Below are 72,089 nucleotides of genomic sequence, written 5' to 3' on the forward strand. Positions count from 1 at the left end.
GGGACTCAAGAATTAGGATTTCTAAGAACTTCCCAGGTGATGTTAATATTGCTGGTCCAAGGCAATTAGTGAGAACTACTGACCCATACTCAGAATTGTAAAATGATGGAAGTATTCACCTTGAACTTAGGATCAAAATGAGAATTCCCACCTCTATTTTATCACTCTTAGACCCTATGTAAATGAAGATAAACATAAGAATGTTAGATGCAATACAGATAGCAATAGCAAATATAATGAAATGATTTTATTTCCCATCAATAGGTGAATGGATGTATTGTGGAAAAATCACATAATTAACAATATACAACTATCCATTAAATACTGCTGCTAGCATAAACATATGGTTTTGAGTGGAAAATGTCAACTTACATAATAAGAACATTTGTGAATATTTTGAAAACCTATAAATTAATGCAACACACATTAGTACAACACATTTAATATAACAAAAACATTACAGTCAGAGCTAGAGGGTCACCCATCAACTTCACAACAGTAGTACTAGTTGGGAGATGGGAAGGTGAACTCAGAGTACCCATTTGAAATCCCAGTACAGGTCCTTATAATGTTCACATTCACCAACAGCTCACCATAAATGCATGTTAGCAAAGACTCCAGTGACTCAAATAAATAGATACATACATACATAAATCTTTTCTTCTTTATTGACGATGGTGATTTTACAAACTTTTTAAAAGATCTCAGCTCTTCTCTCTGAAAAAATTCTTTGGGAAAATTCAACGAAGCAGAAGCTTTTCATAACCACTAAAGTTGGCAAGTTGCCTTGATTAAAACTGTTACCATATTGTGATAAACTTCTGGTAGTTGTGTTAATCAAATTGCAAGAAAATGTTATTCCCTTAGAGGAAATATTTGGTTTCACCAGCCTGTAAATCTGTATTAGTTATTCCAAGTCACTGGTTCAAACTGAAACCCAGTACCTGGTTCATAATAATCAACTGCAGATAAATCAGTTTGAGTCACAGTCATTTGGCTGTCCTCTGTAAGAGACACTGTTAATATTAAAATACTCAATAGCACCTGCTTCACATGTTTTCCTTCATAGGAGATTTCCAGTTTCTTTGTAAGTTTGCCAAGTGTTTTCAAATGAGTCCCCTGGGAAAATGACCTATCAGTAATTTTTTCGGCATTTTCTCAGGCTGATAGGAGAGCAGGTCTTTGATCATGCTAACTGAGGGTTGCACTTCTTGGTTTTCTAAGTACAGAGAAACCTTATGTTTGAGCAGCTAGGCAGAGCTTAGTGCCAGCCCCGGATATTTTTATGTCTTACATAAAGCTAAAAGCTGAAACCATGATCTGCAGGTCAGAAGAATGGAGAGTGTCTCAATATTTTAACTAAAATTATGCTAGACTCTTTTCAATTTTATCCTTTGAAATCCAGTTATTTGCTCTTTTTTATTATTTTTCTCAACTAAATCCTTTTCCCTTCCCACCCAATTTCTCCTCCCACAGCCTATCCCAAACTTACACAGAAAATAATTATAGTCCTTTCACAGAAAGAGAAATATTTTGTTTCCATGATCTGTGGTAAAATCTGATCTTATATGAGTAATCATCTTCAATAACTAAGATGAAAGTCATCTTTTTTCTTTATGTTTTGTAGTGGTGAGAGAACAAATGTTATTTGGAAATGTCATGCCCTAAAATGGTGGAAAGCATTAGAGGAATGGGATTCACATCAGGAAATCTAGGGAGGAAAAATCCCTTCCTCTGGGATGGTGTTAGGTTTCTTTTTCCAGAGAGGGCAAAAGTTCCACTAATTAAGATGAAAGTAAAACCCGGATGCCTTTGACAGCAATAGAGTTCATGTATTTTTCTCCTATGCTGTAAAAGAAATCTGCCAAATTAACTCTAACCTTTATTTGCTCAGCTTTAATTTTCTGATTGAGTTTTCCCTCTGTTTTCAGTATCTTTGCATTTAAAAACAAACCAATTTCAATTTTAAAAAATGTTTAGAGGTTTCACTCTGGTCCATCATAACATCATTGCAAATTGGTTGCGTGATGTGAAATGGGGCTGTTTTTACTTTAGGGAGTAATTATAAAGATCAGCTGTTGGGAGGAAAAGAGCTGGTGTAGGAGAGGAAAATCTAAACATTTGCAGGAGTTTACAAGGTAACTGAAACGTAACAAAATGAGAGGAGAGTGGGCTCCCTAGGATTTGGAATGAGCAAACAATCACAAAAGCATTTCACTTCTTAAAAAATTATTAACAATGTGCCAAACAACACAAGTCTTTGACTGCTCTGAACTAATAATTTGCAGCCCCTGTAATAATAAAAGAATGGGGCTGTGGTTTGACACAGCCTAAGAACTGGATATTATTTCAAAGTACAGGCTTGACCCTGTTCTTAAATAATGTAGGGAAGTTACTTAATTTCTTTAAGTCTCAATTTCCCCAGTTGATAATGTACCATAAGGTTTACATATTGAAACATAATGATAGTCCTAGTATATCCCTCCTATGGAGCTTGTGGGACATAAACAATATCATGTATACAAATATGCTTTACACAGTTTGGCATTGCATACAGAGGTATCCTACCACCTTAATAATGTTATTTGGTGGTATTTAAATAATGTTATTTAAATGTCTTACGCAGATGAAAAGAGTGTTTAGTTTGTTTTACTATCTTTAGCTATGTAATATCTAAATAACAAATTGTAAAGATCAAGTCAAATAAAAAGTTCAGATAAGTTAATCCCTTCCAGAGTAGATAGAGGTGGGGAAGCATTATTTTAACTGATAATAATTTTATATGCAGATAATTATTAATTTCATTATGGGACCCTTGTGGGATATATTCCTTTGAATTCTATCAACAAAAAAAAATTCTATTCCAGCACAAATAATCTCAAAATTATAATAGGACTATTTATATGGATTCATATGGATTACTTTGTATAAAAATAAATAACACACAACTCATATATTTTTCATTTTCACATTTTGACATTGTATGCTTTATGGTTTTTAATTCAATGGAAATAAAAGAAGATCTAAATAACAGAACCCTTTTTCTAAATTTTAAACAGTAAAGAAGAAAATATTGGGCATCATTCATGCAAAATACACTTAGAACTTCTAAGCCACTTTTTTTCTTATGAAATGTATCATACAAACAGAAGTGTATATAAGAATATATAATGTGTACAGCTGACCCTTGAACAAATCAGTTAGGTGCACTGATCCCTTCATAGTCAAAAATTTGCTTATAACCTTTGACTACCCCCAAATTTGACTACTAATAGCCTTACCAATAACATGCATAGTCAATTAATGCATATGTTTATATACCATATGCCTACAATAAAGCTAGAGAAAAGAAAATGTTATTAAGAAAATCATAACGAAAATTTTTAAAAAGAAAATAAGATAAACTATATTTACTATTCATTAAGTGGAAGTGGATCATCATAAAGTTCTTCATCTTTATCATCATCATGTTGAGTAGGCCAAGGAGGAGGAGGTAGAGGAGCGGTTGGTCCTGCTGTCTCAGGGGTGGCAGAGGCGGAAGAAGTAAAGGAAGTACAAGGTGAGAAAGGAGAGGCAGGTACACTCATTGTAACTTTTATTGGGAAAAAAACACTTCTAAGTGGACCCTTGCAGTTGTTCAAGAGTTAATGTTAAAGCAAATGCCCCTGTAGTCATCATCCAGGTTAAGTAATAGAACACTCTTTGTATCTTAGAAAGCTCCTATGTGCTCCTCCCCATTGTATTTCCTTCCCTAACCACAGAAGTAATCATAATCCAATCTCTATGACAATCATTTTCTTGCTTTTCCTTTAAGAGTTTCACTTTCTATACTTCTACTCATGCATTTTTAAACAATCCATTGTTTAGCTTTGCCTATTTGAAACTTCATTAAAATGGAATCATATTGTATATATTCTGTAACTGTTTCTTTCACTCAATGTGACGTTGATAGCATTCTTCAATAGTGTTGTGTACCTATACTTTGTTTATTTTCATTGCAGTACAATATTATAATGTATATTGAAATTATGATTATTTGTTTATATTAGATGAACACTTATGTTGTTTCCATTTAGGGTGATTACATAAGTCCTGCTTTGAAAATTCTAAGTATAGACCAAGAGTGGAATTCTAGGGTCATAAGGACTGCATGTCTTCAAATATGCTGGGAAATGTCGAATTATTTACAAATCAGTTCTCTCAATTGACTCTCTACTCTGCAAAGAATGAGAATTCTCCTTGCTCCACATCCTTACCTATATTTGATATAGGCAACCACTTTTATCCAATCTCCATACAACAGTGAAAAAATCTTTTCAAAACTTAAATACAATCACATCCTTGCTTTCAACTCTCTAATGGGTTTCCCCTTACTGTCAGAAAAAAGCCTTGAATTCTTGGCCTAAAAACTACAAGTCCATGTGTGATCTGATCTCAATTGCTAGACATATAAATTTTGTCAACTCAATGGGTGTAAAATGGTATGCTTTAGTGGTTTTATTAATAATTTGCATTTTTCTGATTACTAACAGGATTGAGCACTTTTCTTTAGTTTCTTGGCCATTAGTGCTTCCACCTTTATAAAGCATCTGTCTATAATATTATATTTTGCCTGGTTTTCTACAGGGCTATTTGCTTCTTATTCTTTTATATGAGTTTTTATGTTTTAATAATTTAATCTGTCAGTTATTTATGGGTGCAATAATTTTCTCCCATTTTATGGCTTTTATTTTCAGTTTCTTTATGGTATCATTTGGTCAAGAGAAGTTCTTAATTTTAATGTAAATTTATTAGTCTTTTCTTTATAGTTTATATCTTTGTATTTTGTTCAAGAAATCTTGAGGTTATAAAAATATTCTTCTATATTAACTTCTAAATTATTTATAATTTTGCTTTTCACATTTAGAATTGAGAATGATCTGGAATGGATTTTTTGTAAGGTAGTAATACAATTTCATTTTTTACCAAATGTATAGCCAATTGTTCCAGTTCTATGTATTAAAAAGTCCAGATTTTCTCCACTAATAAATACTTCCTTGGTTATACTCCAAATGACTTTTATGGCACTTTTACTGGGTTCAATTTTCTGTTCATGTGACAATTCGTATATCTTTGTGCCAGTACCACACTGTCCTAATTTTCAGAAAAATTTAAGTCTTCATATGTGGTAGGGCAGATTTAGCCATTTCTTCTTCAGGAACAACTTGATGGTTTGGGCCCTTTGCAGTTCCATATAAATTTTTCATTTATTTTGCCAAATTCTATTAAAATGAAAAATTTAAATTATAAATGCTATGACTAGAAAACAATTAGAGAAAATTGATATAGTCACAATATTGAGTTTCCAATCAAGAATATAATATAGTCTGTCTATATGGGTTTTTAAAAATTTATTTCAGTAGAGTTGTGTAAGTCTTTACATACAAAGTTTGGACAACATTTGTCTGACTTATTCCTAGTTACTTTATGGTTTTATGCTATTATAAATGCTATCTTTTAAAAATATATTCATTTTTTATTCTTTATTGGTACTATAATACAACCAATTACTATACATAAATTTTGTATATACACACTTGCTGAATTTTTATTTCCAGTGATTTATTCTTTTGGATTCTTATTCTTTTCGATATTCTATGTGCCATATGAAATCAACGACAGTTTTTTTTTCTTCTTTTCCAATTTTCTTTTTTTTTTTTTTCATCTTTTCCAATTTTTATACCTTTCATTTCTTTTCCTTGCCTTATAGACTGGCTCAGATCTCCAGCACAATGTTAAATAGCAATAATGATAAAAGGCATTTTTGTCTTTTTCAGATCCTAAAGGGAGGGACTTTGGTTACTTACTATTAAATATCATGTTTTTGTATGAATGATGTTGAATTGTATATAAAAATCTTTTTGAGGTCTTATAGCAAGATGATATTTTATATATATATTTTTTACATTCAATCTGTTCATATTCATTTTCTAATTTAAAACGTTTTTCATTCTTAGCATGAACAATTTGGTCATGATGACTTGTCCACATTGCTGGATTCCGTTTATTAAGATTTCCTTTAGTTTCTCTGCATTTAGTTTCTCTCACTATGCATTAGTGAGATTGAAAAGTTTTTCTTATTCATCTTCTTCTTGCTTGGTTTTGGTATTACTGTTTGGCATGCTAGCTTTACAAAATGAATGGGAAGGAGAGAATTCCATCTTTTTCTATATTTTCAAATACCAAAATTACTTATTTCTTTGATGTATCCTAAAACACTGTGGCAGAAGTAATGCCATGTGAGCCACAAAACTTGTTTTCTTCACCTCATGTCACACAGCTGGGCCACATTTCCCTGCCTCCTTGAAGTTATGGGGGGCCCTGTGACTAAGTTTTGGTGAATGGAATTTTGTCTACATAATTCAGAAAATTTTATCAGAATAAATAGGATATTATATGTGAAAGTGCTTTCTCATAATGACCTATCCACATCTAAGACATTTCTCAAAAAATGTTTTCTCATTTTTTATTGGCAGATAATACTGTAAACGTTTTGTGTGGATTAAAGTCTATATGTAAAGGACCTAAAACAAAAGAAGCCATATTGGTAAGTGCTTAATAAGTGTAAGATATTACTAACACTGAATACAATAAGAGTATTTTGATAATAATACTATTATACTTTTCAAAGAGACTTAACTCTGAATCTATATTCCATGTAAAAAACTAGCAGAAATACATAATTGCAGTATCCAAGGGAAGTAAGGTAGAAATAAAAGAAATGTAATTATAGAAAATAAGATCATTAGGATTAAAAGTTACTCTAGGCAACTATCATACACATACTCCTAATATTTTATTTTGAATTAGAAAAAGTGACCCAAAATGTAGTTGAAGGAGGGTTTGTAGAGCCTTGGAGCATTTTATTGCATTCTTCTTCAGGTATCAAAATGGACAAAAAGCAACATCAGAAAAACCAAAGTGGTTAGCCCTTATACTCTTTAGCACAGGGCTTACTTCTGTCTTGCTGCATGACAGAAATCTGGGTGATTTCTAGATTTTACAAAGACTGGAGGGGCTCCCAGTTCAGGAAATATTACATCCTCTCTTCCAACCAAAGCAATAAAAGGGTGTGTTTGGGCAGGAACAATAATGTTCTGTCTATAGGATTTGTTCTCCTGACAGGTAAAACCAGGCTAATTTGAGCCCCAAAGACGGGTTTGAAAAGGATTTCAAAAAAGATAAATACGGCAATGTTTTTATATGAATTCTAGACATCATTAGCACAAGCTTTCTTTACTACTTTGAAGTAAACAAGTAAAGAAACCACAGTTTTTTTGTGTAAGGGATAAAATAGAATCTGTAATAGACCACACAGTATAAGGACTAGGTATATGAACAGGGGAGTGGGAGGTAGAAGTTGGGTCTCTAAGATTTGGTTGCCCAGATTGGCCTAGAGAGAATGGTAGTTACTGACATGGTAGTTATGGACGTGTCAAGGAGGCAATATAGACAGTAGTAAAGAACACTAAGTTTGGAATCTTACAGAAATAAAAGGACTAAATTATAATCCTCCTACTTTTCATGTGAGTCATTGTGATATAATAATATTTCCTCACTTCTAAAATGGGATCATTAATAGGCCTAAGTTCCCTACTGGTTCACAGCAAAGAGCAATAGGATAAAAGAAAGCTTTGTAAACTAGAAAGGGCCAGACACATTAGGAGACAAAGAAGGATTATGTGATAGCTAAAGCCACCTGGAAAAAGAGGCTGCCTGGCAGCAGAATGGCTTTGTGGAACAACTAGCTTAGGAGAGTTTTAAATGTAAAAATATGTGTAACATATAGAAGATAGTTTCAGGGAGAAACAGACAAATAGAATTGGTTATTCTACTCTAAGTTCTGGGGCAAAAATCAATGTTCTTTTCAATGTGACCTATTCCGAATGGCTTCTGATCTGATCACTCAGTGAAATGCCAGTATTGATGTGCCTTGGTAATTTACTTAGTGCTAAAAATAAAAATGCCTATTGTCCTATAAATGATTAAAATAAAGCCTTTAGTACAAAAGAGAGAGCCACAAGCCCTTTGCTCTTAAGATGAGTTTACCTCTTGATTATGAACAGATTCTCTTTCATTGATATTAGAATGGAATTGAACAAACTTTCATTTATTTTATAAATGTATGTCAAGTAATTGTGTGGGATCAGCACATGGGTTGAATTAGGCCAGAAAGTTTCTAATTGAAAAGAAAACAAAATTATATGAATGTATAGAGAGGATATTCTATTACTGTAATTGTGGTATGTAAATCACTTCAAATTCTGTTATACAAGTTAAAAGATAAAAGTTTTTCAAATAACTGTTAAACATATATTATGGCATACAATACAAAATGTTAAACATATATTAATGGCATACAATACAAAAATATGTAATTTTTTACATTTTTTTACATATTTTTAATGTGTATGTGGGGGATAGGAATAAAAGTGTAGGGTTTTTATATGTGATTAAAGTTAAATAGTTATCAGCTTAAAATACACTGTTATATCTATGTTTTATGTGAGCCTCATGGGTATAGAAAATAAAATACCTATGGAAGATACAAAGAATAAAAAGACAAAGGAATCAAAGCATGCCACTATAAAAGAAAAAAACCCAATGAAACACAAAGAGATCAAGAGGAAAAAGAGGGGCAAAAGAAATGTAAGATGGACAGAAACAAGTTAATGAAATGGCAATAGTAAGTCCTTCCCTATGAATATTTACTTTAAATGTAAATGATTTAAACTCGGCAAGCAAAGGACATAGAGTGGCTGAATGAGTTTTAAAAAACAAGATATGACCATATGCTGGCTACAAAGACTCAAATTAGATTTAAAGACACATATAGGCTGAAAATGAAAGGATAGAAAAAGATATTCCATTCAAATGATAACCAAAAAAGAGCAGGGATGGCCATACTTATGTTGCACTAAATAGTCCTCTAGTCAAAAATTTTCCCAAGAGACAAAGAAGGATATTACACAATCATAAAAAGGGTCAACTCACCAGGAAATATAACAATTAGAAATATATATGAACCCAACATCAGAGCACCTAAATATAAGAAGTGAACATTGACAGAACTGAAGTCAGAAATAGACAGAAACACAATAGTAGATTTCAATACTCAACTTTCAATAATGAACAGAGCATCCAGACAGAAGTTGGATAAGAAAACAGAGTACCTACTCAGCAAGGAAAAATCAAACAACCCTCTCAAAAAGTGGGCAAAGGACATGAACAGAAACTTTCCAAAAGAAGACAGAATAATGGCCAACAAACATATGAAAAAATGTGCAACATCTCTAATCATCAGGGAAATGCAAATCAAAATCACAATGAGATATCACTTATCTCCAGTGAGAATGGGCCTTAGTAACAAGTCCCCAAACAATAAATGTTGGCTTGGATGTGGAGCGATAGGAGCACTCCTACATTGCTGGTGGGACTGCAAACTAGTTTAGCCTCTGTGGAAAGCAATATGGAGATACCTTAAAGTGATACAAGTGGATCTACCATTTGATCCAGCAATCCCATAACTGGGCATCTACCCAAAAGAACAAAAGTCACTCTATAAAAAAGAGACCTGCACTCAAATGTTTATAGCAGCACAATTCACAATTGCAAAGATGTGGAAACAACCGAAGTGCCCATCAATACATGAGTGGATTCATAAAATGTGGTATATGTATACCATAAAGTACTATGCAGCTACAAGAAACAACGGCGATATAGCACCTCTTGTATTATCCTGGATAGAGCTGGAACTCATTCTACTAATTGAAGTATCGCGAGAATGGAAAAATAAGCACCACATGTACTCACCAGCAAATTGGTATTAACTGATCAACACCTAAGGAGACATATAGGAATAACATTTATTGGGTGTCAGGCAGGTGGAGGGGGAGGGGATGGGTATATACATACATAATGAGTGCTATGCGCACCAGCTGGGGGATGGACATGCTTGAAGCTCTGACTCAAGAGGACAGGGGAGCAAGGGCAATATACCTAACCTTAACATTTGTACCCTCATAATATGCTGAAAAAATAAATGAGAAAACAGAGTACCTGAACAACACCATAGACCAAATGGACCTAAGAAGCATAGGTCCACACAACATTCCAGAAACAGAACATTCCACACAACAATAGAAAACATCTTTTTCTCAAGTGAACATAGAACAATCTCCAGGGTAAATCACATGCTAGGTCATAAAACAAGTCTTAACAAATTGAAGAATAATGAAATGGTACCAAATATATTTTTCCAACTATAATGGAATGAAACTAGAAATCAATAGCAGAAGAAAAACTGGAAAATTGACAAATATATGGAAATTAAACAACTTACACTTGAACAACCAATGGATCAAAGAAAATATCAAAGGGAAATAAAAAAAAATTGTGACACAAATGAAAAGAAAACACAACAACCAAAACTTATGATGAAGTCATAGCTGTACTAAGAGGGAAGTTTGTAGCAGTAAATACCTACATTAAAAAGGAAGAAAAATATCAAATAAACAACGTAATTGTACCCACAAGAGACTAGAAAAAGAAGAATAAATTAAACCTAAAGTTAGCAGAAAGAAGGAAATAATAAAGATTAGAGCAGAAATAAATAAAATAGAGAACAGAAAAATAACAGATAAAGAAACAACAAAACTTAGTTGGTTTTTTGAAAAGATAAACGAAAGTGACAAACCTTTAGCCAGACTAAGAAAAAAAGATAGAAGACTCAAATAAAATCTGGAATGAAGGAGAAAAACATCACTAGTGCCACCAAAATAAAAATGGTTATAAGAGACTACTATGAAAAGTGTGTGCCAAATTGGATTAACTAGAAGAAATGGATAAATTCTTAGAAATATATAAACTGCCAAGATTAAATCACAAAGAAATAGAAAATCTGAACAGACCTAAGCAGATTGAATTAGCAATCAAAAGCATTCCAACAAAGAAAAGCCCAGGCAGATGGCTTCCTGGGTAAATTCTAGCAAACATTTAAAGAGGAATTAATGCCAGTCCTTCTCAAACGCTTTTAAGAAATTGAAGAGGAAGGACCACTTCTGAACTAATTTTATGAGGCTATCATTACTCTGATACCTAAGCAGGAAAACACACTATAAGAGAAAAAAATCTACAGTCCAATATACCTGATGAATATAGATGCAAAAATCCTCAACAAAATTCTAGCAACATAATTCAAAAGCACATTAAAAGGACACCACGACCAAGTAAGATTCGTCCCTAGGATGCGATGACTATTCAACATATGAAAATTAATCAATGTGACATAACACATTTACAGAATGAAGGATAAAAGTCACATTATCATCTCAACAGATGCAGAAAAATCATATGGCAAAATTCAATGCCCTTCTATCATAAAAATACTCAATAAACTAGGAATAGAAGGAAATTGCCTCAATGTAATAAAGGCCATATATGAGAAGCCCACATAACATCATACTCAATGGTGAAGAAACTTTCTGTTCAAGATCAAAACAAGGCAAGAATGCTCACTCTCACCATTTCTATTCAATACAGTACTAAAAGTCCTAGCCAAAACAATCAGACAAGAAAAACAAATTAAAGGTATACAAATCAGAAAAGAAGAAGTAAAACTATCTCTGTTCTGTCCACATATGACATAATCTTATATGTAAAAAACCCTAAAAATTCCACATACAAAAACTGTTAGGACTAATAATAAGTTGTAGGCTATAAAATCAACATCCAAATTTCTATTCCATTTCTATACACTAATAACAAACAATCCAAAAAAGAAATTAAGAAAACAATGCCCTTTACAATAGCATAAAAAATACAATAGGAATAAATTTAACCAAGGAAGTAAAAATCTTGTACACTGAATACTACAAAACATTCGTGGATGAAATTAAAGAGGACACAAAGAAATTAAAAGACATTCTAAGTTTATGCACTGCAAGAGTTAATATTGTTAAAATTTTCATACTACCTAAAGCAATTCAAAGATAGATTCAAGGCAATCCCTATCAAAATCCCAATGGCATTTTTTGTTACCAAAATAGAAAAAACAGTCCTGAATAGCCAAAACAATCTTGAGAAAGGATAACAACGCTGGAGGACTTATACTTTTTTATTTCAAAACATTTTACAAAGCTACAGGAATCAAACCAGTATGGTACTGGCATGTAGAGAGACATGTACACCAATAGAATAGAATAAAGAACCCAGAAATAAACCCACACATATAAAATCTGCTGAACTTACACAAGGGTGCCAAGAATACACAATTGGTAAAGGATAATCTCCTCAACAAATGGTGTTCAGAAAACTGGATTGGATATCCAAAGGCAAAAGTCAGAGTAATATAAATTTCCCCTTGGAAAACATACAAAAAGAAAGAAACTTCTGACATATGACCACGAGGAATGTGTATTACAGTTTACATGCAAAAGAATGAAAGTGGACCCTTATTTTATACCATACTCAAAAATCATCTCAAAATGAATTAAGCATTTAAAGATAAGACCTGAAATTATAAAATCCCTAAAAGAAAACAGGGAAAAACATTCAAGACAGTGTTCTTGGCAATTATTTCTTGGATATGACACCAAAAGCACCAGCAACAAAAGCAAAAATAGGAAATTGGGATTAACATCAAAGTAAAAACAAAAGCTTTGCACAGGAAAGGAAACAATAAACAGTTGAAAAGGCAACCCATAGAATGGGAAAATATTTGCAAACTATATATCTGATGAAGGGTTAATATCCAAAATACATAAGGAACTCTTATAATTCAATAGCAATAAATGCAAATAACCAAATTTTAAAATGAGCAAAGGAACTGAATAGATATTTATGCAAAGAAGGCCTAGGTTAATATGTGTGTTTGTGTGTAAATTTTTAACAAAAAAGTTTTAAAAGGCAAAATAAAAAATTAATAGGAAAAAACTTATAGAATAAGGACATAAAGAAATATTTTTGTATAACTGCACAATGTGTTTGTGTTTTAAGCTATGTGTTATTATAAAAGAGTCAAAAAGTTAAAAAAATAAAAAGTTTATAAAATAAAAAAGTTACAGTAAAACTATTAGAGAAAGAAAACTATTTTTATAAATTTAGTGTAGCTTAAGTATGCAGTGTTTATAAAGGATACAGTAGTGTACAGTAATATCCTAGGCCTCCTATTCACCCATAACTGACCTGCTCAGAGCAACTTCCAATCCTGCAAGCTCCATTCATGGTAAGTATCCTATACAGGTGTATCATTTTCTTTTATCTTTTATCTTTTATACTATCTTTTTACTGTACCTCTTCTATGTTGAGATACATATGTATTTACCATTGTGTTATAATTGCCTTCAATATCAGTATAGTCACATGCTGTACAGGTCTGGAGCTTAGGAACAATAGACCATACCATAAAGCCTAGGTGTGTAGTAGGTTATACCATCTAGGTGTGTGTAAGTGCACTATCTTGTTGCACACTGACAAAATCACCTAATAATATATTTCTCAGAACATATCACTGTTGTTAAGTAATGCATGACTATACACTGTCTAGGTCAATACATGTGAAAATTAGACCCATTTGTTAAATTCCCCCAGGAAATGTATGTGACCTCCCCAAGCAGAAATAATCTCTCGTCTGTGTATTTTCTAGCCATATTTTACAGTCTTACAACATTTGTCACATTTGACTTTGTACTTTACGTATGGATGAATTGTGCTATATCCCTCACTAGTTATTTTAGCCGAAAGAATGTTGGGTTAATTAAAAGGTATGGATTTGAACTGAACTAAAGCACTATTTCTCATAAATTCGATAATATTTGGTTCTTATTGTATAAATGTAGTCATAGAAAACATATCTTTCACAATACGGTTAGTTTAGATTTTTAAAAGGATCAGAAAAAAACTCCATGTTTGGTCACTGACACCTAATCCTTTGTTTTTCTTAAGATTTGAGTCAGTAGAAATATGAAGCCTGGTCAGACTGCCTGCATTTCCAGCTTTTGTGATCCTTGTTTATTCATCAAACTATTGTGAACTTTGGTCCAATTATGTTCTTTTGCAGCCTGTATATTTGTGTACCATTCACCTGTATAGAAAGTGATACTCCCTATTATAAAGAATCTGTTTACAGAAATTTGGGAGCATAGAAAGAAGAGGCCAGTCCATATATATATTTTGTGTTTCTCTATAGAATGACCAATTAATTTGTTTCAGGGTAATCTCAGCTGTAACTGCTAATCCAGAAAGGAAGTGCCTAATCTTTACAGAACTCCTGATGTACAAGGGTATGTTTTTCTTTACTTATCACAGGTTTAAATAGGCTAAACCTCAAAGAAGTCTGTACCAAGCCACCCAAAGGGCTTAGTGTAGAAGAAAAGAAATTTCTAAGAGTTCAAATGCTAAGGGAATACAATAGTTATATGAACGAAATCACAAATCAGGCTTTAGACAGAAGTGGATGTCAGGAATGGAGAAGGACAAACATTTTTACCTTTGTTTTTTAGATGTTCGATTTCCCTTTTTGTGACCATTGTATATCCTACATTCCATATTAGAGATACTCATGTTAATTTACCCTGTCATGGTTAAAAGCCATTTTAGGATTCTTTAAAGATATTTAACTTCATAGTCATAAATTTATGGCAAGCTCTTGATGATCATATCCATCACTTTTAGGCCATTATCTTATCTGGGTATACAAAAACATTAATTTAGCTTCCTAAGGGAATCAATATGTATTTAAAAGTACTCATAGATAGAAGTGCTTCTTAGGCTCTGGAAAAATTTGATCAGCAAATAAAACCAATGTCATCAATCTTTATGTACTTGAGAAGAAACCAACAGTTTAACTTGAGGCTCACTTAGTGGTGAAGAGCCACTACCATGGGAGACAGACAAAAGCTTTCAGATCACACAATTGCAAAGAGTTTAAAAGGAAGGACTTTCTGAAATCTCTGGAGCTTGTCCATTTACCTGTGATATATTATATGAATATATCTAGGTAGATTTTTTTCAACAATAATATGCTTCTTTCTATCATTCTTTCACTACCAGGAAACTCAATGTAATTTACTTTTTAATAGTGTCCACTCATATCAAATTAAAAGTAAAGGTAACTACTTTTCCTCGTTTCTGTGTTTTCTAAAAAAATTTATTTTTAATCTCTCTTTTAAAATTTCTTATATGTATTGTCATTATAGTGTAAAGTGATTTTTTTATAGAAAGGAGCAAAGTATGTATTATAAATCAAAAGAATAAAAAACATTGAATTATAATTCATTACCTTAAAATATTATTTTTAATCACCTGAAAAATGTGTAATTTTTGTAATTTTGTAATTGATTAGGTAAATGTTGAAAAGATTTTAAGTTCTTTTCCTTTTATTTTACTATTTTTCTTTTGTTTATGTGAGAAATAGATTGGTTATGAAAACTCTCTTTGTTTCACAGAGAACTTAATTCTCTTCTAATGATTTTTTTTGTTGAACAAGTTATTGTAAACAAATAATAGGAGCAAAGAGATGTAAATGAAACTAGGAGTTGAAACTCTTACTGAGTGCAAAGAATCAATGATTCTCAGTTTTGTAGTTTGAACAAACTAATGGAAATTGATGCCACCCATTTAAGATACAGACTATAGGAGTGGTACTAAATTTGAGGAGGAAGATAATGAGCTCAACATTGGTGATACCATTACTCAAGCAATTTTTAATAAAAGAAAGAACAGACAGAAAATATGTGTCTATGTTAACTCACTGAACCGTACCATAAACATACCTCCTCCAAACCCTAGATGGAAGACACATTTCAAGGGTGGTAGTTTCCAGTGGTAATCTGAAAAATGGACCTCAGTTTAGGAGAAGCACATAACACCTTATAATTTAGACCATCACCTCAGGTCGAGATGTAAAGTATAATGTAACATACCTCATAGCCTCAGGACAAAGAGGCTTGGGTTACCAGGGCATTATTTGGCTGCCCCATCAGAAACATAAACCGTCTCCAGGAGTTTAAGATAAAACAGGAGAGGCCTGATCATTTGACTCAAACAAAACCATCTTAAATGCAACTGTTATCTCCCCTCCTTGATAGGGCTCTGGATTCCTTGTCAAGCCCAGCTGGAGACTGTATCTAGAAGGATCACACTTGAATTTTCTGAAGCTGCCCTTTTCTCTTACACACACTCACTCATCTGTTCATCTTGTTTTTATTGAAACAGTGTGATAAAAATTGCATAAAAACCACAAATTGTAACTAGACATGGTGAAATTCTGGCAGCAGCAAGTACCACCCTGAGACAAGTCCTGAAAGGTAATAATTTTGTGGGATCTGGCTGCCTGTTGGGAATATCTCATGTAAGTTTCCACAGCCAAGAAGAAACAGATTAGTCTAAAGGATTTTTTTCAGGCTTTTTTCCCCCTGTACTTCAAAATACAAAGGAAAAGCATATAATATAGTTCTCTAATAGAACTTTGGAGATCATTTTCACCAAGATGGTCACCCATCTGTGAATATTAAAAAGAAACTTTGGTACTGTTCTTTATCATCATATTGCCATTACTTATTGATATTTTATACCTTATTGATATTTTATACCCCACCCATTCTGTGAACCAACCAAAAAAAAAATACTCCAGAAAAACTATGTATGCTTATCTAACTATGCAAGCAAGTATGAAAGATTAAGAAAAAAACTCTCACTAAAAAATGAGAATGTTAAAAATAATAAAACTTGTAAAAGTTTTGCCTGTGTGTGTTTAACAATATATATTTGCTTAAATATTGTTCTCCTGGATTCACTATACAATTTGAGATTTCCAGAAAACATTCCCTTTTGTAAAACACAGAAATATAGTTATTACTCCAGAAACATATATGTACAGCATATATACACTAACAAAGTTAAATAAATTATTTGTAAGATTTGCAGAAAGTAGGTGATTTCCTTTTTGTCATAGTGATAATGGCTTCAAATGTTTCTTGTTTAATTAATTAATTAATTATTGAGCATCTATTATATTTTAGAGCTATGTTGAAAAGAATTCTTAAAAATGCAAAAATACATTTATGAATTTATTAACATATAACATATGTAAATGTATATTAGTGTAAATGTACATTATTATAAATGTAAAAACATAAAATGGAACCAAAGGGTTATAAACAAACAGTGATGTTCTGCTTTACCTACAATTTTTGATATTTAAGGTTCACAGGCCAAATATAGACCTAAGAGGAAGGTTTTCCTCTGTGCAGGGTAGCTGAGAAAGGAAGTTGAAGAATTCTGTTTAAAAAAAAATAACTCAGATAATTAAACTGTGCATAATCTGTAGTTTTCCAAATTTTTGATTAAAAGAAAAACTCCTAAAAACAGGAATAAGGCAAATACTATTGATTTGGCCCCTTCCTCTCTGTGTCGATTGGAACTGGTGCCACTTTGACACAAAAGTAATACATCAATGTTAATTAGTTCTATGAACTGGATTCCTCTTTGGTGTACAACACTGCTTATAATGAGTTGGATGGCTCCATTTCTCCAAATCTTCACTCTGGTTCTTTAATTTGGAGTTTTGCAAAGCGTCTTGTGGTATCGCCAGCTGCAGTCAAAAAAGGGCCATTTGGAGTTCAATACAGAAATGAGACCAGAGCTGGAGTAGGAGCTTGTGGAGTTTTAAACAATCTCAGCCCACCCTTTCCCTGTGGAATAGGAATTGTTGGCAAAGTAGACATCCTCTCATAGTCAGAATAATCTCAGCTTTCTCCTTGGAAAATATACAAAAAAGAAAAGGAACATTCTACCATGCAACCATGAGGAATGTACATTAAATCCTGTTCAGAGGAATCAAAGCCCGTATCTTGAATCAGTATTACTGACTTCACTAAGTCTGTCTCAACCAGTACTTAGAAAATCCTTTTCTTCATTTTTGTCTAGCAATATTTGAAAGCCTATGGCATTCCCTGGACTATATTAAATAGCCTGTGAAAAGTAAGGTTGAATGGAATATTCCAAAGTTATCCAGAAAATTTAACATAAGAAAATAAACAATTTAAACAACTCAAGTAAAAAGAAAAAAAAAAAAACTTGATTAACACTTTTGTTTCTCATTAACAAGTTTATATTGGCAGCATTGTTCCAACACCTATTGTAGCAGAATCAGAATGCATTAAAACATAACTGTACTGAGTAATATTTTCACCATAAAGAATAAAATATAAAGTCTGTTTTCCTGTGTTGGCAAACTCATTTTGTAGTTATTTTAAGGAATCATATACCCTTACAGCCTCCTAATTCACAAACCAAACAAGCTCAATGGCCTCAAGAGTTGTGCCAAATGAGGTGAGAAATAGTTCTGAGGAAATCTGAGGATTCACAAACCCTTAAAAGATTCACTAATGGCTCTTTCATGAGCACTTGCCTATCACAGTTACTTTTAATCCTCAAAAGTGCTATCATTTAAGCAAGTCTAAAAGAGATTTAGATAAACTTTTCCTGTGAAGATCATTTCATATTTGTATGCTTTCAATTACAGAATATGACAAGATTTTGACATTGAGATCTATGTGTTATTGCTGAGTTTTGTATTCTCTGATGATAATAAATTCCATTGCATACAAATGAAGATAAATTGTGCATTTTGTACTAGTTGCACAGGAATATCATCCCTTTCAAAAGTGTAGGGGTTGTGGACTATAGCTTTCTTCAGGAACAGGAATATTGTGATGAATAAAAAAAGATCTGATACCCTAAGCCTATCACTGAAAGATATGTCATTTTCTCTGTAGTGCACCATTCAGGGGTCAAGAGAAAAGAGAGTTTCTCCTCCTGAGTGTCTACCTTTTTCGCTCTTCTCTTTTGATATATTTTTTACCATCTTGCCTACAAATGAAGATGAATTACACATTTTGTACTAGTTGCACAGAAATATCATCCCTTTCAAAAGTGTGCAACGCAGCATTGACATGATTCCAGAACACAAGCTATACTGGGGAAAGTATAATGCAATCTATGTAATTATGAAATATTGCAAACTGTGTTTTATATTACTCATTTCATCTTTTCTTTTCTCTTATCCATCCTTCACGCAGTCAAAGAATAGTCCTTCTAAATTCAATTCAATATTCTTCTACTTAAAACTTTCCAATGGCAACACATTGCCTGAGATAAGTACAAATCCATTGCAGGGTGTGTAAGCCCAACTATTACCTGGTTGCTACTTATCTTCTCCGTCTTTCACTTTATAATCTAGAAATGTCAGATTACTATAGTTCCTCAATGCACATCATGATGAATCATGTATATCCATAATGTTTCCTTTGCTTACTATCTTACTAACCTTGACCTTGCTGACTCATACTTATGACTTAGCTGATGATCCCTTCTTCAAAGATGCTACTCATGAACCCTGAACTTCTCAAGATTTAACCATGGGCCCTTCAGATTGGTCCCATAGCGCCCTCTGCTGTCTTCCATTACAGCATGTAGTGTTTTTTTCCATCTTTCCTTCTTTACCTTCCATGTTGGGAACAGTTGGATGGAAAGAAACAGAGACAAAGATATCAGAAATATCTAGCAAGAGAACGGTGGTGATACTAGGGGAACTCTAGAGCAAGACTACTTGCTTAAAAAAAATAAGCCCATTACATAAAATTGCCTGGGCGTGTCTTTATTGCTTGCAATCTCGAAGAATAGAATGAATACAACACTCAATAAACGTTCATGAGATAAGTTCCTCGTGAATAATAAATATCCTCTATGTTTCCATAACATGCTCTGTTTCCTCCTTCTAATCATTCTTCTCATCCGGAATGCCTGTTCCAATTCTCTGTGCACATTCAGACCGAGCTCGTTAAGCCTGGGTAAAATCCCATTGTCTCTATGAAGCTTTCTCCAATTACTCCAGGAAACATTATTTTTATCATGTCTGAAACCCTAGAACACTGACTCCTGACTCTTATCCTCATCCTTCATAAATATTTTAGAACTTTCTTACTTTCATGTTTATTTAATCTCACAAAGTGCTGTCTGATTAAACATATTGATAATTGTGGCTAAACCACAATTATAGTTCAGAATCATTGATTGTATTTACTTGCCATATCTCTTTATTCTTCTTTAGTCTCAGTTTATTAGTCTTTCTCTAACTTTCACAACTTTGATATTTTTGAAGATTATAGAACATTTTTTAAGTTAATGAGCTTTATACTTTTTTAGACTCATGTTAGTTTCATAGCAAAATCTAGAGGACTGTACAGAGTTACCATACACTCCCTGTCCCCACATGGGTACAACCTCCCCCACTATTGACATCCCTCCCCCACTAGAGTGGTACATTTATTACAATTGAAGAACCACTAATGACACATCATTATTACCCAAAGTCCACAGTTCAGAATGATTCCTTTTCCACTCCCCCTGCCAGAAGGATGAGGAGATTTTCCTTCAGTATTCACTGGAAGGGCCTAGTAGAGCTGCAGGTAAAACTCACAAAATGTGTGGGACCCCCCTGTGACTAGGTCCCTTTAGAGTTTTAACTCTCCTACCTATCCACTTTGAGCCTCCAGCAATCCATCAATTACAGTCTGGGTTTTCCCACCCTGGCCCTGGTTTTCTTGGAGGATTCTGCTTAACAGTCTCTGCTCCATTACGTCGTGATTCTCTGTATCTGCCTGTCTGTCCCTCCAACTTTAGGGGTGGTAGTTTTCCTTGAGGCCTCATTTCTCTGATGATACAGAAAGAATGGTTGATTTTTCAGTTTGTTCAGTTTTTTACTTGTTGTCACCATTGATTTTTTAACGTGTTTCACAAGTTGTTTCGTTTGATGCTTATTTATGATTAGATTCAGATTATGCATCTATAATTACAATATCATAGAAGTGATGCTGTTTTCTTCTCATTGCATCTTACCATGTCTCGAACAATTTCAATCTTTCCTATTACTAGCAATGTTCACTTTGATTCCTTAATTAGGAAGTTATCTTCCAGGATTTTCCAGTGTAAAGTTTTTCAATTCTTCTTTGAAATTAATAAGACTTTAGTGGGAGGCATTTTGAGATCAGGTAAATACTCCATTCTTCATAAAATTTCCAGTTTATTTATTTATTTCCTTATACCTATACAAACTCACAGCTTCCTGTTATTTAGTGGATAATGAATAATATCTTTATTTATTAAATTAGGTGCTCAAATTATCCCAAACTTGACCAAGAACTTAATCAAGCTGCTTCTCTGTCCTGTTGACGTTTTCTATCATTCTTTGAACTTTTTCTTGCTTCCATTTGTTCCAATATTCTTCTTACTCATCTTATACTTTGCAAGCCACAGGACTTAAACCAGCTAGTTCATTTTAGGGGAAAATGGTACTTAGAAACTAAGATGTGGGTACTAGGTATGCACATTGCTATTGAGTTATCATTTCTTTCAGTCCTTCTCAGTGGACAAAGGAAAGAAGAAAAAACTAAAGGAATACATACAAACATTTACATTTATATGCATTTTTTCTGTATCCATCCATCTGTACTGAAAACCATGAGATCACACTAATGCCTCCAATGTAATCATCAATTACAATTCAACATCACAGAGTTTCTTCTAGCTCCTTTTCCCTATTTCTGTATCTGTAACTCCCCTCTCCAACAGGGAGAATGTCATTATCTTAATACATTTATTTCTATATCAGTCCCTCTATGGGAAGCCAGACTTCCATATTTGTCACCACCTTGCACCCCACACATGCCTTCCTCATGATGTTCAGCTCTGACGCCCCATTTCAGGTTGCCCTCCCCGTATGGATGGCCTTCTCCTCAACTTATAGACCCCATCTTTATTTCACTGGGGCTGCACACACCAGGCCACCTCACTGGCTTCGGCTCTGATACCTTACATCAGTTTGCTATCATGTCTCCTCCCTGTGTGGACACGCTCCTCGTCCTGATTGGTTCCTGAAAAATTCCCCACACGCAGCTGCCTACCCTTCCACATGGACACCCTCCTCACTCTTCTCCAGTGCTGACACACCATGCCAGCCCACAAGGATCGCCACGGGATGACCTTTAGAACCCAATCCAGATTATGTCACTGCTCATAACTTTCTAATCTTAGAATAAAATCCTAAATACATATCATGGCTTAACATGTCCTACCTACATCATCCTGTCTCTTCGCTTGCTCTCTTTCTGATCTTGTTTCTTACTCTTGTTTCTCATTCCTTTTTATAATCACTCACCCCAACTATTCTCGTCTTCCTGGCATTCCTAAAGTACATCAACCTCATAATCATGACAGAGCTTTTATTTATTCATTTTTATGTTTAAATAGAAATGTTCTTTAATCAGTTATTTTATATATTTCTCATTTAAGATATTCTGGTCTCTACTGAAAAGTTACTTTTCAGAGAAGACTAAAGGGCTCTTATAACCCCCATGCCCAACAGTTTCTATCTTATATTCTCTCCAACTATAATTTTCTTGAGAGTACTTGTCACTACATGGATTGGTTTGTTTATATATTTTTTCAAATTTTTTGTAGCCTGTATCCCCCATAGTGGAAAGAGACTATCTATTTAGCTCAAAACTGCATCCCTTATATCTAGAACAGAAAAACACAAATTACTGTCATGTTTAGTCATAAATAAATTTTTGTGAAATTAATATTAAAGAACCCGGCAACAGAGCTTTATTACAAGGATGGGGTAGATGCATGTACAAATAGATATATGATAAGGCAGTAACATGATCTTATTTTGACATCTGGGACTCTATTGATTGCAAAGGCTTAACATCTTGACTTGGTTAACAAAGGGTCAGCCTCTCCTTCTGTCCTTACTCTGTGTCCCTCACAGATAGTGTTTCCATAGAGAGGAGATCTGAGATATGCTGCTTATTTGCTTCATCTCAAATAGTTCTCTGGATCAATGCTTTTCAGAACAGAAAGAATAAATGATGGTAGAAAAGACACATGAAACAATGAATGAGACTAACTAGCAGGTAAAAGAATTTGGAGTGTGTCATTTTTCTGTAATGGTGAGAGGGACTTCTTGGGATATCTTTCACATGTCATTTGGATATCCTGTTGCCACATGACAGCAAGAAGGATTTGTTACTGGACTGTCAACTCCCTCAAACTGTGAGTTTCTGTGTATTTCCAGCACCTAGCATATTGCTAAACACATAGCAGATGCCCAGTAACTATTTATTGAATGAACATGCACTTGGATGATTTTACTTGTGCTAGGAGTTTGGATGCAACTTCAACTCAGAATGAAAGAGACTACACCATATTTTAATGAGAGTAATTTAAAATCATTGCAAATTATTGACATGATTTGCATGCCACCGTAAAGGACAAGTATAACTTGAGGCAGTGCTGCAAGCCTAGCACTAAGAAAAGACCGGGACTTTAAAATTCATATTTTAAACATAATATTTAATAGAGGATTATAATTTCAGAAAGGAATCTTATGTTCTTGTCCTTTCACATTTTAAAAACCTCGGGAAAGGCACACACTTTAATAAGTTGCTTTCACCCTAAGTCCCACTACTAATAACTAGATTTAATTCTGATCTGTAAGATTTGTATTATTCATCATGAATTTCTTCAGAAAAGTGGATAATTATTTCTTAAGTATGTTCCAACCTCAATAGGTTTATTGTCATGGATATGGATTACTTAGAAAGTAGAAAGAATGGATACTTTTTTTTTATTTGAGAGCTTCCTGTATAATTTCTTCCTCTTTGACTCCAGTTCAACTTTGATTCCAGTTTAACTTTTTGGTATGATCTTAGAGTGACATTTATCCTCACATAAAATGAAAACAGGTTTCAATCAAGGTTAAAGCAGATGAAAACAGCTTTCCTGTAAGTCATTGCTTTTTACTTTCATGGCGTACATTTTCCACTTCCTGAGGGATTGGCAGAATATGACATAGTTTTTACCCTTAGCTTCTTGCATCTCTGAGTGCCTTGTAAAGTTTCATGAAATTATAGTTGGTTGGTTTATTATGAAGAGCACACACTCCTGAAAAGATACTTATTTACCATTTTCTATCTGGTCTTGAGTTCGTCAAACTAGGTCCTACTAATTGGAGCAAGATCAAATATTTGGCCTCTCCAAACACAAGGCTTCTTAATATTTTAATGGAAAGTTTAATGCTGCCTCACTTTGTTAGATACAGCTTAAGGATCCAGCCAGAAAAAATACTTAATTCCTTTATGTTCAAGACATAAGGCACAGAGAAAAAGACATTTGCAATTATTTTCATCTTTCAGGAAACTTACATTCTAATTTTGTATCACCCCCCAATATGTGAGTCAACTCACCTTTTTGTAAGGCATTGTTCACTCATTCAATCCATTCAATTGGATGGCGCTCACTTAGGATGCTTCGGACAACACAACAATGGCAGATTTTGAGTGATAATCTAACAGAAAATGCCTGGGGCTCTGCTCTCACTGAGAGTCCCATTTACTGACCTGTTGATTCAGCTGGACTCTTTACATACCTAAATCCAATAGACTTCTGAGTGTCAACAGGGCTTTGACTTTTTAGTCAAGAGAAGTCTGACAGTGAACCAGGAAAGGACGTGAAGTTTAGTAGCACGGGAGTTAGTTTTTCTACTCCCATTTCATAGTGAGACATTTTTGTGGTTTGCAAGATATTTCAAACCCTTGCTCTGGCAAAGAAAGACTTGCCATTCTAGATTAATTGTGCATCTGCAGGTCATTTGGCACAGAAACAGTCATTTAAATGGATTCTACTTTTCCTACTCTTGAACATTATTCTTACATTATTACTTACAAGGAATCCTCCATGATCTGTTTATGATTTTGCCTATGCTGTATTGTTTAGTTGGTCAATGTTGTCTTTCTGTCCTGTATTCAAAAATTCTGTCCTCTGTGGGCATCTCAATTTCCTCTCTAGGCTCTCAGACACTTCATTCCTTTATTTGTAGAGGGAGAATTTCAAATTATCCCTGGGTGTGTTTGGATGAGGTATGAGGAAGCCAGAAGCATTTTTATGTTAAGGTGATAGAATCCAAACTGGTAGAATTCCAAGCATCTGCCAGTAAATGGGGGAGAATTTTCCCACAGTCATGATTCATTTTCTACATGTGCAAATATTTAAGTTACAGGTGGTATTTTCAGAAAGCACAACCAAAGTCAAATCTCCCAAATTTCTGACAGGCAGACCTCACTAGACTTAATGGTTTAGGAATGCATGCTTATTTAGTTAGTCAGTTAGTTAGTCAGTTAGATGAAAAACTAAGACTCTGCTTACCAAGAATGGAGAGTAAACATACCTCAAAAGAAATAAACAGAAGCTGATGTCAGGCAGACCTGGGTAAAAATCCTAGCTCTGTCATTAACTGTATTTTTTACAATTACCAAATTTACTTTGACACTTTAATATTAGCTTAGGCTTTATTGTTCTCTTCTATAAAATAAAAAATAATAGTGACCTCTTAGATATGAAAGAAATCTAGATGAAGCCTCTATCAAAACATTGATAGTAAAGATTGATTTTGCTGGTCAGGTTAGCAAAGCAGGCATCTCTTTTGCTCCTATGGTTCAATGTGAACCCTAAAACTTGGTTGATGAAAGTTTTTTTCCTATTCAGAAGACTATTCTTTGAAGATTACAATACTACTTGAAAAGTTGCTGTGAAGAACAAATAAGAATATAAAGTATATTGCTTTGGACTCACATACAGTGGACTCTTAGTTGATATTAATCTTTCATCTTTATGACGTTAATAACTTCAATAGTGATCATAAGACATGATACAAATATGGGACATAGTCAGAATGTGGTAAGGCTAGTGGTCATATTGGACTTTTGACAGCAGGACATTGGTTAGATCACCATAGTCTGGAGTTTGACTTCAGAATGTTGGCTCAGTAAACACAGCGTTGATCACTTATATAGAATAATCCACAACCACCAAACTCACAAACAATAAATGTAATGAGAAAAGTAGCTCTTACCCATGAAAACTCTGATATTTGCAATTTAACTCACTGGAATAAATCAGTTTAACTTAAAGTTTACGAGAGAGTTGAATCAGAACAAGGGTAGGAAGACAGCTTATCTTAAAGATGAGAGTTACCATACTTTGTAAAGCCAATGAATCCATATCTACTGCTAGGATTGATTTAACATATAGATGATAAGGATAAGATATTGCACAGGGGAGCTAGAACTTTCTATCCCCCAGGCATTGCTGTCGACACACTGCCCGTGGGTCTTACTATTTTCCCCCCTTTCTATTCTTCAAATTGGCCAATGCCCTTCCACTGCCATTTCATTCTTCCTCTCTTTTATCCTTCCTTTCATGTTGCTTTCTGTGATATCCTTTCTTTAGTCTTTCTTTCCTCTCTCCTTTGTCTAGGCTGGATAAAATGCATTTCAAAAGTGTACAACTTGTATATGTTAATAAAGTCATTCTCCTTTAATCCTCTTCAATGACCCTTTTTGGCCACTCAATTCACATATTGGCAGTGTGAGTTGTACTTGCATTTGACTGATCTCATTCAATATGCAGCAATTTGAGCTGAAGCAGAGATTAACTCCATATTCTGGAGGTAACGTGCTTTACCCACATCATGTGTATTAGGAACATGTTGATTGAATATCTAATGCATCTGAAGTGTACCATGCCAATAGAAATGAGTTGCTGACATGTAATAATTTTCTAATGGGAAAAGGCTTTAGAGTTGAACCCCAAATGCTAGAAACCTATGCCCCTCTCCCTCCAAATGTTCCCATCATCCCCAGACTTCCATGATCCAGCCCACCTGTCATGGTGGCTTCCAGGTCTGAGGATGACAAAGATTCCACATTGTAAAAAAGAACAGGGCCAGTCTGTGTGCCTCCAACCAGGGATTGGCCTACCTGCTAGCCTTTTCATTGCCCTTTATTAAGACTCTTGGTCGGAATTCTTCTCTTTCCTTACCTAGTGTGACCTAGTAGAGAGATTTCTACATAGAATGTTTTGGTTGCTTCAAAAGTACTTGTATTTGAGTAACAATAGTATTTATCTATATATGGTTGTTGTGGAAGGTGGGAGGTTAAAATGATATAACACATAGACATAATTTAACAGGACACCTGAAAAATATTAACTGCTCAATAATCTACTGCCTGTTCCTTACACTAAGCAATAAGCACCATGAACGTGATACCAGCACTTAACACAGGGACTAGAAGATGGCCCATAGTAAAAAAAAAAAAAAACAATGGCTGAATGAATGAATGATGAGACAGAAAGAGGAATCAAAACAACCTTTCACATTCTTTCCTTCTCCTTTTTCAAAGTCAGAGTCATAGCACCTTTCATCCTTTTCTACCAAAGAACCCCAAAAGGAAGAAGAGAACAAACATTGCTTGGGATAATAGAGACCCAGCCCAACATGGCTGGCACTAGCACAAAACGTTTTGTTTTCTTTTTTAAATCTTAAATCATTATAGAATTGTTTAATATAAACACTGTGTTTTAAACTATTTCATATTTATCCTTATTCATAACCTTTGGCATTAAACTTTTACTTTAGGAGTTTGGGACACTTAGAACAGTGCTTCTTAGTTGGTTTATAGACCACCTGCATCAGAACCACCTGAAAGCTTGTTTAAAACTCAGATTCAGGGGGGATATTTCCCTTCTTTAGTGAATGAGAATTTCTGTGGATAAAAGGCCAAATTCCCATATTATTTTTGCACACTAAAGTTTGTATGCCACTGCCTGAAAAGAAGACAAAATTTCACATGGATGCTAACTTTTTTTTTTTTTTAAGGATTAAACCCAGTTTTTTCTACTATTGAAGAAAACAAGAGTCAGACTTTCTTGAGCATTTAATCACAGGGTCTAGAGCTACAAAACAGTGGACACTAGTCAGGTGTGGCTTATAAAACTCAGGTAATTAAAATAAAAAGTAAAAATCCAGTTTCACAGTCATGTTAACCACATTTCAACGGCCTCACATGGCCAGTAGCTGCAGAACTGTGCCGCACCTTGCCATCGTCACAGAAAGCTCTGTCGGAAAGCTCTGCTCTGGAGAAAAGAGTTTATCAGGGCTGGGATAGAGCCACTGAGGACAGTGGCACAGAAGCTAGGGAGAGTCAAAAGACCTATAAGGACACCCCCAACCTAAGTTAGCATATGGAAGGTCAGAGGAGAGTAGAGGAATTGGAAGGGAAGTAATGTGTGCCAAGGGACTGTGCCCTGGCTAGGCAGCTGCTCCCAGAAGCAACTCCACCCCAAGGAAGAGGAAGCACAGACTTCGGTGGACAGCTAGTCTTCTCTGCCACAAACACCCACAAATCTTTAGAAAAAGATTGCTGGATTTACAAATGTACTGAAATTGAAAGTCAAAAGAAGGACTGTGTTTCTCATTGTGCAGGGAATGGTATGTGGAATGCCTGTCAGCCGGAAATTAGAACTTGAAAAGCAGAGGAGGCCCTGGACTCAATTCCACCTGTCATGGAGTTGGGTATGCACAGCAATCTCACTTAGGCAGGTGTATAGGCTGTTACACCCATCAGAATTAATATCATGCATATAAATTGGACCGCAATAAAAAATAAACAAGAAACACATGTTTTATTTAATCTTCAAAAATCATCCTATGAAAAAGCCACGCACAGGTTATCGTGTTTAAGAAACCTGCTCAAGGTCACACAGCAAGTGAAGGAGACATCTGCTTTAAGCCATGGATGAAGCTTTTTAAAAGTGGTAATTTTGTATTATATCCATTCTTACTCCTATATAACATGAATACCAATACCTCCAGGTAATTGCTGTCAAAGAAAGAGAAGGTCATGTATACAGAGTACTGGTTTCTAGACTGTACTACATATCAGTACTGGAAAGACAGAATTGAGTCAGCACAACTGTGGTTTATTTTTAAGAACAATGACCTATTAGGCATTTGGAATCCAGGTCTTGTGTAGTGCCGAGCATCAACCATTTTGGTTTGCAAGTCCTTAGTATGATAAATATTCCTATTATACAGTGTTCAACTGTTGAGACAGAGAAAGGACTAAAGCCAAAAGCTAAATTACAGGCACCACTATGGAGAGTCACAGCCCCTTATTTGAGGCTGAAACAAAATATCAGAGACCCACCCCAGGATAATCCGGACTTCCGAAATTAGCAGGCAATACATTGAAAAGTTCAGATGTTGTTCTCTGTCATCTGTCAACAAGAACCACTTTCCTTTCTGTTCTTTCATGTCTCCATTTTCAAGGATTAGTTTAAGATTACAGAAGGAAGTGAGTTTTAATTAAAAATAGATTCAATAGATTAGTGGACTGGGAAATGGAAGAAAGCATCAATGCCTAATAAAGTCAATTATTCCTGATATTTTCTTCATAATTCTATACATTTACATTGCTGAATGGTGAAGCTTTATTTTTGTTATTTTGCATTTTAATTTAATATATGTATTTATAAGTATATTTCATGTATCCACTCTATAATTAATTATAGCCATTCAAATGATTTTGTTAAGAAGTAAATATTGAAAATGTTTATATATATATAGAACACATATGTAAACTTTGATAGCAATTGCTATAACACAAGTCAATAATATCTAATATTTAGATAGGAAGTTTAATATATAATTAAGGAAAGATGAATTGCCTTTAAGATGAAAAGCAATCAAAAATTTAGATTATTTCAGAACAAGAGTAAGAGAGGAAGCTGCTTCCGAAAGGAGGGTTATTGCTTATAAAAGAAAGAAGAGATGATGCTCATTCTCCCAAAAGGGAACTATTTTGTGAAGATGAGGAGTGTAGTTACATCAAGAGACAAGATCTGGGGGTTCACTTAATGACTTAACATGTAATGACATATTATAAATATAGTATTTAAATAGTGGATCTCTAATAACTTAAATTAGCCGAACATTTGAAGAATAGATGAAGTTACAACTATTACCAAAATTAAGCTAGACATATGCAATTTATTATAGGTTATTATTTTATTTCCTTTTTTTATCATGTATATATTTCATTTCCCCTTTATAGGTTAATCAAATTAGACAAGTATGTATTGAATGCTTATTCTAGAAAAGGAAGTCTGCTATCCTTGCTATCAAAGAGCCCATAACATTGCTGGGGCTGGGAAATGGGAAAAATAAACACATCTTTTTACCTTTAATAATTTATTTTAAATACATGCAATTTTTGTGATTTCTAAAGTTTTCCATTATTTAAAGTTCATTAGGTGATAATCCCCATATTTGTAGGATCTGTTGATGATCTTTCGGGATAATTCTTACATCTTTTGAATTTTTTTTTTTTTTTTTAGTATGAGCTCATCTAATCAAGTGTCCCTTGTACTCTGGTTTTTGATACTTTTGCTACAGATTGGCTTTTGATTTGTTCTTTGGATGCTGCCAAAAAGGGCACCTGTGCAGGGCCCCTACCCCCAGCTCACTCTAAAGGATTTGGTTCTGTTTCTCTGGCGTTGCTCATCCCCAAGACTGATGGTCCTCGGGGCCAAGGAAATGTACCCCCACCACAAAATTCACTATCACCTCCTAAAGCTTATTCTTGGTACCTGCAATCCCCAAATCCCTTGCCTAAAGTCTCCAAGTCCAGCTCTACGTCTTTTCCCCAGGTCTATCCTTTCAAGGGCTGACCACGCACCCCTTACCTAAAAGGTGTTTGCAAGGAGTCTAGATATATTTGGATGTCATAGTTGGGGTATCCACACATGTGGAAATAAAGCCCCTCTCTGAGATTGACAGAGCCAGAGTCACAATGTAAGGGGGAGGGCTAGGAGTTGCAGGTACACAAAATTTACAGTTCACAGCCAGCCAGAAACTTAAAATTAATTACCTATTTCTGCATAAGTAATTAAAAACAAAAATGAAAGGTTTGGGGAAATGGTGGCAGCAGTGGCAGTGTCTGTTACTGTTGTTATTTTTCTTCAGTCTGTCTTGCATAAAAGCAGAGTAAATGTGACTGAAAAAAATTCTATAATCAACATCTACAACAAACTTAGGTGATAAGGAATCGTTATAAACCCCAAAATACAAACAGAAAGGGACGAACCACCAAGAGCTATAAGACATAGATAGGGTCAGGGACTATGCATAATGAGAGAGAGACAAGGAGCTTCTAACAGGTCTGAGAGTCAGAGAACTGTCAAGATGCTATCGGATACTGCTAAAATCTCACGGGCCAGTCTGAGCACAGCAGTAGTAACTGAGAGAGAATATTGAGGCTCCAATTTACAGACCAGGGTAAGGGATCTTGAGAAGTTCTGATGAGTAGTCTGAATCTTGACCTGATGCCTTACTAAAACTAATAAACTTACATACTCTCCTAAGATAAAACTCCTTTCTACAAGAAACTACAAGGACTAAAATTCAAACTAAGCATTCTAGGGATCAAAATGGCAAAAGGAAAAATAAAATCCAAATAAAAGGTGCAGGGTATTAGAGAAGAAAGATTTCAGAAAAAACAAGGCCATGTATTTTATCATACAAAAAGGAATATAAAATATTCAATTAATAATCTTATATTGATTCATATTGAATAGTTATATTAACTAGTTCTATATTGATAATATATATTGTTTTAAATAAATTATATTAATTTTATATTAGCTAATCAGTAATTTTAATGTTTAATTAATAATTTTATATGATGTTCAAGTGATAATATAGATTTATGAGTTTAAAACATTTTAAAATTAATTTAGCTATTACTCTTTACTTTTTTTAATGTGGCTGCTTAAAAATTTTAAATTATGTGTGTATTTCATTCTAAAGTAATGAAGTCAAAAAGCTAGTCTGGCCTACTGCAAACTTATTTTACATAAGAATGAGCAGAAGCAAAGGATCATAGTTGATCCCACTACTGTATATGTAAGAGACAGAGAGACAGAGAAAGAAACAGAGAGAGAGCAAGACAGAGAGAGAATGAGGAGTGTGTTTCTCCTCTACAGGCAATAAAAATGTGCCAGGAAAAAAATGCTCACAAATTGGTTAAGAACTGCTAAGTTGCTGTCTCAAAACAAGCTGGAAAAAAAAAAAAAAAAAACTATGAAAACATAAACCAAAATTTGAAATACTCAGAAATAGAGTAATTCGAGAAATAAAAAAGATTTGAAAAGAGGTGAAAAAACTAAACAAAGATGTAGAAATATAAGAAATTAAATCGTTATGGAAAAGATGACTAAATTAGAAAGAATAGAAGTGCAAATAAACAAAGAAAAAACGAGAGATGGAATAAGAGCTCATAGAATACAAATAATGTAAGAGATATCAATCAATACAATGTATGTATAGAGTTTGGGTCACAATGCAAATATTATTTAAACAATGAGGAAATAAAAATACTGACTAAATATTGGCATTAAAAGGAGTTGATTACTACTGGGGTGATGATTACTTGTCATTTAGAGATATATGTGGAAATATTTATAGATGAAATGGTATGATACCAAGGGGTTGCTTGAGAGAAGTGGGTAGGAGTTTACAAGAAACCAGACTGGCTGAGGGATGATCATTGTTGAAGTGAGTGATAGGTGGATGAGTGTTCACCATACTCTTCTAATTTGATTGATGTCTGAAATTTTCCATAAAAAATTTTTTAAAAATCAAAGAACAAAAAATAAATCTACTTTTATTATGAAGTGAAAAGCCCTAAAGGAAAATAAAAATGTCTCTGTAAATTGCAAAATAAAGGGGGAAAAGGCAAAATAAAGGGGAAAATTTAAAATAAAGGTTTCTTTTCTGTAATGTTAATACTAAAATGAGAATTACAAGAGGCTTCTCTATAGCAGGTCAGTTTTTCCACTGATGGAATATTCCAAATCTTTATACACCATCTGCAGAGCAAGGATTTGGCTTGATTTCCATTCCACTGTAATAATGAGGCATTTTTGGGAAATAATATCAAGAAGAAAAATTTTTAATATGACCATATGCATACACTAGAAAACGAAACACTTAAAGGAATCCTCATCCCAATTTACAAAATGCAAACACATAAAATAATATAAACAATGTCCAATTATTCTGATCATGTATTACATATATGTTATGTGACCAAAATCATTACTCTGCCAGCATCTTGATTATAAATTAATGCTATAATGTTTGCAGCTAGTTAGTTTTTAGTAATCAGATAGCCTAAGAAGGACTATTATTAATGATAAATCATTTTAATGTCTAATAATAAATATGAGAAGAAAGAAATCAATCTAGAAAACAATATTTGAAAAGGGAGTATTTTATGAAAGACCAAATAAATACTGAATTTCAAAGTTCTGGAAGAAAAACTCAACGGAAAGCCAGCAGGTGAGAAGGGGAAAGAAAAGTTGGGTAAATTCACACCAAATGGGTACAGTGCACACTATCTGGGTGTAGACTCAAACTGTACAAAAGTAATTTATGTAACCAAAATGTTTATACCCCCATAATATTCTGAAATAAAAAAAAAAGTTCTTGCCATTTCTAGTTTGCTTTCAGCCTTTCTGAATTTTCATTTTTTCCCTACAAATCTACTTAAATCATTCCCCATAATGTCTAACATCAATGATCTCAGTGTTATAAACTTTGGGTCAAATAGCATAGCTTGCTCCAGACTCTCTTTTCACTATACTCCAACTTCACTCTAAAGATAGACTTCTAGCCACTAAATAATCAGAAACAGCAAGAGAAGAATTGAAGAGGAAAGAACATGAAAGTAATATTTCAGTTCATTTGATCAGACAGTACACCACGTCCCTTACTCCTGTTACGTGTTATACGTGTAAGTTTCATTTTAACAATCCTGTGAAGTATTAAATATTTATCTAAATTTTACTGGAAAGAAATTATAGAATGATATTCTCTTGATGCTTTGACTTAACCTAACAAACCTTTATCAAGTTTTTACTACTTGTGAGGCAGCACAGAGGATCCTGAAAGTGAGTGCGACATGGTACCTGCCCTCAGTTTGCTCACAGTTCACAGAGCAAGACAAACTACAGAGGAATTGATGATAAAATATTTCATTAATCTTGAATGAACAAAGCAATACAGGATGCGCAGGTGACTCTTAGCCCTTGAAAGGGTCAGGAAGACTCCTGAGGTGAGGGGAGACGTCAGGTGGGCTAGAAGAGTGGGCACGGGGTCTCCTGGTAGGGAGGGGAAATAACTGATCTAAGCAAAAAGAAAATAGTTTTCCCCAGTAAGGGAAAAAACAGGTGGAATAAACTACAAACAGATGGGTCGAAGGCAGGGACCCAAGAAAAGTGGGAAGGAGAAAGGGCACATAGAACAAGAAAGTATAGGTGAGGAAATAAGGATCAAGAAAGCTCAAAAAAGAGAGAGTTCCTTATGCCCATCCCACATGCATTTGGCATGGCCTGATTTTTTAATCAAAGGGAAAATTAAAAACTCATTTGCACCAATCCCTGGCTTCCTTAAGTGTGCTTGATCACCAAGTAATAGCTATTTTCATGATAAGTAGTATGTCTCCATTCTTCCAAATGTTACAGGAATAGCTGAGGTCTTAAGTGCTCAGCAATGAGATCAAAGGGCTGCTTCCCCGGTGCGGTATTCCACCACTGCTAACAACGTGTGTGAAGTCTGGGCACCTTCTCTGTTGTCTAGCATGGTAAGTATTTAGCAGCATCTATATGCATTTCCATATCACAGGCTTGCACGGGGGAAATAAAACAGACTGTGTCTCCTATCAGCTCACAGTTGTTTTTACTAACCTATTAGACTTAACTGCATTCCATAAAATGCTGGAGGAACGATGCAGTAGTGGAAAGAATTATTTCAATAATAGAGCAAGTGCAGTTTTTGCTGCCAACTCAGCTCCCTCAATAAAAATGGAAAGTGAAACAGTTGGCTGAGAGGCCAGGTGAAAACACTTTAGAGAAGTCTGAGCCTTGGTGGAGCCTCGTGCAAGTCTGGCACAAAGAACTGTTCTGCCAGGACCCACATGTGCAGCTCTGGCTCTCAGAAAGCCACACATGCTCTTGGGAAGAACAAAAGGAAAAAGAGCAGAGTGACTTTGACAACGTTTGCGTTCCTATTTCTCTCTCCAAAAAACACACTGGATTTCACAGGCCTGCTTCCATCAGTTGGAATTAGAGTCCAGGATGTGGTAATTTTTAAGCACGATCACAGAGGACCAATCACAGAGGTCATCCAGTGAAATGTCTATTTCTGCATAATGAGATGTTAATGAAGAAGAATATGCATATTTAATATTCCAGAGTTCTAGGGTACAATGATGTTCTGTCAGTCTCCTTTCAATTTAGTTATCAAGTATTAATAATATTTTGATATTATGTAAAGAGCAGAGATTCAGTGAAAGTGACATCAAACTTGTTTGATTTCCCTTCTCTTCTCAGACAAGAAGTTAGTGGCCAATGCTGCAGTCCTGACTAAGCACAATGTCCCCTAGACCTGGTCCAGGCAATGGAGATGGACTGTTGTCTGCAAGTGTCAGCATATGGTGCCAAGGTGGGGGTTCCCAGACTTGTCATTCTCTAGAAGATGTGTTGATCCCCTGATCCAAGTCAGGAAAACAGCCTGAATTCCAGTGAAGGGTGAGTGGTGATAGTGTTGGGTAGGGGAGTTGGAGGAGGGTGATAACAAGCCAAACAAAACAGAAAATCAGCAGGTAACAAAGGTGAAGATTTGAAGCTGACAGTGGTGTAAAAGATCTGGAAGCAATTCTGAGATGAACAAATGTCTGATTGTATGCAGTTTCTATGGTTCTGCTGTTGGGTGCACTCAGGACTTACTCCTACAAACAGCAAAAAAATTCAGCTAACCATGATTTAAACAAGCATTCTCACATGACAAGAATTCTGGAAATGGGCAGAATTCTGGCTTTGGCTTAGCTGCTCAGCCATGGCAGAGCTCCAGGTCCATATCTCTCATGAACCTCTTGACATTCTTCTCATGGATGCAGTGGCAAGTCATGTCATCACATGACCATGTTCTAAGCCAGAAAATGGGATGATCCAGGGCAGAAAATTTACCCTCAAACCAATCCCTCAAGCCAGGAAGGAACAAAGCCTTTCCAGAAATGTGCAACTCATCTATCAGATCAGGGTCTAGGGTGAACAACTTCACCTATTTTTTGCCTGGAACTTTACCAGTTTTAGCATTGAAAGTCCCAGGTGTGGTTAAACCAGAATGGTTGGTCTCAGTATTAGGGTCACATGGTCATCGTTAGTCCAGAAGCTTATGTCACCTTTTTGGAAATCAAGGGCTTTATACCCAATACCTGCACTGGCCCCAAAAGGGGAGGATGGTGTACTGATGGGACAGATTCTCTTAACCTTGCCTGCATACTTTAAAATAGCCTGGGAAACTTTTATAAAACAGCCAATGGAAAAAAAGACATTCGAATGTATGGGTTCCAACCACAGTGATTTTATCTTTCTTAGTTTAGGTTAGTTCCTGAGCATTAATACTTTTCAAAAGCTATTCAAATGATTTGAATGTATAGCCAGGGATAAGAACTAAACTACTTAGAAAAATCAAACAATAGGACAAAGCATTGAACACTTTATCAAACATCCCTGGAGCAGAGAATATAATTTAACATGATTGGCAACAAAATAAATCCTTAAATCAATGTGGTGCTTCAGATTTTGAAAATTTTTTATACTCATTTTGAGTTGATGTTATTTCTATTTATAAATTAGAAAATGAAGCTCAAAAGATATTGTTACTCAACCTTTAGAGTTACCTCTCATCTATACTACATTTAATGTGTTCTATTTCATTGAATAATTTCTATTTCTATTTCAAGAATAGAAATTTGCCAAATTTCTATATTTCAGGGCAAGTACACTGATTATTGAAGGACATGCTTGAAAACACTCTAATGATATAATATAGTAGTCATTCACAAACATTTATTTAACAATCATGCCTATGAAGATGGTAGAATGATTTAACTCAATATTTCCTAATCAAAATTATTCTTTGCACAAGTAAACTCTAGAAATCTTCTACTATAAATTTCAATAAGGAAGTAAAAGAGGAAAGTAGAAAAATACGAAAATCACTCTAAAGTGGTGTTGTTCATTGTTGATGGCATAAAGGATGAGTAGAGAGGAAGTTGTTAAGTGTCAATTGGACTGATAGACCAATTTCAGAGTCCTTTCCATTTATAAAATATCTAATTTTTATAAATTAGATAAATTAGATTTTGTTGTTTACTTTGCTTTTCTCTCCTTACCCATTCTCCTCACCCCACATGCCTGCTCATTGGATTTCTCTGTTATCAGTACTATTTCTCCTGGTTGGAGGTAAGTGAGAAGTTGCCCCTGAACATGAGAGTATGTGGCATTGGAGATGAGATCTGTTATTTGTTATGCTAAGAATAAACCTATGTCTTTTGTGGTAGGATCATGACCTCACATCTTTCTCATTTATCTAATCTGGGAAATAGGAATATGTCCATGCATAGGAATATGTCCATGCATATAGGCTATGCTAAAGGGATTTATATGGGCATAGGTCTCACGTAGAGAGCTGGACTATATCTGGCAAACTGTGCCCACAATGCTCCATAAACTAAAGGTGATTGACAGAGAATTTTCCAGAATTCCAGAAGACAGTGTAGCCAGAGAAAGAATTCATATAGTAGTTTAGCAAAAAGCTATAGCTAGAAAAGTGTTCAAAGTATCAGATCTGGGAAATGAGACTAGACCACAAATGGGAATATCAACTAGAATTTGGGATATAAAATGTGTGATAGATCAGAGGAAGAGGTTAACATGTCAGGCACTATGCTAAAGACCTTAAACACATTATTTCACCTAATTCTCACAGTTAGCCCTGGGAAATGGATGGTATAAATGTCCCATATAACGGATGGGGAAACTGAGGTTTAGAGAAGTACAGTGAGTTGGCAAATGTCACATGACCAGTAAGTGGTGGGGCTAGTGTTCAAATTTAGACAGTTGACTCCATAGCTCATAATATTAACTACTACGAAACCTACCTTCTCTGCATTCAGGGAATCAGATATACGTGTATTGATGATCTATTGATGGGTTTAATTGTGTGGCCATTGGGTCTGCCTGAAGAAGCCAAGCAGGTGATCACTACTAACTCCTGTATTTGTTAAAGTTAATGAGTGACAAGTAAATACTGTAGTGTATGTCTTCATGAAATGGTGAAAGTAAAACTTATGTGTACTATCCAACTAAAATCTCTTACAAGTAAGAAATTCCTGTCCCTTCCTAATGATCTTAGACACTGTTCTTATTCAGTGTAATATCAGTGGAGATGCTCTCCCCTTCCATTCAGAGAGAGGAGAATATCTGCTGCACCGCTGAGCTGTGAGACTTGTGGGATAGGGAAGGATGGAGCCATCATTCGGAGGATCAAAGGGGGATAACCTTGATCCAGAGGATCAAATGAAGCTGGGGGGAGTGACTCTGTTAGATGTGCTAAATGGAGCTCTCTTTTAGGCTCTCGAGAGAAGCATTTAAAGGGAGAGCAAAGATTTCACATACGATAGTTTGGTTTTTCAAGATAGAAGTGCAATTAAAGATTAGGAATACAAAATCCAACAGAATTTTTTAAAATTTTGCATTTGGTTGGAGGAGTGATGTACATTTGGTTTCAGTGTCTCCAGGTTACTGTTATAATAAGAAGATAAAGAGGTGATTGCTTTAAGTGTGGCTTTTCAGCTAAGGGTGTTGTATACTTACTTTTGGCCAAATATACTCTGATTTTTTATTCTGACTCTATTAGGTGGCTTAAAATGATTAGGAGAGTCGATTAACTAATTTACTATTTGGTTTTTGCACTGCAAAATATAATAAATGCACAAGATGACCCAATTGTTCCATGCTATAAAGACTATATGGAATATATCTTCCTACTGAATAAAAATCTTGACAGTGTATAAAGTCCCAAGTTCTAGACTTCTAACCATTGGACAAAAATAAAGAATATTTCACAGTATTAAGAAGTCAATGTAAGTGAAAAAAACATAATTACAAAACCAACACAAGTCTTAACATATACATGTACACACATACACATACACTTTTAAAGGATATAAAAAAAAATCTCCAAATAATACATCAGAAAATACCTTCCTTCTCTCTATATTTTTGCACTTATTGATCTTAAAAAATTAAGCAGACAGTGAAACACAACTTGCATAATGAATCAGGGTTTCAAATTTAGACCAACATCAATAGGGCAAAATGCAAATACAGTTTACAGTTAGAATCTAATCAGTAGTGATTCTCAGACATGTTGCTGGATGTATATGTAGTGACTTGGTTCCTGAAAAAGATTTCTGTTCTTAAACACAGCTCTAGCTCCTGTGTGAAGTATATAGTCTTTGAAATCTTCCTGATGGTTCTGGGTCTTGTCGTGGGCATCTACTTAGCCTATTGAAGCCAAGGCAGCCCAGGCCCTGAGTGGGTCCTCAACATCACGCACACCCATGCCTTCAGGGTCTAGAACCAGGTGGAACAGCTACTGGCAACAAATATATGAAAGTATTGGACCCAACAAAGAAAGAGGCAAATGTGGTATGAGATTCCCATCAAATGTGCAATGAAAGGGCCACCAGAGCCACCTGATGAGCTATCAGTGACCTTTAGACCTAAAGGGCTGGAGAGTTTGGGGCAGTGAAGCTACCCAGTCTCTTCACTATGCCCCGGATTCTGATCACAAGCCTAGAGAAACAAACGTTTCAATATAGTAGTATATCAATAATGTTGCATAAGCCTCATTTTACTTGATTCTCCCACTGTGAAGTTCAGAGTGGCTGAATCACTCAATAGATGGGTAAACCAGTACCGGAAAACTCAGGAGTCTAAGTCTACCTAACTGTGGCTCAAGGCTTCTTCACTAAAGGAGAAGGGGTGGCTGGTCCAGAGTCACATAGCAAGTCAAACCTGCCTCCAGTATCTTGGAGAATGTCAACCATCAAATAGGACATGCACACACAAAGGAACAGGTGACCTGCTGACCTGTCCCAAATTACATAGGAGCAGAGTCCACATGGACTCTGCTTCCTGCTATTTCCCCTCCCCTGATTCATGATCAATGCAAAAACAAGAGGACATAAAAAGGAAATCTTTTTTTAAATTATTTATTTTTAATTTTTTTTTTCCTTCCAATCCCCTGCCCTCTTGCAAAAGGAAATCTCATTAGCTAAATAATGGTGAGGAAGATAAGGAAGCTTCTTTCTGGAAAATTTTGTCAGGTGCTTTGTGTCCACACTCTGGGCTTACAGTGTTATGCACCTCCAAGAGCTATCAGGCACTCTGTGTAGAGTTATGCTTTAAGAGGTGCCATCAATACAATAATGAAACAGAAATGGAAATCCCAGGAGACCTTTGAAATTAAGCCCTACAGTCCACTTCTCATGTCAGGGCAACCAAATTCTGGGAATAAACTGGGACTTTGGAGATGGGGAAGGCACAGAGACCTCAGAGACCATCTGCTGGGACCACAGTTTTTTCTTTGGAGCCAGATTCTGTCTAATGAGGGAAAAGAACTCCCAATAATAAATGATATTCGGTATCTTCCCTTATAAATTGGGGTTTAGACCCAGATTTAATTTAATTTATAAAAATTAAACACCATCTTATTGCATTTTGGATTTATGGAACAAATTCTTGCTTTTAGACAGATTATTCCATATAATACTTGCAAATATTTTAAGTATTTATAGTAGGTAAGTACCATAAATACTTAGTACCTCCCTTTTACAGGAGGGAAACTGAGGCACAGTGTAATACACTTGAACACGCACTTAGTGTACTTGCATAATGGAAGAAATGATAGACAGAGGACCTGTGTATATTGTGCGGAATCATTTCGGTACAAGTAACAACAACAAAAAAAATGCCATTCAACTGGCTTAAACCAAAAGAAAAGAACTGACTGATATAGCTGTAAAGTCTGGGAATCAGGCTGGCCTCTGGCATTGGAACTCAACTAATGTCATTAGAGTTTAGCTCTTCTCTATTTCTAGACTCTCTGACTTCTGTTCTGACTTATTCTCAGATTTTGTGCAGAGGCAGGATGGCTGCCAGCAGGTTCAGAGCTGTATTCTCCCAGGTTCGAGCGCTGCTGAAAATGTGGTGCCTTCCTCACCACGCCCCCCCTTGAGCCTCACCGTGCCCTGCTGGCTCTGCGTGGGTCCTGTCACTTTGGCTAGGGCAAGGGAATGCTCCTTTCGGCCAGGCCCCAGTCAGCCAGATGCCCTTGGTGTTGGGATGTGGAGGAGACACCTGCACCCGCATGTGGGCTGAGGCTGAGGAGGAATACAGAGGTGCTGTCCCAGGAGGGTGAGTGAATGCTGACTGTCCAAATGAAAACAGAAACAATGAAGATGTCCACTGAGCCTTCTCTCACTGCTTACTTCTTGCCTAGAGCCACATGATGGCCTTAGAGGCGCTGAAATTCAGGTTGAAGGACAAATATAAATTATGTGAGGGAAAGCCCTGTACAGTAAGACGAATAATTCCCCCCCCACACACAGACACACATAAGATATCCAGGCCCTAATATCTGGAACCTGTGATTCTTTCTTCACATGGCAAAAAAGCACTTGGCTGATGTGATTCAGTTAAGGATCTTGAGGTGGGGGAGATTATCCCGGATTATTGGGGTGGACCCTAAATGCAATCACAGATGTCCTTGTGAAGGGGACTTGGATCCATAAGACTGTTGCAGGTGAGGGGCCCCAGTTCCCCTCAGTCACCATCTGTCAGGGGTGATTCTAATCCTGAGTTCCCAAGCTCCTTGGAGGAAACCCTCAAGCATATCAGGAAGACAAGGTAACTTCAAAAAATTTAATCTCTGCCCTGGATTGTCCTCAATCTGCTCCCTCACTTGCGGGAGAAGGGGAACAGAGAGCCCTGAAATAGTCCCTCTCTGAAAGTGGCCATGGTTCTCTCAGACTGAGATGAGAACAGGCTTTTCAGGTCCTCACTCCATTACTGTTGACAAAATGCAAGGCAGTGTGACAATGCTGAGGGGCAATGGAGGCGGCTCAGAGCCACTGCATATCAAGCAGTGGCAGGAAATGAGCCGAGGAGTAAGAGGGAGAGTTATGCCCCAGGAGACTCTGGCAGTAGAATAGCAACCTTCCCAGAGGATAAGGATGTGAGAGATGAAATTAAGAATTCCTCCAAGGGTCAAAGAGTTAAGGGAGATAGTCAAGGCTGAGCAGTTCCCAGCTCCTTACCCACAATCAAGAGACATCCTGAGAACCAGAGAACCAGGAAACTCCCAATATCAAAATGGAAATCTGAATAGTGGGGTGGCTCAAGAGTTCACAGAATGCTTCCTTTCACTGAGAATGTTGGTTGCAGAAGACCAAGGCAAACTATCTCTTACAGAGTATCTTGCTGGGAGTTAAAGCTTCCCTCGGAGGTACAGCTGCACAGCCAGCCACGGGGTTGTGTCTTTGAAAAGCCCCTTGCTTCAGATAGCTTTTCCCCCAGTGTCTTAAAGGCCCATTTTCCCATTGTGCTCTCTGGGGACTTGGCAGTTTTCCAGATGTGCTATGGCCACATGGAGAACAGCAGAAACATTAATGAACACAAGGAGTCCTGGATTCCTAAGTTATAGGCCCCAGGGAAGAGCCAGAACAGTAAGTTAGACCAAACTGAAGACAGAGAGGCCCTGGGGAGACCCAAACCAGAAAAGGATGGAGGAGAAGATGCAGGATTAAGACTCTTCCTGCCCCAGAGTAAACAGCTGCCCTGCCCAGTGCATGGGGTTAGCAGAGGCCATGGTGATCAAACTTCCTCAATACCTGATGCAGAAGGAATAGACACTTCCAAAAAGGAAATTCCTAAAGAATAAGGCAGATGGTTTGGGGGCTTTCTTGCAGAAATAAAATCAAAAGACAGGAAGGTTTTCTGTACAAAGTGGGTTCAGTTGGAAGCAGAGCTGTCTTGATGGAAAGAGGGAAACTGAGACACAAGAGCACATGGTAGTGAAGAGTCTTATCATGGAAAAGACACTGGGGTTAGATGTGGACTTCATGTATGGAAGGAAAGTCAGTTCAAGGAGGACCTGTAGGCCCAGACAGAGCCTGTAATTGGCCATTTCCTGTAATTAAAGGACTCCCTGCCACCTGAGCAAAGCCAGAAAGTACGCTCACCCCTTTGATCTGCAGAGAGACACCATCTCTGTCTTTCAAGGCTATTTGCCATATACATACTCATCCTTGAAAAGATAGTCAGAACAAAGGCAGTCACTGTCTCTGTGAGTAAGACATGCAGAAACCCGAGAAACCAACTGAAATTGTCACCCAACAATAGTAATAAGAGGAAATCAACCTCCCTTTACCTTGTTTTTCTTCTAACTTACTTCTCTCTATGGTACTTCACTTTTTTCGTCCATATGGTGGAATTAGAAGCACTTCTCAGAGTTATGGACTGATTCAAATTATACAGATTTATTAATGGCCCTCAAATATTCTCTTTCAATGAATATTCTTTTGATTATTATTAAAGCTTAACACTTCCAATTTATCTAAGAATTATATTTCAGCTTATATTAATTCTACCCGTGTTCTTTGTTATTCACCTGTTACACTCTGGGGCTATAATTGTACTGCTTAGTTTTAAAGTTACAATTTTAAACCTCAAAAATAAGGTCTAGTGTTGGTCAAAGCTGCCCAGCCTGGGTGTGAGCAATCACATTTGCAAGAATGTCTGGGAGAAGGGCCCTGCTCCCTGCAGAAGTCCTTGATTCTTTCACTTATGTGACATTCAAAGACTCATCCTCTTTCTTTGTCTAACTTTGGAAAACGATAGATATTATAAAACTTTGTCTAAATCCAAATGCCGATAAAGATACAATACCTCCGTGTTTTTTGAAATGATAGCCAAAAATCAAAGGAAAGGAAATTTCCTATGGTTTATAAGAGCTTATAAACACTGAACAAGACTTTGCTTTGAAATTTTTTTGTGTTTTCTTGTTTGTTTGGTTTTGCTTTTGTTTATTTTTTGAGATGAAGTCTTCCTGTGTTGCCCATGCTGGTCTCGTACTACTGGGCTCAAGTGATCCTCCCGCTTCAGTATCCTGAGTACCTGGAACTACAAGCACATGCCACACCACGCCTGGTGTAGTGAAATTTATAAAAAGACAGGTAAGTTTATTTTTTTTATTTTTTTTATTTTTTTTTTAGAGAAAGAAACGTAAAGGTAGAGGTAAGTTTATTGAACAGACTTTTCCTTCACAATAATACAGCTAGTTTATATTTTTCAAATAAGCATATTATGAAGAAAATCTTCACGGAGGTTATGAATCTATTCATTAAATATTAATAGTTCTGGTGTTAGAGAATGATCTAGATTAGGAAATTTTGCATTCCTTTATTTACATGGTTCGAAATACAGACACAAAAAAGGCACAAAGTAGAAAAGACTGCCTCCTCCCACTCCTATCTACTCTCCAAATATTATTAGTTTCTTGTGCATCTTTCCCAAGCAAATCAAACACATACTCTGATTCATCTTCCCTCCTTACATAAGAGTTAAATACATTGTTCTGCCTTTGATATTTTTTCACTTAAAATATCTTGAGATTTTTCCATGTCAGCACATAGAATGTTTTCTTATTATTTATTGCATCATATGTAATAATTAATTATTCAACCAATAACATTTTGACATACATTTGTGTCATTTCCCATTTTATCCTAGTTCAAATAGTATCATAACAAATAATCTTTTATATCTGTCCTGTAATATATGTGCAACATAAATTATCAGAAATGAGATGACTGGGTCAAAGGATACATAGATTTACAACTTGGATAGATTTGCCAAATTGTAATACATAGGGTTGGTAACACTTTGCACAATCCCAGCAGTGTCTGAGTGTGTCTGCTCATGGCATAAATTTCAAAGTGCATTCAACAAAGCTAGTGGAAATGTTTTCTGATATCATTACTCACCACATAGGCCAAATGCTTTAAAGAGATATATTTATACAGAACTGTGACATTGATTTAAAGCACCAGAATATATTACTGAGCAGTTTATATTCTTGAAGACATAAAGCTGTGGATTTCTGGAAAGTTGAAGTAAGAGAATATTTATACACTATAGGAAATCATCAGGTATCTATCAAATGATTAACAAGAATTTATTATCATAGCCACAGATAATAATCTTCTATATGTCAATAAGTGAAATTACATGTTTTCTTACGTTTATATCCATTTTTGAGAAGTAAAAGATCAAGACATTTATACCTAATTAGAAACTTTATCCAGAAAATACAAGTCATAAACACAAGGAAGATAAAGTAGATTCCTATTTATTTAAAATAGCATGGTAGTTAAAACAACAGGGTTTAAATTTTAAACCATCCTGCTTTGTCAAAGATTACTTGGCTGTATGTGGATGATTTTATATCTGAGTTTTCTATTCTATTCCATCAGTCTATGTTTCTATTTTTGTGCCAATACACAAGATCGATGGAATAGAATAGAAAATAGAATGCAATAGAATACTCAGACATAAAATCAAGTTGCAAACCAAAGGATATAGATCCTTTGATATATAGATCTATATATCCTGCAATCATGTAGGTTAAGTGCTTAGCACATCTTGCATGTAGTAAATGGTCAATAAACGACAAAAAAAATGATCAACAGTAACAATCCCTGCTCACAGTATAAGCTCCATGAGGGCAAGGGCTTTGTCCCATTTGCTCTGCAAAGTTTCTGCCACAGAGTGGTGATTAATGAATACTTTGAGTGAGTAAATGAATGGATCAGTCAAATGCCCTTGCTCCATTTCAAAGAAACATTTTGTTCTCAATTGTGTGGACATACTTTCACTCATGGATTCATTTACATCAAACCTTATGAAAATTGGGAAGCAGTCTCACTAGCAAAAGGTGGGTGCTCTGAGAATAGCTTTGATAAAACTACTTACGAGCTTCATGGCATATTGGAAAGAGCACAAATGTGTAGTCTTAGACCTTGTATTGAGCCAGAGCTTGCCAAATCACCCATGTCACTTAAATTACTGGAACTTGTAGTTGCCATCTTTTAAAACAAGGATAATAGTCACTTTGTAGGGTTGTTAAATGAATCAAAAAGAAATAATATATATAATTTTCCAGGTACATATTAAGGGTATAAAAAAATCTTAGATTTTCTCTTCTTTTGAAATATACTTGTGACAGAGAAAGCAATTGAAGCATATTGGAAGATAACAATATAGATTTTATATTATGTTACTTTAAATCCTAATCCTCAAGGACTTTTGCCAGATACACTATTTTAGCATCTTTTTAATCTACTCACAGGACATGTTCTTATTTAAAATTTAGTTTTGTACATAATGTACTTAAGCTAAAACTGCACTTTTAATTAGGGAGGTTTTAAGGAAAATAGTAATTGCAAGGAAAAGATTTTATTTAGACCCCGGATATTCAAAATTCTTCAGAGAACAAAATATGGCTAAATGTTTTTATACTTTTTTTTTTTTTTTTACTAATTTGTATGAGTTCTTGTGTGAAAAAAATTTAATTACTTCTTCTGAATTTGCCTCTTTGGGTTGCTTTTGGCCTACACTGAACAGCCCTATAAGAAACAGACCTGTGAGACTCATTGCTGAATTTGTTGAAAGGAAATTATTGAGACATTGCTCAAGCATATTACAGGGTGTCCTCCTCACAGCGAACCCTTCAGAGAAATTCCTTTCTGGTCTTGGCAGTAGTATGTGAGCTCTTGAGTAGTCAGTTTTCTTTTAAACTACAAAAACTGGAAATTGGGTAACTGACCAGGTTTTCCTTATTACGTTGACATCTAGACATCTAAAGCCCAATTTATGGCCTACCTAAATAAAGCAATTATGTCACCAACACTCAATAGTAAATGCAAAAGATTCTGGGGTATTTATTTTTATACTGACTTTAGGCCTTGGGCCTTGGTCATATATTCAACCTCTCCTTGTTTTATTTTGTATTTTTCTTTTTAACCTTCTTTCTTAAAAAAAACAAAACAAAACAAAAAAAACCTGAACTTAGATTATACTACCGAAACCTGTTAATCTGAAACTTTTTCCCCCTACTCAAATTTATTTCAGGTGCATATTTCCAAATCAATACTTAAAGATCTAACATACTATTTTTTAGAAATTTCTAAATATACACTCCATTTTCAATACAATGCATCAGATTTTATTTAGTCATTCCCCTGCTGATTGGCATTCACTAGTGTCCCACTATTTGGCCACCACAAACATGTTATGATACATAGCTTGTGTAGAATACCTTTATCCTATAGGGCACAGTCCCCAAAACCTCACCTACTGCTAATTTATGTTATTAGGTGATTTTTTAATCTTTAACAACTACTTCAATATTTTTAAGAACAGGATAAAGCATAAGTCAACTGATTATATTACAGTTTACTATTTATGCCATTAAATCTTTCAATCTTGTTCTTTCTGATTTCTTCAAAGTTTACAGTCATCAAGCCTCCACAGACTTGACATTCAAATGCATTTTCTCATTTTAGCATGATAACTGACTTTTAAATGTTTACCTTTTTTACTTACATGTTATTTTGAGCATAGAAATTAAATTTAAATTGCATTCATCAATTTTCCTCAAAGTATTACGTTTAGTAAACCATGCCTTCCTGTCTATTACTATTACCAATAGATAGCAAGACACTATAAGTAGCTGTCTTAACCACATTGATTCAAACCATCCAATTTCTATATGTCATATTTGGTTTTCAATGAAACATATTCATTAATTTGTTTGTTACTATTATATATTTAGAATTCATATTGACTACCCCATATATACTCAACCCCTATTTTGAGAATAAATCGTTAGGTGCAAGGGATATAATAGTGAACATATAGATACCGTGCCTGCTCACATAGAGCTTAAAGTCTTTTGGGAAAGACAGTTATTAATTAAGTGAAAGCTGAAGTGTAAAATTTCAACTACAAGACAAATAAAACTTACCTGTGATCTCTATTTTTCATATGATATCCTTGAAAGATTCTTTTAAAGGATTTGAGAATTTAGTTAATATAGGTTAGGTTAGGGAAGGGACTGTTTGAAGTGGAAAAAACACTGATAAAAGGAAAGAAGACAGGATTCAAGTAATAAAAACACAAGGCACTACAGCTATATTGAGAGCAATGTAGTATTGTACAGTAATAGTAGTATAAGAAGCAACAATACCACTCGTCTCCTTCCGTGTGCCTGGCAATGTTGTTAGTGCCTCACATGTATTAACATATTTATTCCTCACAGCAATCTGCATTAGACAAGAAGATATATTTCACAGTACTGAATACAACTTGAGGTCAACTGAAGTGATAAATAAAAAATTTCCTATGGAATTATGAAGCAAACAATGAGGAAGAGATCTTAACTCAAAATGCTTGAGCTGTGTATTAGAGCAGAAGCCAGGTGAGAGGCTTCATAATGGTTTCTCTAGGTCTTGACATTTGTTTGATAGTAAAAGTATCTCAAGAGAACACTACTAACTAAATTATATTACCAAGTAATGCTCATAATGGAAATGATTATGAAACTAAACTTGACATATTTTGCCCTGTTAAAAAGAGCTTATTTTATTAATAAAAATAATATCTTTGTTAGTAAAATGATAGAATGAAATTAAAGGGATACAAATATAATAAGACAAAGAATAGATACGTGAAAAGAAATAATAGTGCCATTTATAAAAACATGTGATGCCACAGATGCCACAATAATTAGGTTTGATTGATAAATGCAAGCACTAGCTATCTAACCTATGAAAATAAGAATTTTATCTTTTATTTGGCATAATATCAAAGACAGAGATCTACATAGTAATAATATAAACAAAATAGTTCTATTCAAATAACAAGAACCTATAATCTTTTAAGACAAGATTTATCTGAGAAATCTTCCCGTGAAATCCTTAGTCTCAATAAATTCTTGGTTGTCAAACTAAATATGGCTTTGATTATCAAATACAATGGACATCATGGTACATCTGTTGTTATGTCTGACTTCCAAGGTCTTTGAGTCACACAATTGACCAGTAAGAAAGAATAACCATTAATAAATGAATGGAAGTTTCTAATTATTATCTTGTTTTTCCTTCTCCATTTTAAGAGTTTAAGTGATCAAAGCAATAAATCTTGGATAGGTCATAAATGACAAAAATATTTGAGTTATTTTTCTAAAGAAAATCATTTAAACTATAATTTCCTAAAGGAATTCTGATAGTAATTTATTTCATTCCAATGTTCAGCCAAAAATGAAGTTGTAAACTCAAAAATGAGTAAGATTTATGAATAGTTCAATTGTGCTTATAAATAATCCTACATCACTAATTTTCTAGGAGTTCCAAGTTGACAGAATTACAACAGTCTCCTCGTAGTGTCTAACTTTGATGTTCTCGTTTATTTATTTTCTTTTTTCTTGATGTAATTATTGATTGTCCAGGTGTTTTGAAGCTATTGCTAACTTTAGATTTACAGTTGCAGCAGATGGCTGAAAAGAAAAAGATAGATTCAACAGTTCTGTAAGTATCATCCTACAGTTCTTTAAACTCTCAAACTTAAGCTATTCTATTAATGTCTATGTTTGGCCACATATAATCTATGTAGAGGTAGCTATACCTATTATGAATACATTATTAACAACTTCTGCCATTTAAGATCATATTGAAGGTCAATCTCATGTCTCTTTCAAGCCTGATTTCTCACAACTGCCTGTATGCATGCTCCCCTCCAGTTAACCAAATAAAACTATTCTCTGACATCACAATTTCCTCCTTACTCGGCCTCTCTTCATTCAGTCAATATTTATTTATTAAATATCAAGTATCGTGTTAGCTGCTTTACCTTCAGTAAAGTGTAAGATACAACTCTTGTTCTTTATCTTAGTGAAATTTTCAAACAAGAAAGTAGACAATTTCAACATAATGTGATATGCTTTTCCCCCTCTTCCACAATGCTTTCCCTCACTCCATTTCAACACCTAAGATACGCATTTCTCAAAATCATCTTCAAATGAAACTCACTACGTAAAGATTTGCTGTATAATTCCTTCTGGAATTGCTAATTTGTGGAACCACTCAGAATTATTGTCTGAGCACATTCTGTACCAATTTTGCATCCCCAGCAGTGCTCCAGCATGTAGCTTTGCACTTTGTAATAGCTTAAATATTTGGGTAACATTTTTTAAATGGTGTAATAATGAAACACAGATTTCAACCACCTTCTCCTTAGCAATGTTGGTAGGCTTGCATTTTAAGGCAATTGTGATTTTATGTTAGGGAAAATCATCATATTTTTCAAATTTAAAATCAAGGTTTAAAGTATCTTTGCAGGTAAATTAAAAAATTCTCCTGTCATATATAATTTGTAGTAGCCCAGATTATTTAGCTTGGTTTTACTTTTCTCCCAATTACACCCGTATTGACTATAGTCTATATCTTTTAGTGCTGTCTTTTTCCCCGTTTATAGTAAATGTGTTGCTGGGGATTTCTAAGGCAATCTTTAGCATAGGCAACAATGTACCTTGTATCTTCAAATTCTTTGTCTCTCCCAGAGACTAGTACAAGTTACTGCTTAAGAATACTTGTTGGGCTTCAGTCCTGCTTCAGTCCACCTCCATGAGGAAGTTGAACCTTCTTGTTCATGTCCTTAATAATCACTTTAATTTTAAGAAACTGATGTCAATTCTGTCCTTTTCACCAATGCATGTTAACGTGGACATCTGCTCTTATGGTGCTATGGAATTTCTTCACTCCAGTTTCTTGATAAAGAGAATAACCATGAATTATCAATAACTTGAGAGTCAGAAATGTTATTCATGGAGGATTTTCTGGAAAAGATGCAATCATTTAGTATTGACCATTATCCTTGGGCAAGCCAAACAGAGAATTCTAGAAATTCCATTATTTGAACTATATTTTATCATTGGCTTCATTTAATGATATAAAAAGTCTTATGATAATTTCTTTTTAATGTACTTTATGGATACCATTGACGGTTGACACTGTTCCACTGTCTCTTTTTTTGTGAGGACAGATGGCAGCAATAGCCCATCTGTCAGTAAATCTGTGTTTCTTCTAAGCAGCAACTTTTATTTCATCTTATAATGGCAGTAAAGTCCAATGGTCAAAGGTAGGTGCTTTGAAGCCAGAAAGCCTAGTCCAAATCTTGTTGCTACCACTTACATGCTGATGACTTTGTTTCCTCTTTCAGAAATGAATGAAGAAGTAGTTCACACCTCATAGGATTATGAAAAGATTAAATGATATTGAGCATACAAATCATCTGCAAAAATCCCTGGCACAAAGTAGGTACTCCCTGTTAGTTATGATTCTTAGGAATATGATATATTTTGAAACTGATTGTTTTTCTATTCTCTGGCTTCTAAACAGAGTAAAACCAAATGTGTTGTTGCCTTTCTGACACTTTGTAAATGGACACAAAATCTACTTATTTTTCCACTTTCATTCACCTTTAACGATAGTGCTTTATTTCATTTTATTCTCTACTTGTATTGCACATAATTGTGTAAAATTGTACACATTTTTGTGAAATTAAGTAGTATAAAATGTGTACATACATATTTTATTTTCATTTTAATCTTTTGCTACTTCAAGACAATTTTTTAAAAATTAAATAACAATTCATAGAAAGAAGAGAGTTTCTGGGAATGTTCTTGATTCACATGCTCACTTTGTGATAATTAATTGAGCTGTAATATTTGTATTATTATTATTAACTCATATTACATATTTTAAAAGTTTTAATAGATGCAGTTATTGTATCTTCTATACTTACCTGCACTGAGTCTTTTCAAACATGATAAAAGGCAGTACATTTTCTCATTTTATGTTCAGGTCAGCTGCCTCATTTTTCTCAGGCCAGCCTTAAAGGCCAATACTATAGTTTAAAATATTTTCAGTTGCAAATAACAGAAAACCAAAACAAGCCAATTTAAACAAAAAATGTAATTTTTATGTTCACATAACTTCAAACTCCAGTAGTTTGTAGTTTTAACATGGTTTTGATCAGAGCTTCTGCTGTTCTCTTCAATCATTCTTTCAGTCCTCATTTGTGATCCAAGCTCACCTTCTGCCTGGGTTCCCTCAGGGGCCCAAAGTGGCTTCCAGCACCTACCAGGGCCACATGCTGCCTCAAGTGCATCTGCAGGATACACAAAAGAGCAACCTCTTGAGTTTCTCTCTGGTTGGAACTAGCCAGGTGATGGGTCCCCTAAACTAATCACAGTGACAAAGGAGATAGTTTTACCCTGATTGAATCAAACAAACCAATTTCATTTGAGAAGCTGAACACAACAGCAACCCCACCCAAAGAGCATGGAGGTTTTACAATGGAGAGTGGTGAAATAGTCTTGGGGCAGCAAATAAATCAATTTATACACATCACTACCTTTTTTACATCTTGAGCTTGTGATGACCATGAAACCATCTATAGTAATAGACAAAGCCATTAGTAGCTATTAGAACCAAGAGCAAATTACTTGATTATTTCATTGATTTGTCCATTCCTTTGTACAATAGATTTTTGCTGAAACCTCTTATGTAGACGGCTATTAGTATCTAAATCTCTGGGCCACAAAGAGTTCAATAACTAACTGTGGTTGAGTGGTGGTGGTAGTGAGGACTGAAAAAATAACTAGAGCACACATCATTGTTTGCTCAGCAGTATAAAAAAATTTCCAGAACTCCTCCTGTGAGAAGCCTCAAAGCAATTTTATCCTCCTTTAATGTTTTGCCCTTGAATCTGCCCTGAATCATGTGGCTTCTATTGTAATTCAAGCATAGCTATGATGATTTTACTCAGAACAAATTCTTAACCTATCTTATGTACTTTCTGTGGATCCAAAGAAATCAATTCTAAAGTAGATTACAATCAACCACTCTCTAATACCATTTTCTAATTATAAAACAAATGGCTATGTATTAGAAATCATGCTTCTTTTAATACCAAGTTCACGGGTGGTAATTCAACAAATGATTGTTTGTATTTTCATACATTAACTTCTGGAAAAAAATAAAACATAATGCATTAAACTGTGCATTTGCCTCAAGGGAAGAGTGCAATTTATTTCCTAGCCTGCTCAAACAATTACCTACAGGTAATAATAGGAAGAAAAAATTATTTTATTAATCAGGACTGCTAACAGGTCTGCATTTACTTTTCTAAACAAATCATTTTTCTAAAGCTTCAGCGTTAATGATCCATGGATTTTAATAATGAGTAAGTTTCTTAATTGAGATTTTTGTCAACAAAGTAAAATAGAATTGTCATTAATTTTTGGTACTTAAAAAGAGGGAAAATAAATTTGTTAATGTATTCATATATATCGGTCATTTTTAAAGTTATTTTATTTTCCTTTAAATTAATGAATAGTTTGTCCACAAGAATGTGTTATTTCTCTATGCTACTAGAGCACACAAGAGTATATTCTAAGCGATCTTTCGGTTCTCTAACCACTAATGAACACAATCAGCTTTGACAAATACTATCATAGTTTTCACTAATTTTGCATTACTCTTGCTCAATTTCAGTGTTCCAGATCTAAATCCACTGCCAATTAAACACATGATATCAATATCTCTACTTAACACCTTTACTAATAATTTTCAACTTCTCCTCCATTCCTAGAATAAATATATTCACTATGGGATTCTGTTTGCTTTACATCACTGATTAAATGACATATATAATAAGAATTTACATTCATTTCTCTTTCTACAATAGCTAATTTATCATGTAGTGGCAGCATATTGTAGAATATTCTGATTAATGACCTGCTATTTTACAGAATTTCATAATGAGAAAGAGCTCCTTGGACAATAATAATTTTAATCTTTTTTTCCTATTTTTTTCATTGCATCATTGCTTTTTAAGTACAAGTGGATCATTATGGCAGCAGGGGAGAAAGTGGCTAAGAGGAAGTTTTATTTGATTTTAGTCAATTTTGTACAATGTTTGTAGCACTAATTTTGGCCAAAGAACAAAATATGTTACTCATTCATGCTAATGCTGATAAATATATCACTTGAATTTTCACTGCATTTCTGTTAATTGAGATTTCCTTCTTATTTTTTATAATTAAAAATAACAACATGGGATTTTTAAAACATAGACTATCATAGACTGTTAAATTTTTCAAAAAATTAAACAGTATACAGATCTTATCCTCAGAGAGTTTTTTTCCCTTATTGATTAGGGTAGTTTTTTTTTTTTTTTCCCATTCTACTTCTATTAACAATTTCCTTTTGGTTTCTAATTTTTTCTCTAGTTCATGAAATGGTCTGGTCTTATAAAAGATTATTCTCATATTAAAATAATTATTTTTATAGGAGTTAACAATACGATATCCCTAAGGATCTCTTTTAACTTAAGCATCTAGGCACGAGCATGTCTGCACATGAAATTTATTCATGTAATCCTAATATAAAATCAAGGAAAATTTTTTGTGCTATTTTTCTGATTCTCAATTTTCCAAAGAGACATCCTCTGATTGTACTTAATCCTTTTGGGTGCTATATAGCTAATTTAAAATTATTTTCCAAAAAAACTTTTTGGCCCTGCCTGCAGGAACTTCTGGTCAGTCTCAGCTAGTTTATATGCACAGGGATCCTTGAGATAGTCTCCAATTTTTACAAGTAGGTGTAAGTTTTATCCTTAGTTTTGTTTATTTGCAATTTTTGTACCTGGTACAAGGTACCTGTACCAAGGTACCTGACAAGAGAAAAGTTAAACTTAAAAATCACTTCTACTCTAATTTCCTAACTGTAGGTGGAGAAAACAGTATGTATGGAAGATTGCCAGTAGGGTATTCTCTGTGTAACACTTTAAAATCTCTTTTGACATGGATTCCCACTTGGGAGCTTTGTGCTTGGTTTGGTCTTAGTGACCATTCCCAACTCAACATAATCACTTTCATTCTATAGAGCATTGAAATCATTGGTCAATACCTAAAGGAACCTCATGAAAAAGAACTTCATGGAACTCTGTTTCTTTTTTTAGAACACTGCTGAAGATGTTGTTTATTACATCTCATAGTCTTCTATGTGGTCTTGTGGGAGAAATTTCTTTCTATCTCAATATCAGGCATGATTGTTTATTTCCATAGAAACTAGTAAAAAGGTAATTTGTTTTTATAAAATGAAAGATAAGCTGATAAGTGAATATTTTATAAATATTCATTCATTCAACAAATATTCATTGACCACTTACTAAGTACTTTATATTGGTCTGGTGCTAGAGATACAGTGTTAAACAGAATATGAAAAATATCCCTATTATCAACCAATTTGCGTTCCTATGAGTGTACATCTGTATGAGTCCATGTTCCTCAGAAGGAAGCAATAGGAGATACATGTATACACACATATATATGCAATTATATACATGTGTGTATATATGGTATTAAATATGTATATGTGTATATATGATATTGGTTCACTCAATTATGGAGGTTGCCAAGTTCCGAGATCTGCAAGGTGAATGGGCAATCCAGAGACTCAGCCTGAGAGTTTAAAGGCCTGAGAACCAGGGGAGCTAATAGTGTCATTCCAGTCCAAAGGCCAGCAGGATCCAGACCCAGGAAGAGCCCATGTCTCAGTTCAAGTCCAAAGGCAGGAAAGAAGATGATGTTCCAGTCTGAAGACTATTGGGGAAAAAAGACCCTCTCTTACTCAGGGGAGAGTTAGCATTTTTGCTCTATCCAGGCCTTCAACTGATTGGATGAGGCTTACCCACATTATAGAGGGCACTCTGTTTTACTCAGTCTACCAGTGTGAATGTTAATCTCATCCAAATCACCCTCACAGAAATACCCAGTAAGGTTGACACATAAAATCAATCATCATATACTTATGACTCAAAATCTATAACTTCTTTTCAGAACACTTCCTTGAGTCCCAGGCTCACGGATTCATCTGCTTACTAAACATATTCTTTTGGATGTTAATAAGCATCTAAAACTTAATAAAGTCAAAAGAAAACACTTGACTCCAAACTCTTAACTTCCAGAAAAAGGCTTTGCCTTTCTCAGTGTTGTAAATGACACCATCACTTGCCCAGTGGCTCAGGATGAAAGTTTTAGAATCGTTCAGATGCATCTATTTCTCAAAGTCTTTATTGTTATTATAGTATGGCAATCTCCACCTTTCTCCAATATTGCTTCCTCCCATGACTTCTTCATTGATAACGAAGAAAACTTACTAAAATAAGCAAATCTGATCATGTCAATTCTACCCCCTCATCAACTAAATATTCTTTGATAGCTCCCCATAACACATAAAGTCCATTATTCTTAGAGTGACATAAAGAACCTTTCATGAAGCCTGTCTCTCCCATCTCATCTGTCAGCATAATGCACTCAAGCTGTTTGAATCGGCCAGCTAGCTGCCCTAGGCTCTTTGTATTTCTCTGAATGGGCCAGCCCTTAGGATTCCATGCCTTTACATCTGAATTTCTCTCTTCTTAGCTTGCCCTTCCCCAACCTTTTCTACTTCATGCAGTTTTGCCTTTCAGAACCCATCCAAATACCACTTCTTCCCAGAATCCTTCTTTGACCCCCTAAGTCTGGTAGCACTCAGTGGGTATGTCCATGACTTACTTTTTACACTCTGTGATAACTGTATGTTTACTTTCCATTTCCACCCTGTACTGCACGTTTCTTTTGAGAAGAAACTGTCTGACTGAATTTCACATCCAAATTACCAAGTATAAAGCCTGATATGTATTAGGCACACAAATGTTCTAGAAGGAAGAAAGGAAGGACAGGAGAGAGGAGAAAAGAGATTATATAAAGTTCATGGATTCTTAGGCATCTAGAGTTGTAATCTTGTGTTATATGATTTCCTAGAGTATAAAACAGAAAAGATCCAACAGAATAAATTATGATTCAAAGAGAGGGAAAAAGTTACCCTTCCCCAGGCTGCATGATTCCCTACAAAGGATCACATCAGACCAGCAGATGTAATTCTCCTATACAATGAGAGAAGCATTACCATTTCATGAGTAATGCTAGTAATTTCCCTGTTCCAATGGGGCAAAGCCTAATAGCAAACACAAATTCCAGGAAGAGGGCACTTAAGTGATACAACCCATGGCTAGCAATGGGCCTGCATTCTGTCCCAGCTGGTCTCTTACCAACCTTTACTCTACAGGGGCCCATGATACTATTTGGGAAACAATAGTCAATATCCTAAGATTTTCCTTATTCCCCATAATATAGAAAACTCCTTGTTATAACAAGGAAACAAATCTTGATCAATTAACAGAAATTATACACAATTTCCCAAAACAATTCAAAGTAATATTTCAGAAAAAGTTCTTTCTATTTATAAATGCCCTGATAGTATTCGGAAGTCCCATTTGTATTCTACTTCTCTAATAATTTCTAATTACATTTATTCTTTTTAAGTATCATCCTTGAAGTTATAATTTGAAAAAAAATTATTGTCTTTTTATTTTAGTACATTAGATATCTATTGCTGTAAAATATTACTCCAAATTGATAGCTTAAAACAACAGACATTTATTATCTTACAGTTTCTGTGTTGTAGAAAATTAGTAGTGGCTTAGCTGGATGATTCTGGCTCCATGTCTCTCATGAGATTTCAAGGCAACATGTTAGCTTGGACTGCAGTTATCTGAAGGCTTGACTGGGGCTAGAAGATCCACTATGAAGCCGGCTCACTCACATGTGTCTGGCAGGACACCTCAGTTCCTTGCCACATGAATCTCGCCATAGGATCTGCTTGAGTGTCCTTATGTCACTCTGTGAGAGTAAGTAATACAAGAGAGAGCAGGGAGGAAGCATAATGCCTTTTATGGTATATTATAGCAAGTGACATACGATCATTTCTGCTGCGTTCTATTCATTAAAAGCAAGTCACTAAATCCAATTGATAAGCAAGTGGTGCCGAGTTAAGCTCCACCTTTTGAAAGGAAAAATGTCAAAGAATTTTTTAGACGTATTTCACCACCACATATGGGCATTATAAAAATAATATGGCCTTTTACTTAACAAAAATACATAGTATTTCAGCTTTATTAAGTCTGTAAAAACAATGAAACCATCAAGGGATAACATGCATTTATAGGAATATTTAGACTCCAAGATGAGTTTTTTTTAACAAATTGTATTATAAGACACTATCTGCCTCTACTTTCATTGAATGGGAGGGGAAGAAAATGCACAGCTGTTTCTTCTCTAGCCTCAGACTAGAAAGAGACTATCAGATCTATTCAATCCTCTATGGCCCTCTTTGACTTCCTATAGTTTAAAATATCTAGGTTAGGAGACCAGTCGTTTTGGACTGTACAACAAATAAAAGTATCCTGAATGAGACTTCTCATTGGTGTGTCTGTTTGGGGGGAGGGAGAAGTATGTTTATGGTGGAGATTTTTAACTGTTGTTCCTCCTTCCTTCTTCTCACTTTCCCTTTCCTCATCTCTCTCCCATTATTATTCCTTTTCCACTTCCTCTCTATTTTATTAGGAATCAAGATTTCAGCTGACATAACCAACAGAGGGAGAGAGACCTAACATTTCCAAGGTTGAGCTTTTGGCTGCCCTCAGCCTCCTTAATTTATTTTGACTATAAAGATTAAGCAACATGCTTGTTGGCTGCCCGTTTACCATTGTCCCTGGGACATTATTTTCTGTTAACCATTTCTAAGCTCTTTGTAGGTCAGGACCCCCAGTTGAAATTACAACCTTTGCCTCTCATTACAGTAATTGCACACATTTTGCTTTCCACCTACAGTCTGCTGCGTCAGGTCCTCTCATTCCTAACGGTGTCAAGGAGCTTAGTTCTGTAATAGCACCTCCTCCAGGTCTTCTGCAGAATATACCTGGCTGGTGAGTTTTCCAGCTTTACAAAGTATATCTACTCTAACATTTCATGTCCTCTAAGCCTCTTGATTTCTTCCTCATCAATAATGCCACAGACTTTCTTACATTTCTACTTTATTTAGTGAAGTCCTTTACTTTTCCATAGAGCTTGGAATATTCCAAATTTATCCTAGCAGCACCTTAACTGTATCTCCCAGAATCCTTGTCAGGGCACTAACTGTCACATCACAGGAAAGTGCTTCTACATTGACAAACTCTCCCTAACTTAACTTTATGCTTTCCTTGATCCAGAATTCTTAAGATCCAGACTCAGATTGTTGCTTCTTAAATCTCAAGAACCTTCAGCATGATGTCGCTTTCTTCTCCTTAGCATGCCTACAAAGCCCCTGGCCAGATGTTTTTGTGAGCTTACCATAATCCTTGGTCTGATGGCCAGGAATGGAAAGGAGGGTAGGTCCTAGGTGCTCACGTGTTGCCTTGCATGGCAAAGGCCTGTGCATCATCTTCAGGTGAGGGAGAAGCATTAGTATTATTATAATGAGGGGTGGACCATTTTTGCAACCCAAGAAGGCTCAGGGGAAGAAGGGACTTAAAATTTTCAAAGCATCTACCTGTGTGTCTCCATCCCAAGTCTCAGGAGCTCATTTGTACCCAACAATGCACCTGAACTTGACAGAGCAGACTTGCAGGGGTTGAGAATTCAACCCATTATAGATTTATACTTCTTTTTAAATTAAGTCCTGGGGCTGGTATTCAGCTTTTTCTATCTGGGTTGCAGAAAATGAAAGACTCTTTGTGCTGTTGAGGAGGTCATCTGGTTTTTACACTTTACCTTAAATTGGTGATTAATCACCCTCAGACATTTATTAACTTTTTCCAATGTTTGATTGCCTTCAACCACAGTCATCAAGTTTCATAGTCTTTATGAGAACTACTTACCTCAAACCTCTCAATGGCAAGATATTCTGCCTGCTATTGCATTTATTCCACTTGTATTTCACCACTGTTTCAGCACTGATGAAAATCTAACAATTGTTGTGGTAGAGTGGGATGTACTTCTAGCTGATAAGTGGGCAATCTAGCAGAAGGGTGATTTTAGAATCTGTTTCTCAAATCATATCTGGTACTAAATGTCTCTGTAGGTTTCCCAGAAATCCAACTCTGAAACAGATATGCATTCATGTTGTTTACTGGAGGTATTCTCTTAGTAACAATACCTGCAAGGAAGTGACAGAAGCAGGATTGGGTAGAAGGGAACCTCATCCATCCCCTCAGGGAGCTCTGGACCTGAGATGAACATTCTAAATGGTTTTGAATTGAAACAAGGAAGCCAAGCCAGTATTCCTATTTCAACCAGTCCTTGGCATAGGTTGACCTCTGCAAGGGTCCAGCCTTGGGCACAGGAGGTTCCTTGAGCAGAAAGAATTCCTCGATCAGGACCATGGAAGTTGAGAAGGGAGTAAGGAAGCTTTTTGAATAGGGGATAATATGGCATAGATATAGAAAAGCATACTTTTTTGTGAGTAATAATGAATAGTTAATTTGTACTATAATAAAAAATGCAATGAAAAGGAATACATGAAAGACACCTATGGTATAATGGGTGTAAGTGGGAAATAAGTCAATTGGATCAAAATGTGAAGAACTATGGAGACCAGAAAAAGGGATTTAATCCTCATTTAGTGATAGGAAGGTTTTCTTTGAATTAAACATGATATAAACTTTTTTGAATTGAAGATGGAATAAAACATTTTTCTGATTTGTCAAATTCAGTCTATTGATTGCTCAATTTCAATTTATAACACATTTTTATATATTTCAAAGATACTGCCAATATTTTTACCTCTCCATTTCTTCTTTCTATGCACATAATATACACTGCACACTTCCTTTAATAGCAGAAAAAAAAGAACTGGTTGTCTGGTTGGCTTCTAAAAAAGGGATTTGCATAGAAACAGTCTACTAGGAGCAATATATTTGACAGTTTTGAATAAGCAATAACATGTGATGATTTTCATATTGCTCTTCAATATCTCAGAAGTATAAAAACCATTACTTGAGTCATTAAAGCTAGAATGAACAGTGGGGAATTCACTCTATGAAGAAAATATTTCCATCGGCAGAATGCTGAAACTGTTGCTCTCATAATTATGTAATTCCTAATTTCTATTTAGCTAAACTTTATTTAAATTAATATGCCTTTTGCCTGTTGACTTGGAATAGAAACCTCTAAAGACATTTGGTAGCTACACAGTGTAATCTAACACAGCACTTAGTGATTTTCTATGTCTTCTAATTCAGCTTTTAGTCCAGGATATGCTGACATAACATCCCATAACTCCAACTCTGCTCTACTTAGGAACAGCAGGATAAGCAGCAATTTCTACAAACTGCTTTCTACATGGTAAGAAAAGTGGTATTTCAACATTAAGTGCCAGGAAAGTAACGATGCCTACAAGTTTACTTTCTCCCTTTCTGTTTCATATGATTCACACTATAGCACAACTCTAGTCAGAATACCTTACGAATTCCCCACTTACTTTACATTTATTAATAAAATTCCATACATGCCAGAATAAGATTCTCTGGTTTGTCTCTCCCCATATTTGTCACTGATGGGGAGATAATTTGTTAGCATATTAATATATCAAAGTTTTACTATGCAAAGCTGTCTTTATTGGCATATAAGCAATGAAATAGTTTGTATTACAGTTTTCACTCTGAAGAGTAAGAGTACACCTTGCCAATGAAATAAAACTTGCTGATACAACGTCAAAGAATGAAAGCCTACAGGAGAAATGGGAATGGGGAGTCTGTCAGCTACATAGGAAAGTCTTTGAAAGGCAGTTAGAAATAAACAGTAAAAAATGATTTAATGATCCTCTGGTCGGTTACTCCTGATCAGTTACCAAGAAATCTGGGTCCTTTCTGGGGATGATTTTTATCATATAGGCAGCAAGACAGAGGCAAACTTAAACTGGACAGTGCTTTACAGGCTAGGAAGCACTTTTACATATTTATCTCATTTGGCCATTATGACAACCCCATGAGATAAGAAAATTCAGGATCATTCCACTATATACAAATGAGAAGATGGAACCAAAGTTATCCAAGATGAGATAATCTGTAAGTGGCAGCAGAATCAGTGGTGAACCTGGACTAACTCTTCCAAACTGTGTTAATTTCACTCCACCACACTCTGATTTTCAGAATTTAGCTATTTGGTTGACCTAAGTTGTAAGTTAGTAGAAAATGCATACTTCAGAGAGTCTTCTGTTTATACCTGGAGAAATAACTCTTAACAAGGAAAGATTTGGTGTTTTCAAGTTGTCTTGAGGCATCTTAAGTTTCAAGATAGGAAACACAAAAGCTGAGTCAAAGTCCCCAACTTAAAATTAAAGCCTCCACAGAGCAACGCATCATCTATGTATTAATCTTACTAAACTTCGAATCTAGTCACAATTTGAAAATGAAACATCCTTTAAAACAGCTGTCCTCAGCCCCTCAAAACTGTCAATGTTATTATAAAGACAACAAAAGATGTGATTATTCTGGATTAATGAAGAAAAAAGAGATATGGCAAGAAATGGAAGGCATGACTGGAACCCAGATCAGGGAGAAAATTATTGGGACAATTGATGAAATTTGAAATAGGGATTTCATACTAGGGATCATTGTACTGATATAAAATTGCTTGAGAATGATAATGGTATTAACATGTAGAAGAATGGCCTTGTCATTACAAAATATATGCTGAATTCTATACAGGTGAAGAATCATGAGGCCTGAAAATTACTTACAAATGGTTCAGTAAAAATCATATATATATGTGTGTGTGTGTATTATATGCATATAACTTATATATATATAGAGAGAGAGAGAAGCAATTTTGATAAAAATAGCAAATGGCAAGTCTAGGAAAAGGATGATACATAGATAGTCATTGTAAACACTCTTGCAACTTTTATGTTGGTTTGAAATCTTTCAACATAAAGAGTAAGGCAAAAATAGAAATACCACAATAACATTTTTTCTGAATTGTTCAATTAATTTAATTTGGGTTATAATAATGTTGTATAAATTATTAATACTGTTTAGAAATTTCATGAAGATGTTACACAGGGTCAGGTTTCCATATGAATGAGTGAAACTAACTTTAAGCTTCTTACTTTATATTGTTATTTCTAGCATGAATATCAAACTTTTACTTTAGCAGTAATAAAATAGATAAGAAAGGGAAGAAAGAGCAACGAGAGAAAAAAGGAAAAATAAAAAGAAGGAAAAGTGTATTTCCATGTTTTCATTTATTAATTCTTTATTAAGCTGAATTTCAGCTATTTTTCAAGAATCATCTCCAACACCTACTGCAAAAGGCCATAAATGATGACCCATTTCTTCTGTCTTCCCCTTTCATTTTTGTTCTTGGGAAACTTGTCGTTTCATGATATAGTCTATGTAATAGAAGGGCAGAAAGTGAAGTTATTAAAAACTCTGTCTCAAGCTACTATTGCTGGGGAAACTTTGAATGATATATATCTGGCTACATGCTGGTGGTGTTAGATGACACCCCTTCTTCCAGCAATCCCACAACATCTCTTTTACCCCCACTCACGAGCCTGCAATTTTTTGTTTCTAACTGAGGAATGAATAAAAGGAAAGGACTAGAAAAAGGGAAGGGGAGAATAGGTAGAAGCCTCTGTCATCTGTTCCCTCTTCAGCCCTCTGGTCAGAACCTAATGATTGTTATTAAGTGCTGAAATTCACAAGCTCTGAAACTCTTCAATAAAGTATATTTATATCTCCAGGAACAAGGAGGACCCGAATGAGGAGGTGAGTGGCACAGGACAGGAAGAAAGGTCTTATTTCTGCCTCTGGGTAGAACCCAGTGTCTTTCTGGCATCATGAGGAGAGAAAGTCAGGGACTCCCTAGAGGCAGTGCTGTGACCAGGGCATTGGCATTTTTCAAAACGAGGAAGCTTTTCCAAGTAACTTCATGGGTAAAGGACAAGGACAGATGGACATCAGAGCAAAAGAAAAAGAAAAGGGAAGACATGAGGATGTGGCCGCAGCTAACAGAGTGATATGTGGTCACATATTAAAGTTCCTTTGTGGTCACTGCAGAGGACCTGCCTTCATTCTGGGGTGGGCTAGCTACAAAACAAACCTTTGTGTTATAGCGATTTGTCACATGGCAAGAACCATGATCTTGTATAATGGTCGAGCTTTATCTTTAGCTCAGGCACCAACGGGAATTTGCTCTTCTGACCAAAATAAGCTTCCAGTGCCTTCCTATCCTCAGCTAACACAGGGAATGGACCCTGCTGGGAAAATGTCTCCATCAAAGAGCTGAAACACACAGAGAGCGCTAATAAGGTTAGGAGGCCAGAAAGCTGCAGCTCCCACAGATAGTAACAAATTTAGCAAGCATTTATTATTTGGTAGAATATATTAAAAGGAAGAAATCTCTCCCGCAGAAATCGCTGATAAAAGCTCCTTAAATAAAGACTGTGCTTAGAGCAGTTGCAAAGTCAACAAGAAAGGACTTCCTGGGGTTACAAAGACGGGTGTCGATGTGAGATGCTTCGACATGCAGGGCACACATCCCAGAACACACAGAGAAACATGGAACATGCTAGAACATAACCAAAGGCCAAAACATGAATTCTTCCTTGAAAAGCAATATAATATATGACCTAGGGATTAAGAAAAGGACCTCTAAAACCAGACTTCCTGGCTTGGAATCCTAGCTCTGCCATCTTTCATCTATGTGGCCTCAGAAAAGTTATTTAAGCTTTTATTTCTCAGTTTCCCCATTTTAAAAGTGAATATATTAGTATCTACCTCATGATTTGTTATGAGAATCAAATGAGTTAATCTTTCTAAACAGTGCCTAGAAGAGAGTAAGCAACAATAAATGATAACACTTATTAGGTATCAAATATTGTTGTGGACAAGTAACCAGAGGTAGAATCATTTCAAATATCATCTCTTTCTTGGGGGTGGGGAATGGGGGGAGGGGGAGGAATCATTAACCCTTTGCACTCGCTTGCTTTTTTTCTCATTATCCACTCGACATTATCCACACTCGACATCCGAGTACAAAGGGTTAAATAATAAAAAATCTCCCAGAGTCTTTCCTTTCTTCTTCTTTTGTTTATTAGATCTGATAACATATACAAAACTGTATGTCATTTTTGTCAAGATCATGGTCAAAGAAAGTTAAGACTTATTGTCCTAAGTGAGCTAACACAGTTGAATAGCACTATTTATAGAAATTTACCTTGATGGGGCTTATTCTTGCCTGGGTGTTTTTCTGTTAATATAGCACCTGGGTGTACCTTCGTCATCACACTCACCCCACGGATGGCCTCTTCGCCAACAGTGAGCTCATTGAGTCAGGACAACAACCTTAATCAGGAGCTGCTCAGGAGCTGCAGCTATTTTGCCTGAACCAGAGCAGTGCCTGGCATTCCATAAAGGCTACTGGTTTTATCTCCTGTCACATGCCCATTTTTGTTATAAACGACAAATGTGATGTTATTATAAACTTCAACCAGCTGGGAAAGGCCAGTGAAAGTGACCATCTTGCAATTTCAAGGATCAATGCTACAACCCTTCCCTTTATTTTTTTATTATTTTTTTTGGCATATTATGGGGGTACAGATTTTAAGGTTTCAATAGATGCCCATTTCCCCCCTCCCCCCAAAAGTCTGAGTCTCCATCATGACCATCCCCCAGATGGTGCACATCTCACTCATTATGTATGTATATACCCGCCCCCCTCCCCCCTCCCACCTCCCCAATACCCTATTACTGTAGTACCTATGTGTCCACTTAGGTGCTACTCAGTTAATACCAGTTTGCTGGAGAATATATCTGGTGCTTGTTTTTCCATTCTTGGGATACTTCACTTAGTAGTATGAGTTCCAGCTCTAACCAGGAAAATATAAGATGTGCTATATCACCGTTGTTTCTTAGAGCTGAATAGTACTCCATGGTATACATATACCACATTTTATTAATCCATTCTTGGATTGATGGGCACTTGGGCTGTTTCCACAGCCTTGCAATTATGAATTGTGCTGCTATAAACATTCGAGTGCAGGTGTCTTTTTTGTAGAGTGTCACTGGATCATTTGGGTAGATGCCCAGCAATGGGATTGCTGGATCAAATGGTAGATTCACTTGTATCGCTTTAAGGTATCTCCATATTGCTTTCCACAGAGGTTGAACTAGTTTGCAGTCCCACTAACCCTTCCCTTTATAAACACATGCAGTCAAAGAAGCTAAATTCAGCAGGCTTGTTTCTATGGTTTTCCATTGCAGTATTAGTTAATTTTACCTGATAGTGAATATATAATGTGAATAGAAAAGTGATTAATTTTACTTGATATGAAATAGATAATGGAGTAATATAAAGTATCAAACCAACAGAGGCATCAGCAGGAAAGTGTCCTCTGGGATCATCTGCCAATGGCCTGCAACCTCTGCTCAGTCCAGACCATCTGAGGTCAGAATATGTGTTAAATGCCAAGCATTGACTAATATCATGGAGGTCTAATAGTAAGGTAGAATTAGAATGAACTGGAGGAGCATAAAACCTTTGAAATGTAACCTCTTCCCTATTTCTTCTTACCACTAGACATTTTATCTTCTGGTAGAATCATCCTCCAGCTCTGAATAGCCAATGGCATGATGCTTTTTGTTGTTGTTTTTATAATTTCTCTGAAAGTTAAGTGATTTGCCCAAGATCACTCCATGATAATAACTGTGATTTCTTGTTCTAAGCAATAGCAGTGAAACAAAACAAAGAAATAGAAAAATGACAAATGTTGATAGGAATATATATAATTCTGTTAACTTATGGATAACGTTTACAAATCAATTCTTTTCCAAGGACTTCTCCATCATTTTCATTTGGCCATCTCTCTGTGGGCCTTTAGACTCTGGCAAAGCATTCTACTTGGAATTTTAGCTCTGTGGACTTCTCTGGGCTTGATTCACATTTTAGATCCAAGTGCCAATGAAAAATTCTCTCCAGCCTAATTTTCAACAGCCTTAGAATCCAGTGACCCTTCACATAAGTCATCAGACTATTGGGGAGGGGAGGTGTTATCTGCATAGTCTGAAAAACTTATTAAATAGCATACCTAGAGGCAGGCCCCAGCATTTGCTGAAAGCTGGTATTCAGGAGCTCTGTTAGATTTATCACATAACCACTCAGCTCCAGCTCCAGACCCAAGAGACAGCAGTCAGGCCAAACATGAGAAAATTGATGTAAATCTTCAAAAGCTAAGTCTTCCTCAAACAGTATAGAATGTTTTGTGTTCAAAAATCAACATGGGCTTTAAAAAAATGTAGCAATTGAAAGAGAAATGGAGCCAAGTGCTAAGCATAAAGCCCTTTCCCATTAATATGATGACTTTCATGAAAAGTAAAGAGTATTTGCTTTAGATGTACACAAAAATAAAATAGTTTTTGCATGAAATAAGAGGAGACCAAGATTATAGGCCAGTGTTGGGAGCAGTAAATAACCTGCTGAGACACCAAGTAAATCTTAAAGAGGATAAGATGAAAGATCCCATTCAGAAGGCAGATGATATTCATACAGCTTGATAAAGATGAGAGCCAACCTACAAGCAACAGGTATTCTCCCCAGAAAAGAAGCAATAACAGAAATCTAGTAAAGAGAATTCTCAATTCAAGAAAAAGATCTCAAGTTGGAAATGGAAAAGGCCTATAATATTTGAGAAAAATAATGAGCAGAGACTAATTCCAAGGCAGAGACTAATTCCAAGGCATGATCTAATGAAAACTTACATTTTAAGAATTGAGAATATATCCTGCAATCATCCATTCATAACAAAAAAGACACCATATTTTCACTTCGACAATAAAATGATACCAAAAAACCTGCTTCTACCAAGATTTGAGAGAAAATGATCATGCCACAAGTATTATATGCTCAACCAAGCTGATAATTTCAGATTTCAAATATATATATAGAATTCCAGATGTACTGTCCAAGTATTTATTCTATTTAAAATGGTTTACCGGTATTTATCAGACTAAGAAGAACCAAACATAAGCAATTACTGAAGATGGGGAAGTTGTGGTAGCAAAGAACTAATAGCAAGAATTAAATACAAATATAGATAAATTATATTTAAAAATTTAATTTAACATTATACACTAATACTTAAATATCATGAATATCATCAAATACTGATTATATAAGGCATCATAAAAATATTGTATATATCTAACAGATAATGCAGAAAGATTATTTAGAAAAGAATATTACGTAGCAAACCCATGCATTGCTCACTATCAGAAACAAATTTATGTCCCCTAATGCTTTTATTATAGAAATAATAAAAGAAATTATTCTATTCTCCAATTTAGATCAAATGAATAAATGTTTGGAAAAAGGACAAAAGGCTGACCTGAGAAATATGAAAAGGAAGTAATAAAAGATAAATAGAAAAATAAATGCATTATAAGCCATTGGAAATAAAATTAATAGATTAACCCAAGATTGGGGAGAAAATTAACATAATAAGTGAATTTCTAAAAAATGTAACATAAAAGAAGAAATAAAGGGAATTAATGAAAATCCAAATGTGAAAGGAAAAGAAATGATGGGTATAAAGAAAAAAATTTAAATTATAAGCAAATACTAATAGAAAAATCTATCAAAAAAACAATTAAAGAATCTCATTTACGAATACAGAGAGAAAAAATGTCAAATAAATTGGTACTTCACAATATCCAGGGCATATATCAGTTAATATTAGAAAATCTCTATATAAAGTAAAATAGGAAAATAAATTATAATAAGAAAAAATAATTATATTGACATAAATGGAAAATCTGTTTTCAAGATTCAGGATCCATTCCTAATGATACTACTAAAAATGTGGAATAGAAGGGTATTTTCTCAACATCAAAAATCTTTATTCAGAACAAATAACATTATATATGCAATTTAGTACTATTGTTATTCCTAATAAAATAAGAACTAGAAGAGATATGTCCTCTATATCTTTTTTATGTAATATTTCTTGATGATCTGATTAAGAATGCATAAAACAAAATTAAAAAGCATGAATTATTATAATTGTTTTAATTTCTATTTTATTTATTTATTAATTTTCAATTGACAAATAATTGTGTATTTTTATGGGGTACAGTGTGATGTTTAAACCTATGAAAAAGCATAAATTTTTGAAAGGCAAAAATAAAATATATATAAACATCTGCATATGGTTGATTACATTGCTAGAAAACCCAAAGAATTAACTAAAAATAAAGAATTTAGCAAGGTGACAGGGAGAACAGGCCTTTCTAAATTTTAAAAATCTCCAAGATATGACTGCTTTAAATTTTCCCCTTTAAATAAATATGTTCCACAGCTATGGGGAAGCTACACTAAGTTGCTACTTAGAGACCCATACACAACATAGGAAACTGTATTATTTTCCTAGGGCTACTGTAACAAATTACTACAAACTTGGTAACTGAACACAACAGGAACTTATTCTCTCAGAGTTCTGGAGACTAGAAGTCTGAAATCAAGGTGTTAGGAGGACAATGCTCTCTCTGAACTCTCCAGAGAAGAATCCTCTCTTGCCCCTTCAAGCTTCCGGTGGTTGCCAGCAGTCCTTGGCATTCTTTGGGGAAAAGCTGTATCACTCCAATTGCTGCTTTCGTCTCCATGTGGCTTTCTTCCCTCTGTGTTGTATCTCACTGTCTCTCTTTATAAGGACACACAAGTCATTGGACCCATCCCAATCTAGTAATGACCTCGATGTGATTACATCTGCAAAGACCCTATTTCCAAATAAGGTCACATTCACAGGTTCCAGGTGGATAGACACTATTCAACCCAAGACAGAAAGTATCCCCAGCTTGATTCAGTTCCACCTGCTTACCCATATGTCAATCAAACCTCATGTTTTTGCATTTTGCTCCCAGTTTTTATCTAATCTTAACTCTCAGTATGGCCACCTGTGTTTGTCCTATTTACAATGCCTTGGACTGTGACCCCATATCTGACTGGAAGTCTCCACATTTGTTTATCAAGCTAGAAAAATATAACTTCAAGAAAGAGATGACCTTTTTTATTTTTTCGCCAATGAGTCTTAATCCTCACTTCGCATCAAAATTACATAGTGAGATTTTAAGAACACAATTGCCTGGGCTCTCATCCTGCCCTCTCAGACTCTGATTCACTCAGACAGGGGTGGGGCCCAAACACTTGAATCTAATGTGCATCCTGGTTGAAAGCTACTGCTTCATACTTTAACTGTATACCCAACACACAATGAACAGAATGATCATTTAGAAAGTGGTCATTGTAGGTTCACAACAGTAAAAGAGCATAAAATTAGTACATGTAATAGTATATAAAAGTATTAATACATGTAATTAGTATATGAAATCTATGTAAAATTATATACTATATTTTATATATGTATATTATATATATATTAGAAATTAGATTTAGGGCCCAAAATAGCTGATCGTTTATTCTAAATGAAAGTGAAATGTAACTAAGGTACCATATAATCATCCAAGTTTATAGTGAAGCGTGTATCAAATCATTGATCTGTGACAGGTGATGAGGTTGTTGATATTAATGAAAAGTGGTAACCAATGACAACTTCAGTCCTAGGAAAGGTGTTCTGAAATAAGATGGACTACAAGGAGATGCGTAAGGAAAAATATAGACATGCTAATATGGCTGATTAAGCAAATCTTTTATTTTCAGAATTTAAAAAATTAAATAATATTTATTGCCACTACATAGATAAATAGGAAAGAATCTTTTGCTCTCTAAGAACTCAACCTAGTGAAGAAACAGTCATGTAAAACAAAACAAAAATTAAAATTTAATGCATTTTGATGTTACATGAAATGTTACATGTTACATGAAAGTAACATGTAAGTATATATGACAATTGCATGCCTTCTGACCTAGAAATCCCATTTAAGGAATTCTAATGAAAGAGTTTTGTGTAAATATATTTGCACAAGAATGTTTATGTAGTAGAAGGAAAAGAGAAAAATAATAGAAAAAAAGAGAGAGAAAACATAAATATCCACTAATGGGGCAGTTTGAATAAATGATGAAACATTTGTTTACAGAAAGAATGAGGAATATACATGATATATTCTTCAAAAAAAGGCAAATGCAACATTAAGCATAGGGCATAACCTTATTTTGGTAAAAAGAAAGAAACTCTCTAAATGTTGTCAATTAATTAGTTTATTTATTTGTATTAGCATAGAGACAGAAGAGTTCAAAACAAGTTGCAAACATCTTGTATACTGGAGAAATCTGATTGGGGGAGTGCAAATGCATTTTTTTTGAGTGCACTTGTTTTACTTTTATGCTTTTTGACAATAGCATGTATTAATTTTATAATTTAAATATCTAATAAAATAAAATAAGAAAATGCTCTGTGATAGGTGACTCTTATTGAGGCAATAATATTTTATGCAATTATGATTTTCTATTTCATATTGATTGGAACTGTTGTATAGACAACAACAGAATCAAAAATTATTTTTATATGATTATCAGCTGAGATAATAAGTGACAGAAATATAAAACGCCACTTTCAAGAGAATTTGCATATGAAAAGAGATGAGAACTAGATTTGAAAACAGTTTGTTTACTTTATTTTGTAAACTGGCAATTTTTATCCAAGGTTGAGACCCTATAGGTCTCATTTTTCTTCCTTTCAAAATATAACATTTTGCCTGTCTTTTTTATCATAACTCAATCATTAAATTTAACATTGGTGTGACCAAAATGCATTGATGAGTCAAACACATGAGTGATGTATTAAAAATTCATCAGAAACTTGCACACACATTCTAGTAATCTACCTTTTTCCAAAAACTTTAGCCACTTCTTCAGCCCTGGGTACCAACAGTGGGCCAAAGAGGTCTTACTTGCCAGCGTTAGGCTAAGAAAGAAGCAGAGAAAACCTAAATAATTGTTTTTTAATACAGCTTATTAATCTTTTTAGAGATTATTTTCCCCCAAAGAGTGCTTAATTACATGTCAATTACTATCTAACTGATGTTCTTCGAGGTCTGGCTATTTTATTACAGAATTTCAGTAATAAATTACAAGTGTCCATTCTTTCCTCTACAGAATAGCTTTACATTTCACA

This window comes from Microcebus murinus, chromosome 12 (assembly GCF_040939455.1).
Source record: "Microcebus murinus isolate Inina chromosome 12, M.murinus_Inina_mat1.0, whole genome shotgun sequence".
Taxonomy (NCBI): Eukaryota; Metazoa; Chordata; class Mammalia; order Primates; family Cheirogaleidae; genus Microcebus; species Microcebus murinus.